At 42.8% G+C, this 71,485-nt stretch overlaps 3 protein-coding genes across 8 annotated transcripts; 1 reads left to right on the forward strand and 2 right to left on the reverse strand.

Moving 5' to 3' along the window:
• Positions 1-4,433: 4,433 nt before the first annotated feature.
• Positions 4,434-48,132, forward strand: KLF3 (KLF transcription factor 3). Of its 2 annotated transcripts, XM_035111894.3 has the most exons (6): positions 4,434-5,347; positions 26,547-26,641; positions 35,203-35,671; positions 36,786-36,936; positions 38,847-39,007; positions 42,297-48,132. In XM_035111894.3, the coding sequence occupies exons 2-6, from the start codon at positions 26,585-26,587 to the stop codon at positions 42,476-42,478; spliced, it is 1,020 nt and encodes a 339-aa protein (XP_034967785.1). In that variant the 5' UTR covers positions 4,434-5,347; positions 26,547-26,584; the 3' UTR covers positions 42,479-48,132. The 2 variants fall into 2 exon arrangements, with proteins under 2 accessions (XP_034967785.1, XP_088514849.1); XM_088658723.1 differs by lacking the exons at positions 4,434-5,347; positions 26,547-26,641 and having other exon boundaries at positions 34,088-35,671.
• A 2,867-nt stretch (positions 48,133-50,999) lies between these two features.
• LOC118083592 (toll-like receptor 6) lies at positions 51,000-64,698 on the reverse strand. 5 transcript variants are annotated; one of them, XR_015947299.1, is made up of 3 exons: positions 64,403-64,698; positions 53,908-56,415; positions 51,000-51,291 (listed from the first exon to the last, which is right to left on the reverse strand). XR_015947299.1 is itself a non-coding variant. In XM_088658698.1 (3 exons), the coding sequence occupies exon 3, from the start codon at positions 56,348-56,350 to the stop codon at positions 53,972-53,974; it is 2,379 nt and encodes a 792-aa protein (XP_088514824.1). In that variant the 5' UTR covers positions 56,351-56,415; positions 61,202-61,341; positions 64,403-64,698; the 3' UTR covers positions 51,000-53,971. The 5 variants fall into 5 exon arrangements, 3 of the variants coding, with proteins under 3 accessions (XP_088514824.1, XP_034968021.3, XP_060134900.2); XR_015947296.1 differs by having other exon boundaries at positions 51,000-52,344; XM_088658698.1 differs by adding an exon at positions 61,202-61,341 and having other exon boundaries at positions 51,000-56,415.
• A 1,369-nt stretch (positions 64,699-66,067) lies between these two features.
• Positions 66,068-71,201, reverse strand: LOC118083593 (toll-like receptor 6). Its single transcript, XM_035112133.3, has 2 exons — positions 70,610-71,201; positions 66,068-68,647 (listed from the first exon to the last, which is right to left on the reverse strand). Exon 2 carries the CDS (start codon positions 68,581-68,583, stop codon positions 66,214-66,216), a length of 2,370 nt encoding a protein of 789 aa, XP_034968024.3. The 5' UTR covers positions 68,584-68,647; positions 70,610-71,201; the 3' UTR covers positions 66,068-66,213.
• Between the last annotated feature and the right edge of the window lie 284 nt (positions 71,202-71,485).

Here is a 71,485-nt window from a genome sequence, read left to right on the forward strand (position 1 = left end):
TTGGAGCACAGCCAGTGCTATTAAAAAAGGTTGTAATAACTTCCTTCTTGCTGAAGCATCTTCAGAGCTCTATGTTCTCCAGGGTAAAGTCTTGTGTCCATCCCAAACCACACCTTGTCTTACACCAGGCATCCCCAAACTGCGGCCCTCCAGATGTTTTGGCCTACAACTCCCATGATCCCTAACTAGGAGGACCAGTGGTCAGGGATGATGGGAACTGTAGTCCAAAACATCTGGAGGGCCGAAGTTTGGGGATGCCTGTCTTACACCCTAGCTGAGCCTTGCCACACAGCACAGCAGGACGAAGAAGGAACGAGGAAGTTATGTGGGCTGCATTTCCCCTTAGTTCCCCTCCTAGGAAGCTATGTTCTTTGCATACAGGGAAGCTCCCTACCAGGACCTGAATAGAGGAACACAGCTCTGCCTGTATTTTCCAGAGTGCAATGTATTTTGTAATGCTCGTTTTTGTTGCTCTTGGTAGCTTTGCATGATGCATCGTTAATGTTCTGATATGAGGAACAGAGGGAAAGAGCCCAACCTGCTCGTGGCTTTGCTGAAAATTGACTCCAAGCTTGGATCAATATAAGACCAATATGTCCAGAAATTAACCAAAACAAACCAATCAAGGTGTTTTTTTGGGGAACAGCCACATGCACTGTGGCTCCTGCATTTAATTAATCACGTGCAGTGAAACAGGATTTGCAGATTATCTACCACACCTCCTGTGCCATATAATAGCAAGCATCACGCAAAACAAATCATCGCAATGCCACATCACTTGGGCCACAAATTCCAATAGCCTTGCTCTTCTTAAGAGTACTCCTCATTTTCTAAATTAACCCCACTTAAGCATGGTTGTTCAGAGTATGGTTCTGTAATGTCACTTTGGGTTTTGGGATATCCTTGCAACATTAAAAAAAAAAACCCAAATACTGTACACTGCTGGTTGAATTAAGACTATATACGTCAGAATACCAAGGGTAAATATTTGGGGTTCTTTGCTCTGGGGGCATCTAGGAGTAGCCAGTCTCATAGACATAACTGCATCTATTTTTTTTTCCACTTCTATCAAACGTTTCAGCTTATCAAATCCATATATATAGTCTCCCCCACTTTAACCTCCCAGCAATCCTGTGAGCTAAATTGAGCTAAAAGACTCATGGTTACCAGGGATTTGAACATAGATCTCCCAGTCCTACTCTTAACACGCTAAACACTATACACTACACTGGCTACAGAAAGATAAATATGGGATTTATCTTTTTTTTTAATTGCCCTGTACACATGGGGAATAAAACAAAAGTAGGCACAGAAATCTACACCAGTAAATTACTATGCCTAGTGGTCTGCCAGGGAGAGAATACAAACAACATTGACTAAAGGTTACAAGTAGATTTCCCAAATCAGAATCGTTTCTCTGCACGTTTTGAACTTTGCCCTCAAAATCAAGTTGAGCTGAAGTCACGTGTTGTTGAACCATGCCCATAGCTGGGAAGTATTTAGATCGCTATCATAAGGTGAATGCAAAATGCCATTAAAAAATCTCTGTAAAAAAAGAAATCAGGCAGACCTACCCTGTGACTGAAATAAATTATTTTTCTGTGTTCTTTCTTTTTAAAATACAGTAGTGAAGTAGTAACTGGAGATACAGTACAAGGTTAGGCTGAAGTCACAAAATCTAATTTTTCCTAATTTATAACCTTCCATGTTGCAGGGAAGGGGCAATGGCATAATTTCTAACATCACTGTTACACATGGGAAATAACAATTGGCTTGGCAGATTCTCCCTCTCCCACTGAGATCGACCAATATTAGGAGTGGACTACATGTTCTGTCGGAATTATTCATTTTAATCATTAAAAACATTTAAACCCTGCCCGCCCACAGAATGAGCTACAAGGCAGTTTACATCGCAACAGAACCAAGCATGGCATAATACCGGTAACAAAATGACAGCACAGAACAATGATAAACTAATCTTCAAGTTCCTTTACACCAGGACTGGTGATTTATAAACACAACACCCAATGGGGAGGAAGGAGAAGATACATAGCCGAGCATCCGATACGCAGCTCCCTGGGCAGAATGACTGCAGAGACCACACATAGCCTTCCTGCAGAAGCGGATTTAGGGCAGCGCGACCGGTTCCTCCGCACTGTCGAGCCCAGGGGGTGGTGCTGGGCACCGCAACTATGACATGATGAATTGAGCAGAACAGTAGGTTAGAGGGGGTGAGGAGCACCAAATTTTGGCCTTGCACAGGGTGCTGCTGACATTTGAAAGACCAAAGTCTGCCTCATGACCCATCCAGGGAGTATTTTGCCCAGTAGACACAGCCTGGACTCAAAAAGGCATCCACAGATGCTGAAAGCAGCAACTGGCAATTGTTCCCTTAGGAGATGGGAGCTTGAGACCCACAAGAAGAAAGGGATGAATGTGGTCCATTTTGGATGACTGGGGGGAAATGAGATGGCAGGAGGTAAAAAAGGGGGAGGTTGTTTTTGCTCATTCATCCTCACTCCCATTTCTCCCTCTCCTTGACCCCTTTCCTCTTCACCCCAAATTGACCATCTTGTACACTCTGGCAGCAGCACCTATCCCATGTGCACTTCTGAAGGCCTGCCTTCTCAAATTAACACAGTTCTAGAGAAGGAAGAGGCACTCCCATCAAACTTCTGTGTCCAGCAGAAGCCAATGTTCCCATAAATCGAAGGAATGTAAGCTATGTTGTTTTGTGTTGCCCCCCCCCACCTGCCATGCCCGCCCCCAGCTTTGCCAGTGAAGTGCTAGGGTGAAGCTATGAGAATCTCCCCGGGGAGGAAATTCCACAACACAGGAATAACTTCTGATAAGACTATCTCATAGAACCACTTGCCTAAACCTCCGATGGGTAGACATATGAAACAGAGCCTCTGAAGATTATCAGAATGAAAGAACAGGTTGATGTAAAAAAGGGCAATGCAGAACAAACTGCACACCTACCCTCAAATAGTATCACCCCCCCCAATAGCCATAGCCCAGACTTGTTCAGAAACTCAACTGCTATCCCAAGACTATAACGACGTGAGAAACAGCTGAATATTGCCAACATGTTGGATGTCACCACACCCCAGATTTTCAGCTGCTCCAGAGATTTAATGTTTGACGTTAAATAGCACATGGGGCAAGATGGGACCTTGCAGCAACCTGCAAGCCAGCAGCCATGGGGTGAAGCAGCAGAAAGCACAGAACCACACTATGGCGCCCTTTAGTCCCATCTGAGCAAGGCAGCCCAGGAGGATACCATTTCTATCAGGTTCCAATGGCTCTGAAAAGTCCAGGAGAGTCAATGATGTTATTGGAGCACACTGTGGTTTACTTGATAGTGCTCTTGGAGCACTCTGAAGCTCAATGGTTGTTTTCTGGAATCGGAACTTTAAAGTCTAATGGAGTGATTTGAACACACATTCTCTGCCTGGGAACAGATGCTTGAACCACCACACTTTAGAAGGCATATGTCTTCATCTCTTCAGACATCCTGACCTAGAAGTTGCCCCTAGCATGCGGAGTAAAAGACCCTAGCTTACATGCCGTGCAGCTTTGAAGGATCTGGTTGTTCTCAGTTGTGACATTTGGCAACTTTTTCATACAGGCAACTGGATGGGGTGGTAGCCAGCCAGTAGTGCAAAGGTGGTGAATCCGGCTTGCCAAATGTCACTGGGAAATCCCGGACTATTGGCCATTCTGGCTGGGGCTGATAAGAGATGCAGTCCAACAACAAGTGGAGGACTACGGGATCCCCAACTCTGCCACAGCGGGATGGTTGGGAGCACCACCTCGCCACAGGTTGGGGGCTATGCTGCAAACTTGTCAAGCAGCCAACGCATCCCTACAGAGGAGAATCATGCAAGGGGCCTGGACCCACTGCCAGCAGCTGCTTATGGGACCATTAAAAAGCAGCACCCGTTTACTACCCAGCAAACTGGCAACTTCTGTGCGCTTAACTTGTGCGTGTTCAGCTTTGGCATAAAAACAAACAAACAAACAAACAAGGGGTCGGGCATCTGGGCAATCCCAGCATCCATTGCACCCAGTGTATTTTGACTACACGCGACCTCGGCTTTGGACGCGGCCCCTGGCTTACTGTGTTTTACGTAAGAAGCGGAAGTGCCACGTAGATCGCCTGTCCTAAAACGTCCCAAGCTGCCCCAGCTGAGCCCTGACTAACCAGGATAACCCCTCATTCAAGCCCGTGGCCCTAACCAAGCCACGCGCGAAGCCGGCGCCGTCCACTCTGGGCTTCGCGCCCGAGACAATTGAGGCCTCCTTCCCCCCCCCCCCCGCCTCTGTCAGCGAGCGAGCACCTCCCTTCCTTCCCTTCGGGCCTTTCTTTTGGGGTGGGGTCGCTGCTGCTGCTGCTTTTGGCCGCGGCAGGTTCGCTTGCAGGGAGGGCGGGCGCGCGCGCTAGGGCGCGTTGCGTGCGTTCCCTGCCGAGCCGGGTGCCAGAGGCGCACACGCCTCTTGGCCCCGGCGAGGGACGAGGAAGAGACGGGGAAGAAGGGAAGGGAGCGGGCGGGCGAAGCGCGCCGCAGCTGGAAGGGCGAGTTTGTCAGCGGGGCGGCTCCCGCTCGCTCTCTCTCTCTCGTCCTCGGAGGGAGGGAGGGGGGTAATTAGGGGCCAAGTTGTGCGAGGCGCCGCCTTCTCGTATCTGCCTCCCGGGGGAAGGGAAGAGTCGGTGCGCGCCCGACTTGTTTGTGCGCCAGGGAGGGAGGCGGAGTGCAAGCGAGCGAGCGCCTCGCCTCGCCCCGACCCCTGACTCGGGTTGCGGTGCGCCGAGGCCTCCGCCCAAGCGCGGCGGAGAAGGGACACGCCCTGCCTGCCTCGCCCGCCTCGCCCGCCTGGCTGGCTGAGTGATTCGCGCGCCCCTCCCTGACCCTCCCTCCTTCCCGCCCTCTTAGCTACCCCGCCGGCCAAGGGAGCCTGGCAGAGCGAGCGGCGCCGGCGTCATGTGACAGCGCTGCCTAGTGCCAAGAGCCTGCCTTGGAGTTTGTTGGGGGGAGGAAGAAGAAGAAGAAGAAGAGAGAGAGAGCAGCAGGCGAGGGCAGAGGCGCGACGGGCTAACAGACGGACGCGCCGACGACGAACTAAACGCCACTCGCGACGAGGCACCCAGCGGCTAAGCGGGAGAGAAAGAAACCCCCGGGTTTCCCCCTCGAGGGCGGAAAAAAAGAGGGAAGGAGGGTTTTTCCCGCTACCAGGACCCAACGAGAAAGACAACAGCACCACCGACTTAAGCAGCAAACTTCTCGCAGTGGCGTCGTCGCCTCCTCGGTTCGCTTTCTTGGACAAGTTAAGAGGGGGGAGAAAAGTAAGTCGCGCGAAGGGAAGGGCAGGAGGCAAAGGTGGCGGCGGCGGCGGCGGCTCTGAGGAAAGCGACGTGTCTGGTGGCGGCGGCCGGGAGGTGTCTGGGAGAAGGGATGGGGAAGCGGGGAGGCCGGAGGGAAGGTGCTCCTCCCGCGAGGGGGGAAATGGAGAGGCTCCTGGATGCGCGCTCCTTGTTGGCGTGGAGGCGAAGCGGGGGCGCACGCTCCTGCCCGGCCAAGGGACTTCGGGGCGCTCTGGCGAGAGTGTTTGTGCAGCTGCAAAAGTTGTGGGCCGGGGGGGGGGCGCTTGGGATCTGTCTCCATGACCCACCCCTCGGGGGTGGGGGGAGAGCGACGCCTTGCCATTTGGAGTCGCAGCTGCCCCGTAGCTGAAGGAACGCCGCAGCTTTGGCGTTCACGTGTGTTTTACCGATCTGCAGTGTGTGCGCGTGTTTGTGTGTGTGTTCCCTGTGTTCTGAAATACGGACCGTTCCTCCTGTCATTTGGAACTGTGGGGATGAGAGCCGTCGAACAAAGATCCCATCTGCCGCAGCTTTCCTGAGGGGCTTTTTAAAAAGAAACACCTGGAGCTACTGGAGCTACTTTATTTTGACAAAAGAGTTTGCCGCTAACTAGACTCGGGATACTTTCCTTCTCCCTCCCAAGTGGGAAAGGACATTGCTGCATGTGTCTTTGCGTTCCTTAACGTTTTTTCGGTCTTCGCTGCCTAGGATGCTCAAAACAAAACGGCAGCCCTGCATCATAACATCCTTGGAGAACTGCCATTTAAATAATTAAGGTGTCAGTTGATCAGGGGGTTGCTGCTTCTGTAATCTCCTATAGGAGCAAGAAAGGAAAAATGAGAAGTATATATCAAGATGTGTGAATTATGTCCGCTTCTAGACACTACATTCCAAGCTACAGAAGAGTATGGGTTTTTTGGTTCTGTACTTAGTCAAGTAACATTGATATGCAATATAAAAAAATTCCTTCAGTAGCACCTTAAAGACCAACTAAGTTTTTATTTTGGTATGAGCTTTCGTGTGCATGCACACTTCATCAGATACACTGAAACAGAAGTAACCAGACCCTTATGTATATTCAGGGTGGGGGTGGGGGTGATGGGAATGGGTGATATGCATTGATATGCAATGTGAGAGGTTCTCTTAAGGTTCTACTTTTTAGAGTTCCCCTCCAAAAAAGAAGGGGATAAATAATTCTATTTCAATCACCAGTTTAGTTGCTGTTTGGGAAAGAAAACTTAATGTGCACAACGTAAGTTTGAACATGAAGTCTGTTGCTTTTTTTCTATTACATGCTAGTCTTGACATGGAGATGTCATGTGTATTTTCAGTTGATTTACAATAAGAATAATTGCATTGTTGAATAACTGCGTTGAGTAGCCTGTCCACAGAGAGCAGTGTATACCCATTTTATTATTATTTTAAACACATTCACACACTCTCCAAAGTCATCTAGGTTCTGGTGTTAAATTTTTAAAAAGAGTCTTGTGGATGACTTTAAGTGTGAATAATTGAAAGGGACACCAACACTTGGCTTCTTTCCTTCCTGAAAGTTGTGCTTAAAACATTACTGCTTATTTTGGATGTTTGTATTAATTTCCATATGGAACCTAACTTTAGAAAGAATCCCCAGTTTTTATTTGGGAAATTGTGCTGAAATTGACCAGACAACACACTTCCATTTAGATTAACATTGAGCTTTCTTCTTACTGCAGCAACTCTCACTTTGTCCATTTTTATTCTCATGCTGAGTTATCTCTCAACTGAAGTGTTTGTGCAGCCTCTCTTGCACAGTTGTGTGTGTGGCCTTTTGTGAAGGCAGGAAGTGCCCCAGTTCACAGGGCTCACCTTTGTCTGGTTGGTTGGAGAAATCGGAACCTTGCATACCGGTAGATGCAGAACTTTGAAACATTTTGAGTCCATAAAAGTGTTATTTTCTATAAAAGGCAAAAATTTCCAGTGTAACTTTCCCCCCACAGTTTTGAGAACTTTTCCCATAGCTTTCCTAATGAGTTGCTTGCATGATCCAGACTTGGATCTGGTTAAGATCAACATTTGACCTAGGAATAATGTACATCAACCTAACTTTGGCCTCTAGGCTTTAAAATGTGTTGGTCAGTTTTTTAATATGAATACTTTCCGATAAACTCTTTTCTCCGGTTCCCTTCCTCACCAAAGCAAAGGTATCTAGGCAGACTTTTTGCTTTGACTGAATTTTATACTGATAAACAAAAAAATATGAAAAGCAAGATAATATCTGAGAATAACAGTTGTGTAGTATGATGATGATGATGATGATGATAACCTGGTTGTAAGTGTGCCCTACTGTTCTGCCTTCCTGTTTTTGCAAACACCAAAGTTATTATAAACTAGTAACATTCACAGAATGTTATTTTTTTGGCTAAGGGGGCAGACTTGTGCCAACCTAAGGCTGTAATTCTGTGTGTGCACTCACTTTGGAGAAAACCCCATTGATGTCAGTGGGGTTACTTCTGAGTAAATGTTATAGAATTGCACGGTAAATAGAGTTTGTGCCTATTCCTGAAGAAAATTTGAAAACTGATGTTCTGATTAGAAAATGCATTTCTGTTAGGAGCAACCATATCCAAACATGGGTCGAAACAGAGACTAGGCTAGTATTAAGAGGCATCTGTAGCAGCAAGTTTAGTGATTGAGACCCAAATCAAAGTTCAAATCTGCCCTTGGTTGTTATGATGCTTGTCAACAGAATATAGGGCTTCCTTATGCTGCCCTTGCATCAGGCATAGTTGACAGCTGCATGACCTGTTCTACTGATCTAGTTCATAATACGTGAAATACGAATGCCATATAAAGTAGTATAATATGTAGAAATCTACCAGATATAAAACGGGCAGCAGGTATTTTTCTGGAGGTTTTTGTGGCCCATCTGTGGGGTCCATAGCTATCATGATGGGAGCAAGCCTTGGACACTTACGGTTCCCCTCTCCCCTTTGCTCCCCCCAACTCCAAGAGGAGTTGGAAGCTTTTGCTTTTGACTAACTGCATTTTAGCATCACATCCAGATCTTATAATGTGATTAAACTTAACTTTATTTTCTTTCAAACAAAGACAGTTTCATAACCCATGGTTTGAAGTTGGTTGGTTTCAAACAAACCATGGTTAAATTTAAACCACAGTTTGTTCGATCGACCTTAGCTTGTCATTTAATCGGAACCCAGCATCCAAGACTTTCTGACTCTCATTCTTGTCATGATTGAGCCATGGTTTATTGTGATATCCAAATAAGCTCACCGTATGTCCTGGTGTTTTCGCCTTTCAATGAACTGGCTCACGCACCATGCTAAACTTGGTGCAAATGTATGCCACTTAGTGCAACCACCGCTTTGATCCTCCCTGGTTGTTTGCTGCTGTGCTGAGCTAAGCCATGGTTTGCCTTAGTGTCTCATGAAAACATAGGCTTGTGACTAAGCTCTCATAGGCAAACCATGAGCCGTAAACCATAGGACAAACCTAAATTACGGCTCATGGTTAGTTTGGAGAGAACTAAACTATGAGTCTGGCTTCAGCTGACACACTAAGCCAAGACATGGGTTAGCACAGCAGCAGAAAGACCAGGACAGCAAAAGCGGCCTCACTCTACTTGCTTGCAGCCTGCAGAACCATGATAAGCTGTGACTTGAGATTGCGTGTCATGCAAACCACGCTACTGTCTGGTGCGTCAACTTTTATTTTCAATCAATTTTAGGCACTATTATTGGAGCTCCAGATTGTAGTGACCTCACATATTAAGGAGATCTTGTACAAGTAGAGAAAGGAGGCTAGAAAGTGCAATAAAATAATGGCTGTTTGTTTCATTTGGGGTGTACTTTATTGGGAGCAAGAGTCCACCTCAACCCTTGATAACAAAGTTTGTGTTTGTATTTTAGAATTTTTTAAAAAGGATAATGCTTGGGAAGTCCAGAGTTAATTATTCCGAGCTGTCTGGAATGGTGGGTGTGAAGGAAATTGCATGTTGTGGTCAGGGTTCAAAACTCCCATTTTTCTGGGTGCATTTTGCAACAGGGAATTTCATTAATGCGAGCAGTTTCTGAGCTCTGGGAACAGTACTGTGCCTAAGATTTCAGATTAAAACTGCCACTGCTGGAACGAAAGGACGACCTTTTTCTGCCTCTTCCTGCCACTCTCTGAGGACTGGAGAAGGGACCTTCGTAAGAATATTAGGGGGTCGGGCAGGGGAAGTATGGCTTTGTTGTTTGCAGACTTCAGATGAGGACTAGATCATGTGAAAAAGGAATGAGATTTTAGCTGCAGTTCATTCATTTTCAACGTTGTATTCTTGTTATAAAAAAGGTGCACCTAGGCATTCCGTTGCGGCGCCCATAACCTAGGGTTTCATTTACCTCCCAGTTTTCATATCTCAGTGGTTATATTGTCCCATATAGATATTAGTCTGGTGTTTGTCAAGGGCAGGTCTCCAATATAGAGACAGGTTATTTTTTTCACACCCAGAAACCAAGCCCGTTACACCCACTTTGCTTGCTTGCTTGCTTGCTTGCTTGCTTGCTTGCTTGCTTGTTTGTTTGTTTGTTAAATCCCAGCTGCACATGAATATAGGGGTCAGGGAAGGCCACCCAAATGTTTCTCTGTGCTTTCTTTCCAGCCCAGCCAGCAGAGCCGTTTCCTGTTCTTTGTTTCAAGGCTGGGGTTTGCGTCATACATTCCAAGTAGCATATGTGTGCTCTTTCCTGTTTCGGGCTGTTTTCTGGTAGATCAGTAGCCCAGCCACAGCCCCTTGTCACTGCCCTACAACTCCCAGTCTCCACCCAGCGAATTATCATGTCTCTACACACTCAACGATTGCCTAAGCAGCCTGTGTTATGTCACCACAAGGACCCTGGGTTAGCATTTAAACTCCCACATTCTGTGCTACAGTGCGCAATTAAGGATACTTGCTGGGAGTGGGGAGGTACAGGTTCTTGAGACTTCAAAAGGGGAGGGAAGCAGTGGTGTGAATTGGAAGTAGTTTCACTGAAATCCATGAATGTTAAAAGTTTTTCTTTTTTTAAAGCAGACCACTCACTAATGCATGTAAATTCAACATCTGTTCTGAAAGGATTTTTTTCTAGGAAACATCATAGTTTTGGTTAAGCTTTACCTCTCTATGGTGGTGATAAATATGGTACTTAAAATATATAAAATACATTCAAGTGATCAAAGCCTTTCATATTCATCATTTTAGGTATGATGGGGGAAGCCTAACCCCTACCCAAAGCAAATTGTTTCATAGAATTGGGGAATTAATAGTGTTTGAAGGCATTCCAGAATTTAACTTCTGCCATAAGGCAGTGTGTCATCTTCCCAAACCACTCGTGGAAAATGACTGTCCAGCCTTTTCACTTACAACCCTAGCAAAACAGATCTCTGTGCACTTCATGGAAGTGTTCCTAATCTGCATGTGAAGCAGGGAATTAAACATTCTCTTTGCAGTGCGAAAAACTAAGCATTCTTCGTTTGAATGAAATAGTGTATCCGATTGGGAAGCAAGGACGCATTCACAAGGAAAAGAGGGAGAAAGAAAATGTTCCAAGAGGAAGTTCAGAAAGAGAACTTTGACCATCTGTATTATTATTACTGGGTTTTACTACTGATGGAGCATTTCACATCTACTAGTATTCTGTATTTACCCAGATGCATGGAAGCAGGCTTTTTGCATACCTAGCATTTGCTGGAACGGGGGCCATTGATGTAAACTGGATATACATCTGGATGCAGATATTATCTACCTGCATGATATTACTTTCAGCAAGATGCTCATTTAGCTGCACATCTGCAACCACATTCTGGTGCAACTAGTCATGCAAAACTACATGTAATAAGATCTGGATTGGGGCTTATATGGCACAAGTTAAATATTCCCTCAGTTCCATTAATTTCAAGCAAGCCTTTCCCACTCTTTCCAACTGAGAACAATGTGGGAAATTTAGTAAATTTAGGTTGTTGTGCCCATTCTTTTTAGTGATACACTTGTGGTATTTTGCATTCTTTCTTCTCAGACGTATGGATCTCAAGAACATATTTGTGTATATAACAGAAGCTAATCTTTTGGTAATTTTTTTATTTGCAAAAAGAAAAGAAACCTTTCCTGCAAAGACGTTAGATTTCTGATTGGGTTAATATTAAAATTGTGCATCAGGTTAATAAAGACCAACAAAATTATCAGCTGAAATACTGTACCTTACAAGCTGTCAGAGCAGCTCCAAGTGTAAAAAAGGAATGCCTGCTTATTACTGTATAATGTATAATTCCTCTGTGTTAAGGATTGGAATACTAGACTATAAGACCTCTGCAAATTCAGTCTCCTAGGATCATACCAATTCATGCAGATGGAGGTTGCCTGTTATAATACACATTCCTGCCCTCTCCCCCTTTTTAAAAAGAACCTTCTGATCATTTTCTATAAGCATATTAAGGAGAAGGGTATGCTAAAATACTTTGTCCCCCCCCATGTGATAAGCTTCCTATAGGCAGATAAATTTGAGGCAGATAAGCAATGAAGCCTGTGACCTTGCCTGAATTCCATGCAAGGGTAGCCAATCTGGTGCTTCCCAGATGTTTTGGATTACACCTTCAGCTAACATGGACATTGGTCAGGGATGATGGGAGTTGAGATACACAACATCTGGACAGCACTACGTTGGCTGTTGACTAGTGCCTTCCATAGTGTGGATACTGGTCAGTGAAGGAGTTTAGAGTTTAGAAATTTGAAGGCCATCACCTTGCTTCACTATTTTAATCCACTTAATCAACCATGATATTGGGAAGTAGCTAATTTTGTACCTGCTTTTGTCAGGCATAACATAGTTGATCATTTTAATGATCACATATCAACCTGGTCCATCCTTTAATATTACACTGCCATTGCCTTTTCTTTTTAAAAATAAAAATAACGACCTTTGTATATTTATTTATTAGGACCGTTCTAAGCAGTGAACTAAAATCAGGTATTTGAAGCTAATGTTTGTAAGTGTAGGTGATTTTCCTATTCATTATAAGTTAAAAGATACATAATTTCTGAGACATACTTAATAATTAAATCATATATTTTGGAAAGACAGGTTATTGTAATAGCCAGTGCTTCTAACCAGCAGGAAGCTTTTCTGTGTAGCCGGCATTGAAGTTTTGTGTTTTCATTTCAAGGCTTACTGCTTCCAATTCATAATTTGACATTAAGGAACAAATTTAACTCTTGCCTGCATTGAGGCTCCATCTAGTGCCAAGTTTTCCTTATAGGGTTTTTAATAACAGTTGTTGATGTATTCCAAGGGTAGCTATCCTAACAGTTATGTAAGCCAAACAGAACGTTAGAAGTGCTGCATATTTTAAATACTAAGGTTAGCTATAATGGAAATTATGTGTGTGTGACTGTCTGGTACATGCGGTTGAGCATGTAGTTTAAAAACCTTGGCACATCAGAGAATGACCAAATTGCTTCTCTGAAGAGAGAGAGGAAAAAAAGCTTATTTAATCATTTTTCCATAATCATCATCTTTCTTCTTCCTCTTCCCTGGTTTGATTTTTCGCAATTCACATGTATCTGTGTAATGTTCCCTTCTGGTTTTCACATCTTGCTCAGATCCAAAAGTCCAAACTCGCAGATATGAATTCACATATTGTTGCGATAGACATACACTTAACCTCTGTTAAGATCATACGAGTGGCCGTGGGACTGTGTGCTCCTGATCTCCAGCCCTTCCCATCTACAGCAATTTTTCCTCCTCCTGCCCCACAATATAACCCCACAAGGGTTATATTGATATATTAGCAGTGGAGCTGGCAAGGCAAAGGACACGGTGTGCCAAGGGGGCAGCTAGCAGCAGGTGGAGCCAGAAGTCACCCTAGGCAGAGCATACTTGACACCAGAGGCACTCACAAATACACTTGGCACAGACAACAGTGTTTAAGTGATGGTGGAGAGGAAGAGAAAAACTAGGGACTGGGTGATGAGAGAGATAGTGAGGCTAGATTAGCAGTGGAGGGGTGAGGAGCAGCACTAGATTTAGGACAGGCATAGGCAAACTTTGCCCTCCAGATGTTTTTGGGACTACAACTCCCATCATCCCTGACCACTGGTCCTGTAAGCTAGGGATGATGGGAGTTGTAGTCCCAAAACATCTGGAAGGCCAAGTTTGCCTATGCCTGATTTAGGGGTTGTGCGGGTGGTTCCCTCGAACTGGGTCGAGACGAGGAGGTGCAAAATAATAATAATAATAAATAAATAAATAATAATAATAATGCCTATATTAATACAGGTACCTACTGGGAAGAACCCTAAAAAAGCAACTGTACCCAAAGGAATTCTTGTGAAAATAAGAAATATTTATGAGGAGGGGGCACAAAATTTTGTCCTTGTTCAGGGTGCCATATTACCAAAGTCCGCCACTGTGGAGGGCAAGGTGTCAAGGAGGTGGTCAGGGGCAGAAATAGCAAGACTGGGCAGTGGGTTGAGCTTTTCTGAGCTACGAGAAAGGAATCTGTGCCTTTTGGATCTTTTCAGTTCTCTCCCCTCCCTTTGACTTGCCTATTCCTCCTTCTGCTTTCGGGGCAGGCTTTTGGCTAAGCTCCTGCCTCTTTAACTGCAGCACCAGCAATGTGATTGGTTGAAAGCACCTCGAATTAGTTCTGATTGGGCCAGGGACACCATTCTGAGTAAACATGGGGTGGGGCTGGGGTGTGTGAATATTTTGAATTGCTTGCAGTGGATTGGTCGTGAGTGTTGGGTGAAACGAACCAGTTTATGCAGATTGCAGCAGATACCTGTGCATAGAACTGTGTCGTGTTTGGCTAGGAAAGAAGGCTGTTTTGAGGGCTGGTGGGTCTTGTCACCCAACCTGATTGCTTTTTTTTCTCTAGGAATTTGCTTGCAGTGGGTGGGTGGGGAGCTGGTTTTTCCTCCTCCTGGAGAATTATGGGGTTGGGCCAGGCCACAAAAATGCAGGAAGCAGGAAGACAGGCAGGGGGAGAGGGAGCTCAAACTGTGCAGTGAAAGTGGAGGGCTGGGTGCTGTTGGTGATGACAACTTTCTTTTCCCCTTATATTGATAAAACACTTGCTGTCTTAAACTAAACCAGGGTTACTGCTTAAACATGGTTCAAAACCACCTTTAAGTCTGGTTTCAAATCATGGCTAATGTATAATTCAGTAAAGAGGGGAGGGGAAAATTTGCTTCCGAGAAGCGGGAAGATGCATATGATACCCAAGGGCCCAGGGCCTACAATGGTTTATTAAGTATAGTTTAATACGTATGCCTTAGTGCCCAGAGTAAAAATGCTGATATTTCCCTTGTCTAGAAGAACGACTGAACGCCTAGTGGGCAGGCCCGGCTCTAGGTGTAGTCCCGGTGGCGCGGGGCTGGCAGGGGGGCGCTGCACGGCAAAGCCGCGCGGAAGCCATGCTGCACGCAGCGGGGGCGCCGGAGCGATCTCAGCGCCAGGGCGCCCAACCTTCTTGAGACAGCCCTGCTAGTGGGATTTGTAATTTTATTATATGATATGATATATGGCTTGCTATCAAAGATCCCCAATTTGGAAGCCAAATAGGGTTATCAAAAAATACCGCAGGGATTTCTGCGTGCTTGGGGGACTCCTCCCCCAAGTGTTTTGTAAATTACGAATCTATGGTTCTTAAGTGACCTGCTTCGGCTCCTAACTTCTCCTAGTGAGTAGAGGTGCCAATGGGATGTATATATCACAGGGTTTAAAACCTCCCCCCTCTTCTTTCTTATACTCCAGAAACTTCCACTCCACTCCACTGGGCTGGAAAGGTATTCTGAAGAATGTTGTGGGAAAGTGGTCTTTTTCTTCTCTTCCTCCTCACCTGCCTGTCCCAAGACCTGAATAGCATTCATTGCAAGGCTCCCTTTCCAGGTTGTCTGAATCCTTGAACAGAAGCACTCCTGTTATGGGCTGGGTGTTATTCCCTTCATGTCACTGCAGCTAGATTGTGTACATCTTCTATGTTTTTGTCCTTATTTTATTTTTTTTGGAAAAAGTTGAGTCTCTCTCTCTCTCTCTCTATATATATATATATATATATGAATGAGACTCAAAAAGCTGCTCTTTCTCTTCTGCTTGGAAAGGAAAGACTGTCATGCCATTATATATACCTCACTTGTTTTCAGAAGCCTGCTCTTTCTTCTTGCTCAACTTTGTGTCTCTGTTTCTCTGAAAGAAGTCGCTGAGGCAGGAAGGCAGATAAGGGTCTGCTCTGATAAGGGAGCACATTGTCCCATGGAGGTGGCAGGAGTTTAGTAGCAGAGCCGTCTTTCCCATAGGGCTTAGTTGATCCCAGGGGCGCCCCAGTGAGTGGGGGAGCTGCGCGACTTTGCCGGCAGCCTCCCCTTTCCCTGCACGGGCGTGCGTGCAGCTTCCCTCCCAAGCCTCTGTAGGGATTGCTCTCCCGCAGCAGCATGGGGGAGAGTTCCCCCTACCCATGGCTGGCAGTGCGCAGCTTTGCCCTCCCACCCATGGTAATTTGGGGGCGCTGGGCGGATATTTACACCCCGGCGCCGCATCTGCTAAAGACGGCCCTGTTCAGTAGATGTAAAAATGGGGATGACAGCAATTGCACACAGGGTTGTTTTAGTGGAAACTGCTAAATCATAGTAAAATTAATAACTAGTATAGCTAGGCACACTGTAATACAGTGTGACTGTATTACAACTTTATTACATTTTTTTACCATACCATTCCTGTATATGGGTAGCAGATTTGTATTGTAAGGCTAAAAGTTGTTCCGCATTAAATAGAATACAGGCTTGTGGGGTCTTCGTGAAACGTTTTCCCAATTTCTCAGATTTTTTTTTTTGTGTGCCTGCAATTTATACTGGGTATATTGATCAACTAAACCAGGGGTTCCCAGACTACGGCCCGGGGGCCACATACAGCCCACGAGGCTCTTTTACGCGGCCCCCAGGGATCCCCGCCTCCCGCTCTTACCAGCGCAGTGCAGCGCGTCTGCAGACTTCTGACCCGGAAAAGTGACGGAAATAGCTTGTGTGCACGCGCAAGCGTCATTTCCGGTGTACTTCTGGGTCGGAGGAGGCTTCTGCACATGCACACAAGCTATTTTCGGAGCTTTCCAGGTCGGGAGTGTGCCAGAAATAGCGTTTGTGCATGGGCGCGCACAGCCACACGTTCCCGCACCCCCGCGTGCGCTCCCACACCCTCCAGCCCACCACACAATCGGCACGGTGGGCATCCGGCCCAAAGCCGGGTAAGTTTGGGGACCCCTGAACTAAAGCTTTAGCTGATTCATCAGTCAGAGCCAAACTTAATCAGTAGGGCCAATCCATTGAGGAACACAGTCATATTTTGTATTCTGTGGTTTTGGTAATACAGTATGAAGAGTTGTTTAAATTTCTTTCATCTATTAACCAGTTATTCAGTTGCAATCTTCTTGTTGTTGTTGATTGACAACCCTATTTCCCTCATCATAGACCCTGTTATTTTCTCTTTTCATTTCCACCCTGTACTGATTCAATAACTATTTGATACAAATGTGGAGTTTAATATAGTTAACTGGTTAAGTTTTGGGTGAAAACAGTGGCATCCTAGCACTTGCTGAAGACCCAAGTCACAAAGAAAAGGCAAATGTTTTCTTTCACCTACTCTGTACCATTTCCCAAGATACCCTGAAGAATTTTAACCCAAATCCTATATATGGTGAACTGGTGGGTTTAGGTCATAGAATGTTTTTTTCCCCTTAAGAAAAATATTGAAATGGAATAGAATTGTCTGCTGCTAAAAGGACCTTAAAAACAACACATCTCTCATGGGAGTCCTGACTCTTTAAAGTTTATATATTAATCCCCCAGATACAGTAGTAGTTCCAGTTGTAAGGTTGTCCTTTCTCAACTAACTTGACACTAATATCCTTAGGTAGGATTACTTGGAATCCTAACCTGTTTTTCCTCTTTGTCTGATTTCTGTGGGGCCATTCCTGGACACCAAATAGGCAGGGGGGAGTGTGCAGGCCCTGCCTTCTCTCAGCAGAGGAGGAAACACGTAATTGTGGGCTAACCTCTGAAGATACAGCCCAATTTTAAAAATATTTATTCATAAATACATCCTACTGATTTCACTGGGACTTAAGGTGCTTCTACACAAGGTGTTTATTTCGATTCTGTGTCCACTCATTTATAAAATTGCTGATCTCCTATGGTCTTCCATTTCTTTGCAATCCCTCCCCCTGTTTATTTTTTTTAAGGGGTGGAACAGAAGAAACACAATCTCTGCAAGTGTGGATCGTAACACCATTCTTAATTCTTTGCAACAAGTGCAGTGACCCAGAATTGCAGAGCCTAGGTAGGTCTAGAAGTTGTCATTCTGGAAGCGCTCTTACTTCCTGGAACACCTTCTTGGAATTGTAGCCTTAGAGATATATGACCCCGGAGATAGTGGAAGCAGATGTTAGAAGTTTTAAAACTTCAAAACAGTTTATGAAGCCCAAATTAAGTTCTTCCAACAGCACTTGGGGCATGAGTTTTTAAAACTCTAAGTGGAACCTCCCAGCACCATTGGAAGATATTTATCCCTGCTCACATGCGGAAATGCTGATTAAGGCGAGTTTTTCAGCATTCCTCTTCCACATAGTGTGCGGACCAAGCCAAACATAGCCTTGAAATGTGTAGATGGTGGATCTCTGCACTCTATTCTGCTATGTCTAGCTCCTTTCCACATTTTACCAACATTGTGTCTCCTTGTGGTTGTCCTGAATTTTCTTCCTGTGTGTAGCAGAACGTTTGTTGTTGTTTAGTCGTTTAGTCGTGTCCGACTCTTCGTGACCCCATGGACCATAGCATGCTAGGCACTCCTGTCTTCCACTGCCTCCCGCAGTTTGGTCAAACTCATGTACTGTATGTAGCTTCAAGAACACTGTCCAGCCATCTCGTCCTCTGTCGTCCCCTTCTCCTTGTGCCCTCCATCTTTCCCAACATCAGGGTCTTTTCCAGGGAGTCTTCTCTTCTCATGAGGTGGCCAAAGTATTGGAGCCTCAGCTTCAGGATTTGTCCCTCCAGTGAGCACTCGGCGCTGATTTCCTTCAGAATGGATAGGTTTGATCTTCTTGCAGTCCATGGGACTCTCAAGAGTCTCCTCCAGCACCATATTTCAAAAGCATCAATTCTTCGGCGATCGGCCTTCTTTATGGTCCAGCTCTCACTTCCATACATCACTACTGGGAAAACCGTAGCTTTAACTATAGCAGAACATTTACAATGCTACTAAAGGTTTGTACATTTAGAGTCCATCAGCATTTTTGATGTGTGTATATTTTCTAGAAGAAATTAAGAAGATAAAAGGGAAGAGCCTTCTGGCATCTTTAAAGGCTACCCACTATGCTATGGAATAAGTTTTCATGACTATTGCCCTCTTCATCAGATTTATGAAGTGTTACCCAGAGTTAAAGAGGGAGAGACTTGCAAGCAGACAGATCAGAAGGAAATGAAATGTAGACAAGTAGAGAAAAGGATAATTGTGTTATTAATGCTGGTCATTCATATTTGTTGATGAGTTGGACGTGCTGGGTTGGGGGGTCTTGCTTCGAGGGTTTTGTTGGCAGGCGGTTGTTGCTGTTGGTTGTTTTGTATCTTTATTTAAGATCTTGGGATGATTTATGCGGAAATGGTTGAGTTGGGTTGTGTATTTTTTAACGTTTATTTCTTGCCAATGACTGCTTTTGTTACGTTTCAGTAATGTGTTTTTTCCTCTCCATGCTGTAAGCCGCCTTGAGCATGGTTTGAACTGTGGAAAGACAGCATACAAATAGAATTATGCATGTGTGTTGGCATTGGTAGGCCACTTAATACTTGGGGGAGTGATTAAAAATATATATTGTGGCAGTTCAGTCCACATGTGATAGCACTGAACCTCTTGATGTATTGTAATCCAGCCATTTCATGATGCGTTTGAAGTTCCTTGGTTTCCGATGCGGTCACCTTAAGATCACAGTGTCCTGGGAGGCTGAAATAACCCCCCCCCACTGGTTTCTCAATATTTCCATTTCTCACGCCGGATTTGTGTCCATCTATTCTTTTGCGTAAGGGACCCAGGTGGCACTGTGGTTAAACCACTGAGCCTAGGGCTTGCTGATCAGAAGGTCGGCGGTTCAAATCCCTGTGACAGGGTGAGCTCCCGTTGCTTGGTCCCAGCTCCTGTCAACCTAGCAGTTCGAAAGCACGTCAAAATGCAAGTAGATAAATAGGAACCACTACAGCGGGAAGGTAAACGGCGTTTCCGTGTGCTGCTCTCGTTCACCAGAAGCGGCTTTGTCATGCTGGCCACATGACCTGGAAGCTATACGCCGGCTCCCTTGGCCAATAATGCGAGATGAGCGCGCAATCCCAGAGTCGGTCACGACTGGACCTAATGGTCAGGGGTCCCTTTACCTTATTCTTTTGCGTAGAGACTTCTCTGCTTGTCCAATGTGTAATGCAGAAGGGTGGTCTCGGCAGGTGATTGTATATTTCACACTGGAATATTCGCAGGCGAATGGACTCCTGATGATGTGGACAACATGATTAGGTCCTGGAAAATATTGCCTGAGTAGACTTGGTGTGGTGCTTGCATCTGTGTCCGCCAAAATGTGTTATGGTCAACTAAACTACAGCAAAATAACACAGCATTAGAACAGCATAAAACCTAAGGGGTTTTTTCCCTGCAAAGAGACACATCCCATTCTAACAAGCAGTAAATCCAAAAGCTGTTGAAAAATGGTTGTTCACCATCTGCAAATATTGTATGGACAAGGAGAGAGAAAGCCTTCTAACATCTCAGGGCACGGAAAAAGCCCTGTTGTGTGCTGATAAACTGTGCTGCTAGAAAGCAGCAGCCCCCATAAAGTCCCTCGTCTACAGATCTTAAAGGATGGGTAGATGCATGTGGGAGGAAGCAAGCCCTTCAGGTAGCATGGAGCCAAGCTGATCCATGCAGGAAGAAACAAATACAGTCTTGATGAGGCAAAACAGGGGGGGGGGATTATTGAGTTGTCTTTGTCTCAATTGTGTATTTTGTGTTTTGTATATTGTCATTTTATGTTATGAGATCTTTGGGTATAGGATGGTATGCAAACAACAACAACAACATATGAAAATATGTCTGGAGCATTTTAACAATGCAATCCTAAACAGGCCTCCTCAGGAGTAAATTCCATTTGAGAACTCTCCATTGAAATTAATGAGACATAATACATCTTGTTGAAATCTCAGCTGTTGGAGGTCAATAGGATCTCCATGCTGAAAGAGTCAGAGCATGCTCCAAAGGACTTAACTTCGCCTGGGTCGTGTCCTGACTCCGTCGGAAGATTAATCTTTTTTAAATCCAGTGCATAAATTAAATTTCCTTTCTCCAGGTTCCTTGGCACACACTTGCTCTCTTTTCTAGGAGATTACAGTTCCAGGAAGTGCCTTGGAAGTTTGCTTGGACTTTTAACTGTGCACCTGTCCTTATTTGCATGGAGAAATCAATTGCTTCACTAGCCTCACCTAAGGACAGGGTGTGAGCGAAATTTTTATCAAAGTGTGTCCTGTTTGGACAAGTTGAGTTGCCTTGGCAAAAGTCCAGAGGGTGGAGCAGCTGGGAGGAGGCTGGAAAATAAAACTGTGTGGCTTGTTAACACACACACAGAGAGAGAGACGTTTGCTTACTGCAGCATTGCTAGTTATTTAGTTTCATATTACATATAGCTTACATACTTCTACCTATATAAAATATTTAAAGCAAAATTAGCTTGTCTGATTTGTAGAACTTAAGCGCCTCCTCTGAAGAGGTGGCCCAGATAGCTGAAAGTGGTTTTTGTGGCTGCTTTGTCTTCCAACAATTAAAAATATATATAGTGGCTTACAAAATATGCAATATATGAATTCCCAGTGTACAGAGAAGCAAATTGACACATTACAACTGGACGCTATACTCAGAATATCCTTAATGTAGTTCCTTAATTTATCTTCTTTCCCACTTGTTCCTCCTCTTTGGTTCCTCTTCTTTGGTGGAACAGTGGTAAAACTGCACTGTTTTACCAGATAACTATCCCTAAAATATTCAACATTTTTGTCCCCCTTGGTACAATTCAGTTATTTATATAGTTACCCTTGTTCAGTTACTTAGATCTCATTTTTTTTAATACTTGTGAATTGGGGCATTTTATCAGTAATATTGTCAATAACAATACATCTCTCATTCTTCAGTCTCCCATGTTCCTAGAGTTTTCTGTCTCAATAGCTGCTGTATTTCAAACTTTCAAAGTTCATGAAAGGTTCCATCTAGTACCTCAATAGAAAGTAGATTCTGACCTCAGATGGTAGTTCGGGTAAATATGGTATTGGAAAGGGAAGAGATGTAAGTTTTACTCTTTACCTCTCTCTTGGAAAGACAATTATGAGCACTGATAGCTGGCTTGAAACCACCAAATAAGCGTTTAGGAATGTTTTTCCACGTCAGCCATAATGAGTGTTAGCGCCCTTAATATTTCTGACGTATGCAAGGAATCTACTTGGCCTGGGCTGAACCAAACATTTTCAGCTTACCATTGGTGAAAAATGCAATCCATGTAAGAATCTCATGTTTTTCCTACCGACACTTGGAGAAATGTGTGAATTGGCGTTCCTTGGGTATAAATAATCACTGCTAAGACCTTTTTCTTGTATCAACCAGCCCTAAGTCTGTAGAATGCACTTCATTACTAAAAGCAGAAACTGAAACTGAAGAAAAGTCACAGTCCTCCTCCTTGTATAGCTCAGGTGGTTCAACTTTTCGACAGAGGACGGAAGTGCAAAAGTTCAAGCCACTCTTAGGGGCTGAAACAATCTTCACACAAGTCTGTTCATCAAAGAATTTCATCTACCTAGCAAAACCATAAGCTATTGGCAAGGGTTATATTTAAAGCACTATCATTGTGGGTGAGCGGATATGACTTGATGGAGCATGGTAGTTTTCTTACACGGAGTGGGAAGGATTAGTGACACAGCACATGCTTTGCATGTTTTAAGGTCCTAGCATCTGGTATCTTAAGGGGAAAGCATTTGGGCTTTGAGCACCGGGGGAAATCCTCTGCTTGAGATCTTGAGTCAGGATCTCAGTACTCTAAATAATTGTGTCTTGATTCTTAACAGGCTGAATTCATTGCTCTTAATGTCTGCGTATTGTCCAGGACAGGGTTGGCTCAGTAAGCTGGGGCTGCAGCAAAAATTGTAAATTACAATGCTGCATATGGCACTGCGTTTAAACAGTTTTGCCTGTAATTTTTCATAAGATGTCATGTGCTCCATAGTTGCAAGCTTAAATTGCTTGATCAGCCAAAACTTAAAGGTGATAATGAAACTTCTGCTTTCATGTCCGCCTAACCTGAAATTGGCCTTGGATAGCACAATGCCTGTCCTAGGTGATTGCTCCCTCTCACTCCAAATAAACATGAAAGATAAAAGGTTTTCCTTTCAAGGCAATTGGCAAACCTGTCCCAGTGTACACCAGAAAATTTTACTGCCTCCCTTTGTCTACCAGCTCCTGCCAGAGGGTCCTTTGAAGAGGAGTTTAGGAATAATCTGATGGAAATTAATTGCTTTTGTGTTGTCCTCTTTATTCTTGTTTTATTTTATTTATTACATTTGTTATGCCGCCCTATACCCACAGGTCTCAGGGCAGTTACAACATAAAATCACAATAATCAAAATCACAATATCTTGTGGCATTTTATGTTATAATTCTTCTCTCTTCCTTAGGTAGTGGTTTGGGTTTTTTTAAAAACAACAACAACAACAACAAAGCAGTTATGGGATTGACTCAGTGTTTTACCAGTGTTACACTATGTTCTGGTTTCCAGATGTGTTGTGTGATACACCATTCGTATCGTGAATAAAGTTTCCTTTGCAACCCCTCTGTCTACCTTGAAAATGCTCCCTTTGATTCATTGGGCAAAATGCAGAGAGACTTGTTGAATTCTATGCTTGCAATGAAATCTACCTAAATGAAATACACAATGGATTGTTCTTTGTTGCATATTTTAGCGCCACCTATGGATACAAACAAACAGTGTCGCGCTTAAGAACTTGCATGTTATTTAGGACAGGATTAAGTAAGGTATTGAGTGTATTGTTCAGCACTTGAGGCCTCAGCAAAAAATATGAACCACCTGCAACATTATGCAGATGGGGGGGGGGTTATATGTAATGTTCATATGAGTTTAAAAAATTGTTTCCTTAGTGCTTATTCACACAATTCCGCAAGACTGAAGTCTGGCAATGTACTTTTTCTAAAAAATAAAAATTTAAGTTGGCATACTTTATTTAGATGCTAACAAAAGCTTATGGGCCACAAAAATATATTGAATGGGGTAGCTATAGAGCCCATGCAGGGCTGACATAACTCAATCTCCGCCACTGCAATTTGGGAATAATTATGATATATCTTATTTGCACTGGTAGGGTAATTTTAAAAATGTTTACAAACCAAAGAAAGTGAATTACCTTTGTTTGTATGAAATAGGAGTTTGTGATCTAAACTCAGGCCCTATCTTTGGTGCTGGATTTTATTTTTTGTGGATGTACTGCTCTCCAATTGCAGCTGCACTAAAATCCTGGCTATCTGACTCTTTTTTCCTATGGGGCAGCAATCACCATTTTCCACCAAGGAAGACTAAAAGAAAAGGCCTAAAAGATGAACCAAGAAGTTCCTTCTCTAGGCAGCAGTTGTGTCACTTTTAAGCTGCCACTTCTCGCGCTTTACTGAACTATCTTAATACCTCTTACCTATTTAACACAGAGGCAGATTTTGGCCAATTTGCACTGGGCACCAACACTAGAGGGCATTGCAGGACTTTTATAACTGAAAGGCGAGAGGTGTGGAGGCATCCAATTTTGGCCTCGCACAGGGCACCACTGAAATTTTAAAGACCAAAGTTCGCCACTGATTTAACAAGTCACATGTGGAGTATAAAAATGCATAGCAAGTCTGCTACTTCTCATGTCTTTGAAATAAGTGGCCATACTGTCTGCCCTCTTTAAATACTTCATTGGTCCAATACATAAAAATTTCTGCCCCTTCCATAACATTAGTTCTTTAACTCCTGTTGTTTTAATGCTTTTCCTATCGGCATCTGTTGATTTAATACAAGCAATTTTATTTTTGTAATTAGCTTGAGATGCACGACGTATAATATTAAGAGCAGATTTCCCCCCTTTGAACTGAATTGGACTGTTGAGGGCAGTGTTGGGCTCTTTGCAGTTGCTATGAGCACAGTTACTGAGTTCTACTTAATAAAAGCTTTCCTCTTGAGAAATAATTGTGCCATCAATTCTGAAGCTTGATTTAGCTCTCATTTTGCTGATCCTTTCCTAATTATTTCCCGCTATTGTAACATGAGAGGGAATTTCTTCCCTTCCAGAAATAACGGTCGCTGTATTCTATCTGAATACAACTGTTTTGCGTGCTCTGAGCTAAAGGGATGTGAACTGGAAATGATACAGAATTCGTAAGATTTGTTACCCAGAGCTTAGGCAATGCCAACTGGGACTTGTTATTTGAGGAACCATCCTAACAATTAAAGGAGAATTAACATTGGTTTGGGGGAGCAGGGCGGATTACTCGTACAGTAATTTGGTGTGTATTCCTCAGTCCTATTCTGGAGTACTGAGATTGTCCCACAGGAAGTGAAACTGTCTTGTTTACATCTTACAGCCTGTCTCTCGTGCCAAACAGTTAAATGATTTCGTCTTTGACTCCTTCGAGCTATGTCAGTTATTGCTTCAGTGGTGCATTTCAGTCATCCTCACAAAGCACTGTTCATGCCCACTTTACCTTTGGAGATTGAGGCCCAGAGCTCTCCCGGTGAGGCCACAGCTCATGCAGAGCCTAAAATCGGGAAGTTCCAACAGGAGGTCTATCATCTAATCCCTGGTTTAAACTGCCTCTCAGATGGTATTAGAAATCAGCTCCAGACTTTATCGACAGATGCAAAGCCTTTCCAGCTGACAAAATAGCATGTGAAGCAACTATACAGGATTTTCCCCCCCCAAACAAGGTGTGTTTCTTTAAGATCTCACTGCGGACACCGAACGTGTGAGCATGACATCTGTTTGATGAATGCATTCCCTTATGTGAAGGAAAGAGAAGCAAGAGTGTTTGGTTATTTGTAGCTGCTAGTTGTGCTAATTATTCTGAATTAAATCTGGATAAAAACATCGAAGTAGTTCAGCATCTGGGAGTGGGGTTCATATAAGCCATGGGTAGGCAAACTAAGGCCTGGGGGCCAGATCCGGCCCAATCACCTTCTAAATCTGGCCCGTGGACGGTCTGGGAATCAGCGTGTTTTTACATGAGTAGAATGTGTCCTTTTATTTAAAATGCATCTCTGAGTTATTTGTGGGGCCTGCCTGGTGTTCTTACATGAGTAGAATGTGTGCTTTTATTTAAAATGCATCTCTGGGTTATTTGTGGGGCATAGGAATTTGTTCATTTCCCCCCCAAAAATATAATCCACCCACCCCCATAAGGTCTGAGGGACAGTGGACCAGCCCCCTGCTGAAAATGTTTGCTGACCCCTGATAATAGGACTCATTTTTTTTCTAGCAGCTTTTTAAAAATAAAACAAGTTTCTGCACTTGTGTAAGGCTTGATAACATATTTGCTATTGTTACTTAGACGTGGTTTTTTAAAAAAGGTAGATATTTGTTTTGAAGTGAAAAAGTCGTACTCGTGATAGCATAAATGCAAAGGGATTTCCTGACGTTATGAGACAGTATCACACAACTTCATATTACCCTAACGGGTTTCTGAGGATAAGATGTGAAGTTCCTCTGACAAATTTACTAGCTGGTCTTAGGCATGCCATTATTAGCTTCTTGCAGGCACCCGCAGTGCCTACATGCGAAATGAGAATACAATTTTAAAAGTATAGAGCTATTCTAAGGATTATGGAGATAATATGGTGCTTTGCATGCATTACTCAAGCTTCTACCCCTGCTCCCAATGTTGGGTTGTTGTTTTTTCAATAGCAATAAGCTGCGCCCAGTTGTTTGCATGCCGTACATGCAATTAACTCCTATGCGCAGTAATGTAAAGTATGTTCACTTAAGAGCTGAGTGCTCTACAGCTTTCTCATGCTTTGTTTTTTCTTAAAAACCCTCTCTTGCTTCCCCCCCTTGTGTTTCTAGAGTCCTGCACAACAATATAAGTAAAGCTGACTAAGAAGATGCTCATGTTTGACCCTGTCCCCATCAAACAAGAAGCAATGGAACCAGTTCCAGTGGTTAGTATTTTTAAACATTTTTTAAAAGTTTCTATTGTCATGGGTTATATTCTAGTCGTGCTGTGCTGTAACCTGCCCCCAATTTCACAAATCGTTTCTTTCCTTGCAAACAAGGCTCCTGTTTTGGTTTTAGTTTTTTACTCCTTCATAATCAGGGGGCTTTTTTGGTGGGTGTAGAATTCAGCTTTAATCGTCACAAGGTGGGCAGGAGTTGTATGTGCGTTACTTTCCATTAAACATTTCACTAGCGCTCTGCAGCCTTCCTAGCTGTCGGCACTTCCTGCGGCAGTAGTTATCTCACAGAAATAATCGAATCACAGAGTTAGGCTGTGAGGGCCTGTGATCCACGTGCTTTCTGATTTTGTATTTAAGGAAGAAGGGCCTTCCTTTTGCCTTGACAGAATCTTTCTGCACCAGATTCTTTCAAAGTGAAAAAGAACACACACACACACACACACACACACACACACACACACACACACACAAACAGGTGTCCAGTACATAGTAGGCTGCTTCCCACCGCTTACAGGAAAGCACACCTGAGGATAAGGGGAAGCTTTTTGGAAATGCGGACATCCAGGAAAGTTGCAGAGTGCAAAATCTCCAGAGGGATCATTTGTACAGGAGGAGAGAGGACACTCCCACAAACACCCCTGAGCAGCTTTTGAAGTAAAGTAAGCGCAAAAATAAATCACTGCGCCCCACCCATGAGAGCCACTGACTAGTTAGGATAGCCTCTTTTCCCTGACCAAGGTTCTGTGTATTTAACAGGCAGGAATTCAACAGGTTCAGCTTTCCTGCCTGGTGATGCTGAACACCAGCTGTTTAGGGCACAGGGGGATCTCTTCAAGTGAAAAGTGGTGACACCGTGACTCGACGTTTAACAAGACCTGAGTCTTTTTAAGTCTTTCTCTTTCTGCATTTGGTCCGGTTGGCCTTACTTGCATTTCCCATCTTTTCTCTTACTGCCGATGTTTGAGATTTTCTGCCTGACCTACACAGAGGTTGTAGGAAAGAAGGGAGCACCTTGTCAATGTTCAAGGAAATGCGCTTACTCTAGGATGTTCTAGGGTGAGGCTGGTGCCATAAGCCTGTTTGCTTTGTTCGCCTCTGTGTACTTGGAAAATAGTCGCAAAGGGGAAAAATTGAATAGAGGATTGTATGTGAAGGCTTGCTGGTAATGAGAAGCTTATACAATTAGATCATCTTTGTGTGTTTGGCTGCTTATATTCCTGCCAGCGGTTATACAAGATGGAAGGGTCACTTTGAAACAAAGTTGCCATGGATGTTTGTAATGTTTGTTAGAAAGTATCCAATAACAGTGTTCAGTTTTTGGTTTAATTTTAATTTTTAAAAAAAACACTCTGCTTGGGGGGCGACGGGACATTTCCGATAAATGCTTCTCTACCTGGATATATTTTAATTATGCTTTCATAAATGCTTTCATAAAGGAAGTTTTAAAACTTCTCCTTTAGTTCACACTGTTTTGGTCAAGGAAACTAAGAACTGCCCTTTGGGAAATGAATGCAAATTGCCCTCCTAAGTAATTAGTGTGGTTGATTATAGACCAAAGTGCTCATTGGTTGCTGTTCCAAAAGATAACTGCTATGTTTTCCTCAAAGTAGCTGTAGGCTTATTTCTGCAGAGAGGCTGGAAGTAATTTGCCAGAAATAAGTGGGAATCCACCAGCAGATTATTAAAGGCTACCTCTGGCATAACACGTACACAAGGTTTAATGCTACAACAATGTAATAATGTGTGCATTAAATTGCATTTTAGCAAGTGCATCCCTGTCTTGTCAGCCCATTTGTAGCATCCTTTAATTAAGTTGCCTTGAATTTTTTTTTAAAAAAAAGGATTTGCAACCAAATTGGTCCAGAGTTTGAAATTTCCGTGATGTTTAGAGCAGCTCAGAGCCCATGTGATGTTGACTGCACTTTGTGACTTCTGGCCAAAAAAGTCACAACACGGGGGTAAGCTTGCTTTGCATCACTAGTGTAGTGGTTTGTAAATGCTGTAATGATGGATGAAAACCAAAGAGAGCAGTGGCATTAACAGGGAAAGTTGGGCTTCTTCAAAGACTTCTTTGTAACACTCCCATCTGTAGCTGATAGCATCAGTACCAGGGTGTATCTCTAAATTGGTCTTGGATGTTAAACGGATTGTAGCAGTGAGGATTTGGCTTGTGTGTGTGTGGTGGAGAGAGAATGTGTTTTGAGTGAGAAGAGGAAGGAAGAAGAGGTGATTACTTTGTGGGGAGAGGCTTCAGATCTAAACAGGAGAGGAGAAGTGTGTGCGTGCGTTAAGTTCATGGTCGGAGTGGTGTAAATTCATTCATACTGCTGGGATAGCTCAGTCGGTAGAGCATGCGACTCTGAATCTCAGGGTTGTGGTTTCGAGCCCTACATTGGGCTCGCATTGCATGGGGTTTGGACCCTCACGGTCCCTTCCAACTCTACAATTCTATGCTCCTGTGATCTATGATTTTATGAGTGACAAATTCATTTATTTCATTTTTTTGTTTCCCCCCCATTTATTTCATTTTTTGGATGGCTTCTTAAACCAAACCTTGGCTTAGTGCGGCACGGCAGCAAAAGGGATCAGGGAGGAACAGAGTTGGTGTAAAACCAGAAGCCTGTGCACTCATGCCAGCTTGGTGTGTTGACTTGGTGTGTTGGGAGAAACCAGACCATCTTAGCTCCTGCTGTCCCCTAAAGCTTTGGGATCGGGGGGGGGGGGGGATTTAAGGTGGCAAAACATGTGGTGTGTGGAAAGAAGTTCAGTATTATGCCTTTGGAAGGTAGAGTAAAACTATCCTCATTTCCTCTTGCAGTCTTACGATTCTAATCGAGAGCATTGCGTTTGCTGCAGTATTTGGCAAAATTGTCACGCGGCCCAACATTTTCTCCCGCTTAAAACAGTAGTTGACGTTTTTGCACAAAGACATGCTGGTGAGAGTGGAGCGCCAACAGTTTTTAGCACCAGGAAAAAGAAACAAAGTTGAGTTTTAGCAACGCCGCAAGGGTGCGGTTTTAAAAGGTTTACCATAATCGCATAATGGCAGGACACACCCACAGCATTTTGTCATCTCTCTGGTGGACTGGGCAAGTTCAGGAACGGTGTTACTACACACATGAGTGATAACTATATAGTAGATGTAATTACAGGGTCGCCTGAGCTCCACCCTGTTGACTACATGCGATGTGAAATAGTTAATGTGGTACTTGTTACCTTGGAGTAAACAATGCCACTGAAGTTTCCAGAAAAGCACTTTTGCTACACAAATTAGTAGCAGATGCCTTTGCTATAGGAGTGTCCACTTTTGAGGCCTACATTTGGTGGAAAGGCAGGTAGGGTACACCTGCCTTTTAAGTAAGATGAATACACAAATCTCCCACAGAAGAACAAGACTTACTGTCCGTTGTAGAAGACCTGCATGAATCTTCCTTTTGAGAGGAGATTTGACGTGAGTTCTTAGTGATGGTGATTATTAATCATCAACCACTGTATGTTATGTAGCAAGTTCTGTCAGATTAACAGCACAGTTGCCTCTTTACGAGAGCATTCATATCTGGGTGGAGATCACAAAATGTGACCTGTTTAGCTGGACTTTGTCCTAGGCGTGGACAAGTGGAGAAGAAATACGTCAACTCCCAGGTTATTTTGATTATATTGCTTTCCAACTTATAAATATCCGAAAAGCAATCTTGGTCAGGGTAGACCAGGAAAAATCCAGGTCTAGAATGATTGATGTCTAAAAATTGGATGACACCTATTAGGCAGCCTTCATCAAGAACATACTTGCCAGTATTTCTGTGTCCTCATAGTGCAGACTTCCTCAAACTCGGCCCTCCAGATGTTTTTAGCCTACAACTCCCATGATCCCTAGCTAGCAGGACCAGTGGTCAGGGATGATGGGAATTGTAGTCTCAAAACATCTGGAGGGCCAAGTTTGAGGAAGCCTGCCATAGAACTTGCAGATAGAAGTGTTTGCTGTGCCAGAGAACATCAAGTGACATATTTGAATATTCTTTCCCTTGAAGTGATGGCTCCTTTTAGCCAGATACCCTTCTGCTCTTATTCTAGAAAAGCAACTTGAAAAGTTGCAGATGGCTACAAACTGAACACTTCATGCTCCTTATGGCCCAGTGTCTCCAAATTAGAGGACTGCTACTCAACATCTAATGGTGCTGCCTTGCAATGTACATGTGGCCATATAACTTAAGCAGTATTACAGTTACTTCATCACTCAAAGGCTTGCATGCCTAAATTGAGCATATATTCTGTGTCTCTTTGTGATTAGCTGCAAAACGGAGCACCCGATTCTGCAAAACAGAGCATCCATTTTTTAATTATTATTTTTTGCTTAGCAAAATCCAGGAGCTGGCATTTATTGGAAACAGTATCCTAGGCTACAGCAGCTGGTCTAAACAAGCATCTTATCTGTGATAAAAATAGCTTTTGTGTTCAGCAGTAGTTTGTGAACTACTTCATATCTGTTGAATATTAATTAATCCAGTTTATTTATTTATTTTGCTATTGTTCTGGTTTGAATGACCAAATCCAGACTTAAGCAACTGTGCAGTTCTGTGTAGCTGCACTGCAGCCTCTACGTGTCAGTAGGGAGGCTAGCCATGGGAAACCACAGCAAACTGAAAAACATGGTTAATAGTTTCCAAATCAGCCAAACTGTTAACCATAGTTTCTGGTTCAGATTCATACAGCAGGATGCCTTGTTTGATAGTAGCTTCCTGGCATCTTTTCCTGCTCACGTGAAGGGAGCAAAGGAGAGCTGCATGTGGATCAGTTATTATACATAGCCTGGCTAATTAAGCCAGAAGTTAATTAACTGAATGCAGCCATTGTTTCCACATACTATTAGGATAACCCGGGACCTTGCCTGGCAGGCTTAAGACCCAGTATGCCATGTAATCACTGTGATCATGCTGCTTCTAACTGGACTGCACTAAATGTAAAACTTTCAAGTAATATAGCACAGCCAGAAAGATAGTCTTCATGCAGTGACTATTGTTGTGACTGGGTCATACTTTCAAAACTATGTATAGAAAGTTTACAGATGCACTGTTACTTTTTGCGTTTCGTGATTTTCTGACCCTACTATTTATTTATTTTTCAAATTTCCTTTGTACTCTGTTTTGCCTGCTAAATGCTTGGCAGGAGTTTCTGCTGCAATGAATATGTTAGACCAGGCATCCCCAAACTTCGGCCCTCCAGATGTTTTGGACTACAATTCCCATCTTCCCCGACCACTGGTCCTCTTAGCTAGGGATCATGGGAGCTGTAGGCGAAAACATCTGGAGGGCCGCAGTTTGGGGATGCCTGTGTTAGACTTCAAATGGTCACAAAGTGATGCTGTTAAGAGTAGCTTTCAGATCATGTGTGGATATTATGTTCTGTTAGACAGATGTCACTTGTTAACTTGTTAATGCCCATTAAAGGGTTACAAATTATTTGTGTGGGGTTTTTCTTGTTTTAGGTAATAACTAACCAGATTTGTCCTATAGCACTTCTCCTGTTTTTGCACTCCAGCTTTTCTTGTTTGCTATGATGTTCATGATCTTCTGCTGGAAATGTGCAGTTCAGTAGAAATGTGGAAAAGAAACCCTGTCCAAATAAATCGGCTTCTTCAGACTGGCACAAAAACAGCTGACTTGGGTGAATTCTGTGCTAGCGTAGCTAAACACAATGAAAATTCTTTCTGTCAAGCTGAGAAACAGAGAGCAAGTTGAATCCCTAGCATAATTTAATAATTTTGTGTTTTTTCTCCCTCAGCAGTTAGGTATTTCCCACTGGAGTTTGTTTCTTTAAGCATTCCATGGTTGCCTTAACATCTGAAGCAAACAGGACTGTTTAGCTTGCAAGTTAACACATGACCTGCAACCTTTAGAGAGGGGAAAACATGCTACATTATAGCTCAACTATAGTCCTGTGCTTTGGTTTGTATGTCCCAGACAATCCTGAAAACACCTGCCTACAATTCTGAAATGAATGGGTTTCTGTCCTATAAGCCACATGCTTTTCGGTGGGGGCTAAGCACACATGAGTCTGTGTAGTTGTACAGATTTTTGCAGTCATATTTAATGGGAATAATAATAATTTATTATTTATACCCCGCCCATCTGGCTAGGTTTCCCCAGCCACTCTGGGCGGCTCCCCAGCAGAATATTAAAAACACGATAAAAGATCAAACATTAAAAACTTCCCTAAACAGGGCTGCCTTCAGATGTCTTCTAAAAGTCAGGTGGTTGTTTATTTCCTTGACATCTGATGGGAAGGCGTCCCACAGGGCGCCACTACCAAAAAGGCCCTTTGCCTGGTTCCCTGTAATCTCACTTCTCGCAGGGAGGGAACCGCCAGAATGCCCTTGGAGCCTCAGTGTCCAGGCTCAACAATAGGGGTGGAGACATTCCTTCAGGTATACTTGTTTGGTGCAGCGCACAACCAGAGCAAGCCCGACTGCACAAGCAACCCAAGCAGTAAACCCAAGCAGTGGTAAACCCAAGCAGTGGTTTGGAGCAGCACAGAACTGGGGTGCAATCCAAGAGGTGTGCCCCAGGATCCCTTGCAATATTGCAGTGAGTGCTGGGGTGGGCCTCTTGGATTGCTTTGCTTGGGCCAACCCTGGGAGCCCAGATGCTTGGTACTGTTTTAATTATTAGTGTCTCCCTAGTCGGTACCCTTGAATAATTATCATAATTCCCTTGCTTCAGTGTTCTTTTGGTTGTGACAGGCATAAGATTGCAAATGAAATATGCTTGATGGGGCAGAGGCAATGAAGTGTTGCGTCTGGAAAGATTATTGAGCAAATAGTACAAGTGGCTCTCGGCAGTGTTTGAAATTAGCCAGGTACATTTCGCGCCTGGCTTTCGACCACTTGCAACCAAGTGAAGATGCCTGGGCACCAGGATAGTGCCTGACATCTGCACCATCTGACGATCATTCGATTTGGACTGTTTTCACACAGAGATGCCCCCACCCTGTAGAATTCTATCAGTTATATTTTATATGCACAATTTGAAATGGATTTCTGGAACCAAATTGCTTTTTCTGTGTAGCCTGAGCAGGAGCAGTCACCATTAAGAAAGTGACGTTTCTTCTTTTAAGTTCTCCTAACCTAACTCAAAAGAAGAAAAGTCACTTTCTTAATGGTTCTCCTCACCTAACTCAAAGGGACCCAGGTGGTGCTGTGGTTAAACCACTGAGCCTAGGGCTTGCTGATCAGAAGGTCGGCGGTTCGAATCCCTGTGATGGGGTGAGCTCCCGTTGCTTGGTACCAGCTCCTGCCAACCTAGCAGTTCGAAAGCACGTCAAAAAATGCAAGTAGATAAATAGGAACCGCTACAGCAGGAAGGTAAACGGCATTTCCATGTGCTGCTCTGGTTTGCCAGAAGCGGCTTTGTCATGCTGGCCACATGACCTGGAAGCTATACACCGGCTCCCTCGGCCAATAATGCGAGATGAGCGCGCAACCCCAGAGTCGGTCACGACTGGACCTAATGGTCAGGGGTCCCTTTAACCTAACTCAAGGTTATCTTATCATCTGATGTTTAACTGAGAATCAATCACTATTCTCTACCTGGAGGTCTCAGGGCAGTTCACAACAAGACCACAACATATAAAATCAAGCCAAAAGCAATAACCCATCATTTGAAAAATAAGACTTTAGAGTTGTCTTGCCCCCAAATGGCAACTAGACAGTCCATTTTGGTGACACTGCAACCTTGGTTTAAGGACCCATTTGCCACCCAGCATACATACCTTGAGTTTCTAACACTGCTCTCCAGATGTTGTTGGACTCCAACTCCCATCAGCCCCAGGCAGCATGGCCAGTGGTCATAGGTGATGGGAGTTGTGGTCCTCTGCAGATGTTGAAAGGTCTCAATTAAAAGTTACTTCCACAGGGATGTTGTGGTTTCATGGAACGTATTTATATGTAGTTATGCAATGGAATACATTTATGTTGTAGAAATTCTGTTGCTGCAGACAGTGGAATAGAACAAAAATAAGCAGCACAGGGGCCATATCCAGTTGGCTTTCCTCCCAAGCACAGTAGCCTTCCTCTACTGCTCTACAACAAATTGTTGATGGGCCAGTGGTTCCAGGAAAACGTGGCAAATCTTTCCCAGGACTTCCCTCTGTCTTGCGGTTGATGTCTTCACATTATAATTGGAACCGTGAGTTGGTTGAGTCCACACCCTTGTAGCCAGGCCTGACTTGACATATTCACCAAAAGGTACAGAATTAATCCTACCAGATCAACTTTCGTTACAGAAGATTCTGATACATAATTAAAATATATTCTGCATTGTGGCAAAAGTAGTTAATGTAAGGCACCAAGGATGGCTAACCTGTGGGGCAGTATGGTTCTGCATAAGCGGAATAATGTGTGTCTGTTCAAAGAATATCTGTGTAGGATTTCAATTCATATTTGAGTCCAGTGGAATTCAGTTTAAAGCATCACAGAGATGATCCCTTATTTAACAAAGCGTATTTTGTGTCCTAGATTCCATTTCACCTATTTCCTTCCCTCTTTTGCACAGTCGTTCAGCTCCAGTTACATGGACCAAATGAACCACAACAAATACAGTGTCATTTATTCGACGCCAAACATGGTGCCCAGTAAAATCTACCAGATTTCAGAAGGGTTTTGTAACGGAGTGCAAGTTGAGCCTGTTGACCTCACAGTGAAGCGGAGCTCGCCTCCTTCATCAGGAAGTTCTCCTTCTCCTTCGCCCCTGAAATTCCAGCCCAGGAGAGGCTCACCTGGATTAAATCTGCCCTCACCCAGCCCACCAATGAAGAAGCTGCAGCCTTTCACGATGCCATTAACTATTCCTCCAGTAATGGCAGCTCTTTCTCGCCATGGACTTCGAAGCCCTGGGATGCTTCCAGTTATACAGCCCGTCGTAGTTCAGCCTGTCCCTTTTATGTATGCGCCTCCCCTTCAGCATCCTATTATGGTGTCCACGGTTCTTTCAGAAGAGTTGGAAAATCCAAGTAGCATGCCAGGTAAAGGTTCTGGTTTTTGTGGACTTCCCCATCCCATTTCTTATTTTTTAAAAGATAAATTAAAAAGGGACCTGATGTTCTTCTGCTTAAAGTCATGCTACATCCATCATGAAAAAACTGCTTCTGTTTATCCTTTTTCAAGGGGATATGGAAGATAAGTGTTTTCAACTAAGAGCAGGCAAAGTAGATTCCTACTTCGTGGACCAGGCATTTAACTCTCTGTATAATCTGCGTCAAGGGACCCAGGTGGCGCTGTGGGTTAAACCACAGAGCCTAGGGCTTGCTGATCAGAAGGTCGGCAGTTCGAATCCCTGTGACGGGGTGAGCTCCCGTTGCTCGGTCCCAGCTCCTGCCAACCCAGCAGTTCGAAAGCACGTCAAAATGCAAGTAGATAAATAGGAACCGCTACAGCAGGAAGGTAAACGGTGTTTCCTTGTGCTGCTCTGGTTCGCCAGAAGTGGCTTTGTCATGCTGGCCACATGACCTGGAAGCTATATGCCGGCTCCTTCGGCCAATAATGTGAGATGAGCGCGCAACCCCAGAGTCGGTCACGACTGGACCTAATGGTCAGGGGTCCCTTTACCTTTACCTTATAATCTGCGTCACAGTTTTTGTAACAATAAAGGGGGACAGAAAGGCAGAAACAAGGGATGCTGTCCTGATTAGGGCTTGGTGATAAATCAATATATCGTCCAAAACTGAAGTCCATACGTGAAACTGGTTTCATACTTTTTGACCTGGCAATATATTGCGAATCATGATGTATGTGTGGTCTGCTAGGCAAAAATCATGATGTGGGAAAAACTGTGAAGCCAGCCAATGCCTAGCTCCATCCTTATTTCAGACATCATGATATATCCGTATATTGTGCTGTTTAACTGGTGATAGATCACGATGTTGAAATCCAGGTATCGTCCAGCCTTAGTCCTGACCTCCTTGGAGGAAGCAAGGGCAGTAAAAAATGCAATAAGTAACAGTGCTTCAAATGCAGCCTACCAGCGTACAAAATATATTCAGCAGTTGACTATCTTCCCAGGAACATCTTATGTTAGTTACACGCGGCATGTAGAAGATGGAAAAATGTGTTTATTTGCTATGTTTGTTTTTCTTGTAGTGTCTGTTATAGAATCTTATGAGAAGCAAGCACTAAGGAAATCTATTAAGGTGGAACCAGGCATGGAATCTCCTAGGAATGACTACTATCCTGAACAAATGTCCCCTCCGCTGATGACCTCATTGTCGCCTCCTCAAGCAATGCTTCAAGAGTAAGTAGCTAACTGGAGTCTTATACTACCTCGTTTAAACACAACAATTAATTGTGTCCTCGTTGTAGATTGCATTGCCGTGTTGCATTCTGTGCAGGGCTGCCCTTGAGGCTGACCTGGAGGCAGCAGCTAGTGCAAAATGCAGCTGACCAAGGCAGAATATTGCATCCTATTACACCACTGTTGAAAGAATTGTGCTAGCTGCCAAATACCTTCTGAGCTAAATTCAAGGTGCTAGTTCTGGAGTGCACAGCCCTATGCAGTTTGGGGTCAGAATACCTAAAATACAGTGTCGTCTCTTACACAAAATTGACTTTTTGGTGCCTTTTGAAGACTTTTTCAACCAGCCTTCTTATATTGCAGTTGGTATCTCAATTTATTTGAAATCATTTACACACACACACACACATTGTTTTTATATATGCAGTTGTTTTGCATATGGCTTTTTTTGCAATGTGAAAACGCTTTGAGATGCTTTGTAGGGTGTGTTTAATAAATCAGTTAAATAGCAATAGATGATCCAAAGTGTAGCATGATTTAGTTGGGTTTATAAAGAGATAACAGCTCATTCTTCAGAGACTTTTAAAACATTGCTAGGAACCTTAAAAGAAGGTGATCTGTATTACTGAAGTCAAGCTAATGGACACAGCTAGTCTTGTACCCAGAACAATTCTTTATTCCCTCCCCTTGACTGAAAAGAAAAAGGGAGGATCAACATTTCACTATCAGTTGCAAAACATCTTGCATTAGTGTAACTGAGTTGCACTGGTGCAGTAAAATATCGAAGAAATGTACAGATGTAACATCTCAAAGGGACACAGGTGGCGCTGTGGGTTAAACCACAGAGCCATAGGGCTTGCCGATCAGAAGGTTGGCGGTTCGAATCCCTGCGACGGGGGTGAGCTCCCGTTGCTCGGTCCCAGCTCCTGTCAACCTAGCAGTTCGAAAGCACATCAAAGCGAAGTAGATAATTAGGTACCGCTCCAAGCGGGAACATAAATGGCATTTCCGTGCGCTGCTCTGGTTCGCCAGAAGCGGCTTTGTCATGCTGGCCACATGACCTGGAAGCTGTACGCTGGCTCCCTCAGCCAATAGTGCGAGATGCAGGAAAATAAGAGAATGGGGGCTTTCTGCTTGCTAATTAGAAATACCAGTGAATGGATAGCTGTCTTTTCTATAAACGTGTATGGATACAGAAGTGCACAGCTGTTATTGCCTGCTTTTAAGGGTTATTCCTAGGCCAAATGTTCTTAATGTGTATAATGTGCTCTGGTAAGGCCACACACCTCCAATTGATGGAAGCCTGAGTCGATTTTTGACATCCTGTGGGTGTGGCACATACAGACTAAACTCTACTTTTAGGGATTGACATCAGTGGTGAGGAGAGGCCGCACCCTTATGCCAGCCCTAAACAGGAAATTCTTAATTGGTCTCTAGGGGAATTGAGAATAAAGCCTCTTAAGAAAGAACTGGTGGGTTTAATAATGTAAAAAAGCTGTGAGCCAACTCATTTTTTAAATTTCTTTCCTAAGCAGAAGGAAAATATGTCAACAAAAGCAATAGACGTTCACTGGAAGCACTAACTGAGAATTTGGAAAATCTAAATATGCTTGTCTGGGAAACGAGAGCCTGATCTTAAAAATAAATTTAAAAAGCCAAGCGTGCTCTGGAGATTTTTGTTGTTCATCCCACAGAATGAATAAAAACCCCAGCGGGGAAGAAAGCCAAAATATGACCACGAAAGACCATGAAATTTGCTAAGCTTGCTTGAATTCTTCCACATGCATGTAATGTTGTTTATGCTGCCAAAAGACAGAGGGGGTAGTGAATAAAGGAGTTATGTGGTGTAACACTAAGGGCGGTGTAGCTAAGCAGATTTCATTGTTGACCTGTGACTTAACTTCATGCAGGAATCACCCTTCAGTTATCGTTCAGCCTGGAAAGAGGCCTTTACCTGTGGAATCTCCAGACACGCAAAGGAAGCGCAGAATACACCGATGTGACTACGAAGGCTGCAACAAGGTTTACACTAAAAGCTCCCACCTGAAAGCTCACAGAAGAACACATACAGGTATGAGGCAGATCCAAAGAACACTTGTTCTCTTGTCACAACCCAACTCAAAAGTTTCTAAGAGAAAAAACAGCTCCAATATCATACAGTGTTGGCAGATTCAGATTACATTGGGACCTAATTCCTGACTGGGCGGTTGTTATTATTATACTAGTGTATTTCAGCCCGTTCAATAACGGGCGCTAGAACATCCTGGGGTTCGGAGAAGCGCTTGCGCAGCGCTTCTCCGAACCCTGGGACCTGTCCTTGCTGTCAGCGGCAGGGGGACAGGAACGGAGGAGGAGAAAGCGCTGCTTTCTCCTCCTCCGTTCCTCTCCCGCAGCCGCCAACAGGAAGCAGACATCCCAGGGTTCGGAGAAGCGCTTGCGCAGCGCTTCTCCGAACCCTGGGACCCGTCCTTGCTGTCGGCGGCAGGGGGACAGGAACGGAGGAGGAGAAAGCGCTGCTTTCTCCTCCTCCGTTCCTCTCCCGCAGCCGCCAACAGGAAGCAGACATCCCAGGGTTCGGAGAAGCGCTTGCGCAGCGCTTCTCCGAACCCTGGGACCCGTCCTTGCTGTCGGCGGCAGGGGGACAGGAACGGAGGAGGAGAAAGCAGCGCTTTCTCCTCCTTCCTTCCTCTCCCCCAGCCGCCGACAGGAAGGACGCGTGCACTCTCCCCCCCCCCCTGCCTCCTCCAACCGCCGCTCCTCTCACGGGCCAGTGAGGGTTGTGAGGAGGCCTTCGCCGGCCTCCACCCTCGCTTCCCTGACGTGCCCTGCAGTGAGGCGGTGTCCGGCGGGAGCGGCGGTTGGAGGAGGCAGAGGGGGGGAGAGTGCGCACGTGCAGTCTCCTCTGTCCAATCCCTGTGTTCCTGGGCCACATGCGCAGTAGCCCAGGGACACACGGGACAGCTTGGACGCAGGGACACAGGGACATTATTATTATTATATATATCTCTGGCTAGGTTTCCAACAGATATAAAAATGTAACAAAATTTTAAACATTCAAAAAACCTGCCCTATACAGGGCTGCCTTCAGATGCCTTCTGAAAGTTGTATAATTTACTTATCTCCTTGGCTCAGGGGTCACGTAACTCCATACCCTCCAACATTTTCCCGATGAAAATAGGGACGCCCTTAGGAAAAGCAGGACATTCCGGGATCAAAACGGAAACTGGGATGCAGAGGGTTTTTTTCTAGACAAATAGGTGCCAGTACCCATCAGTTGTTAAAACAACAAAAAGAGGTGCCGGTGCTGCGTACCTTTGACTACTCCATGAAAGAATCCATGTAAATCCAGAGCTGTCCCTGGAAAATAGGGACCCTTGGAGGGCCTGCAGGTGACACCGCAGGGATGGCGAGGTATATTTTCAGCATCTCATATGGCGCTGCCCTATGACTGTTTCTTCAATAAGTAAATTCCTCGTGTAAGTTTTGAGGGGCTTAGCCAGAGACATTTCAGCACCTGAAGCAGACCCCCAACATTAAAAAACTTCCCTATATGGGGCTGCCTTCTAAAAATTGTGTAGTTCTTTATCTCCTTGACATCTGATGGGAGGGCGCCACCACCAAGAAGGCCCTCTGCCTGGTTCCCTATAGCTTCACTTCTTGCAGTGAGAGAACCACCAGAAGGCTCTCGGAGCTGGACTTCAGTGTCCAGGCTGAACAATGTGAGTGGAGACACCCTCCATTTCTAGTATGCTGTTGGCTTTTATAGTCCATACCGTAGGAACCAAAGGTCAACACAAATGCACATGAGCCACTTCTAATTGTAATGTAAAGATTAGGGATGCTTTGAGTGTCAGGACAGCTGCATCAGCCCAAGTTGCTGCTAGAGCTGCTGTAGCTTGAATTGAGCTGTAGGAATGCAAAATGTGTGCGGGGAATATATACAATTTAATTTGACTGGAATGGTTTTGCTCTAGCCATGGGGCCATAAATAAAGCCATAAAGCAAAACTGACCGTGGGCAGTCTACCCATTAATTATTGGCAAAATGCTTGCTGCCAATAAAAGCTGTTTCACCACTGTGGCGCTCCATATTCTGTTTTATTGGCAGTGTATCATGTGTCTTGCTCAGGTTATTGTATTTTCATGCCATGGCAGTGTCACTTGTCCCTTTGTTGCCAGGAAGTCAATGTGCTATACAGCCGATGGCATTATCAGTTCTTGTATTTCCTTAGCTTCAGGAGTGGCTCAAATTAAGGCCATCCTACCATTCTGTCACATACCAGAAAATTTCTCAGTCTTGAGTCTGAGACTTCAGATACGTAAAATGTGGAATACTTGCCTGTATTTTTAATTATTTACACTTCAATCCAATGAATATTTACTCAGAAGTAAGTCTTGCTGTGCTCAATGGGGCCTATCCCCTAGCAGGTGTTAAAGGATTTTAGCCTTGGTTTTCTTTTTTTATTTGTCACACACTTTTGCATCTCTGAGTGGTGCTTATTTTTCTACTGAATGGCGCTAGTACCACCACACCCTTCTACATCATAAATTTGTCTTGGACACAGCATTGTCTCTACAGATCTTGTTCTCTGTTTCTGAGCTCTGTTCAAGGAAGGCTCTTTACTCCAGTGAAGGCTTTCACAAATGGAAAGGGTGCAATTTTCACAAATTCCCCTTTTCTCCCAGGCACTTTCTAACCCCATACAGTGGTACCTCGGTTTATGAACACAATTGGTTCCAGAAGTCTGTTCATAAACTGAAGCGTTCATAAACTGAAGCGAACTTTCCCATTGAAAGTAATGGAAAGTGGATTAATTCGTTCCAGACGGGTCCGCGGAGTACTCAACCTGAAGCGTTACTTAACCCGAAGCATGGGTGCAATTGGTTCCAGAAGTCTGTTCATAAACTGAAGCGAACTTTCCCATTGAAAGTAATGGAAAGTGAATTAATCCGTTCCAGATGGGTCCGCGGCGTTCATAAACCGGAAATTCATAAACCAAGGTGTTCGTAAACCGAGGTTCCACTGTATAGCATGCTGGCTTGTGGGGGTAAGGGGAAAAACAACAAAAATAACCTCACCATGGACAAATAATGCCCACAGGACTTAAGAGCTTTCGGAGAGATGCAATTGAATGTAACTCAAGATTAAAAGCAACAGTTAGGACTAGTGGACAGGTCAGTTATGGATCAAATATAAAAACATTCTAAAAAATATCCTGTAGTCTTTAAGTAACAATGCTGTTGACAACGGAGGCTTGCTTTTCTTATGTGTTCATTGTGTAAAATGAAAATATGTTGCATGAGTTTTTGTTTTGCTTCAGTTTTTTAATTGCCCCCCTTTCCCCCCTCTTTTGGCCTCAGGTGAAAAGCCTTACAAATGTACTTGGGAAGGTTGCACATGGAAGTTTGCTCGATCTGATGAACTAACACGGCATTTCCGCAAGCACACAGGAGTCAAACCCTTCCAGTGCCCAGACTGCGACCGTAGCTTTTCCCGCTCCGACCATCTTGCCCTTCATAGGAAACGCCACATGCTAGTCTGAATCACCCTTCCTTCGGCTCTCTTCATATCTCCTTTCTTTTTATTTTTAACCTGTGCATTTTAAGTTAGATTCAGCGGGCCTGAATCTCTGGATTAATAGCCTTGAAACCTTCCCTATGGTCAGTAAGAGATGTTTGCTTGACCCTTCTTTGCCCTTGCCACGGGTCAGACCTACAGAATGTGAACATTTTTTTCCCCTGGGGGTTGCTAAGCAAACCCTTGCTTGCCAGCAAGCAGATTAAATTTCTGTGAGACTTAAAAGAGATCTTGTAATCGAGCTGGCTAGTTTTGCCATTTAATTAACCAGCATATGTTGATCATAGTCACTGTTGTTGGGAATCCAGCCTGCTAGTCCTTGCCAGAGACTCTGTACCCTGTAATGGATGCGTGTCTCCTTTTTATGCTCAGCAATGCAACGAATGGATCCTTTCCAGTGTGGTTGGTTGTAGAAGCATGTTCCACAAGACACTTTTTGGATGTGTTCTAAAAAAAGAGAGAGAATCCTCAAACTGGGAGTGAATGGAAAAATATTTGACTGATGAGTGGCTGTTTATCAGCAGAAATGTTGTCAATGCATCGTGTTGTACAACCTGACCGACATTGCCTCTCTTTTGTCTGTTGTGTAGAATGCTAGCTTGTGTTTGCCTGGATATAGTGCCTCAGTAGATTCATTAAGCAAAGACCTTCTTGTGATGTAGTTATCTGTGTTTTTTGTGTTCAGCTGTATGAATGGAACACACATGGTACTCCTATGATGTGGCATTCAATGATACATGCAATAATCTACCTCACTGAGGAGGTGTGGTAGGTATATTCTTTTCTCATCACTCCTCTGCATTTCCTGTTGTCTACACAAGGTCTCCTTGGCACAGTTTAGAAGCAGCAACCTTTTCAGCAAAGTGAAGCTGAACTGCTCGGTGTTGGAAATGATTTTCACCCAAGGCACCACCATATTCATAATATAAGTGAGGAAGACAACCTCTGAATTTAAGCACTTCTGTAGATCTCAAAATTTGAGTATCGCAAATGGAAAAGGTACACTTTGATCTCTCGTTGCCATGTTCCACAGAAGAGTTTCATGAAGTGTCTCAAGTGATTTGTAATGCAATCATGTTAAGGAATGGTAAAATACACAACCAAAAAATATTTCTTTAAAAATCCAGCATGGTTGATACTATTCCGTATCCTCTAGAGATTTCATGGAAAGATTAGAAGGAAAGAAAAATTACTCTCTTCACCAGTGTGGCTACGAGCTCTTGTTAGAATTATGGGTCATTTGGCTTCCATATTTTTTTAAAATGGAGAGAAATATATATTGAGGCCAGCAGCAATAAGGGGAATGAACAACAGAGGAAAGGAACTCGTAATCTGCTAGGAAACACTTTATCGAAATCAACTGTTGTAATCAAATGCGTTTTGAGTTAACCACCCCTTCAGGGGCAACCTGTTTCATTCAACACTGTCAAAGTAGTAGTGTGCTTCTACTGTTTCATATACTGTGTTGGGCTTCCATAGTTCATTTCTATAAACTATTTTCTAGCACTTTTGTAGTCCTGTCTCCTCTTTTCTTCCACAGAAAACTAATCTACAGCTGGGTGCTTACTTAGCTTGGTGACTCTCTCCCATTGAAATCAGATGTAACAAAGTAACTGGGTGGATCATGGCCATCATTTTTTTGTGTCATGCACCCTGTATGTGCACACCTGTTCTAGATAGGCCTTGTACATTTTTTTTCTCAGATTCCATTTGCTTTGTAAATCCCAGGAAACTTCAAATTGCTTAAGGCTGCAATCTTTTACACACTCACAGCAGAAAGCAACATTGACAAGCAATGGGACTTAATTTTCTTGTTTAAATTAAAAGTAAATGTTATATCAAAAAGTATAAATTCATAGCAATAAAGGTTCGAACACTGAAAAAGAGCAATAACAGTCTCCCCTACCCTGCCCCCTTCTACCCATCATGGTTCCTTCCATCTAAATTTCGTGCAGGATTGAATAATGGCAAGAAATTCATCTCTTCTGTTTTCCATAACTAATAGACAAAAAATCATGTCTAGATCGTCAATTCAGTAACTTCATTAACTAAGGATCTTAATATATTTTGAGATACATTTTTAATTTATTCTTGGCAAGATGGCGACGGCAGAGGATGCATTGATTTAAACTCTATGATAGCCATGTGGTTTCAACGGTCTTATTAGCTTTATCAGCTTTCTAATAGTTTTAGACCTTAGTTTTAGCTTTTATCAGCTACCTGTCCCAGTACTTTACCAGCTCCGGCATTTTACTTTTTAGCATCCTCTACAAATTTTACTTTTTGCATCCTCTTCAAAGCCACTGGAGAAAACCCAGAGACCATCTGCCTATCTGAGTGATAAGTGGAGACTCCCTGAGACCAGCCTGACATGATATAGAACTGCTGTCTTCCTTCAAACTGATTTATTCATTTATATAAGTTTAAAAAGAGGTACAAATAGGGACTTAAATTTCTGAGTAGACATGTATAGGATTGTGCTGTGACATTTTCTTCCCTTCAAGAAACCATGCACTTTCCCACTCCTGAAAGGAAAACGTTCACAGAATATGTCAGAAGGCTGATATGGAAGAGTTGCCACTTAATTAATTGCAAGGAAGTTGAGACAGGTTGTTGAGAACAGTATCTTTGTTGAATGCAATAATAAAACATTCCGCAGAGTGACAGATGCAGAATTCAGCTTGTGAGCTGCTATTGTGAAATCAGAAGAATAAAGGTAAATTTGGGAAGGAAGAGATAAAGTAATTGCTTCCTACAGTTTTTTAAACTTTAAAGCCAAACCCAGAAGTATTTGAAACTTCACCTAGTTGGATGGTATAGGTGCTTCATATAATCTCTTTCTCAAGAAATTAAACTGACAGAGCAAGGGAACTGTTGGCTTGTTCAGTGTAATCAGTAACGTGTGTATTGTGGCTGTTTCACAATCAAACCTTGCAAGAATTAGGAATGTTCAAGACCAGCCTGGAAATCCAAAGAACAATCCAGTTAAAAGTGTGGCAAAAAAAAAATTGCTTTGCTAATAGCTAGTTTAAACCAGGAATAATTGTACTGAAGCATCTGCAACCCATTCCATCAAAATATAAATGGAGCAAGAAAAACCTCTCTAGTGTTGCCAAGCAAATCTGGAAAACACATTATTTTCTGTTGTGTTGACACAACTTAAAACTACTCTGTTGCTAACATGGAAAAACACTGAACGTGGAAACTTGGTGAGATTTCTAAGTGTCGGCAACACAGGAGTGGGAACTGTGGAGCACAGAGTGCCATACTAGGATTCGAAATTTAATTCCTTTGGATCCCTCCAAAAATAAGATTCCCCCCCCTTTCCTACATTAAAACGTAACAGATACTATGCCTAAGCATGGCTGAAATTGCTTTTTTTCCATTTAGGATGTTTAGCGGTGCTTGGCTTAAAGTGCCTTTGATTACAATTCCACACTTGGAGAGCTACCACTCATCAGATTTTTCGTTCAGATATGTCTTCAAAGACTCATTCATTTGTGGTGGTGCTACATGTTACCTTTCATTTTTTTAAAAAAAACTTTCTGCTATATTAATTATTCTCACAATCCATCTGAAGTTAAGTAGTTTCAAGTATGTAGCAACATTTGAGTTTATACCATAAAACGCCAGGAGGAAACCTGCCCTGACCCACCTTTTTTAAAAGAAAGAAAGAAAGAAAGAAAGAAAGAAAGAAAGAAAGAAAGAAAGAAAGAAAGAAAGAAAGAAAGAGAAAGAAAGAAAGAAAGTTTCTGGAATGCTCTACTGTGTATCAAATATATGGGCTTTAAAAAAAATCGCAGCAGGGTGAGCAGAAAATGACCTGCAATACAAAATAGAAATGCCCCCTCTAAGATGGTTTATTAATGTCAAATAAAACAAATTATGTGGCTAGTTAAATTCAGGCAAGCGCAGTTACAAGATTCCACATTTTATCTGAATGCTTCTGTATATAACTCTGGGATTCAAAGAGCAAACTATATGGCCAAAGGCTTGTTTAGGTGTGATGAGATTTTTATCTTTTCTGCGCCTTTGATTATTGCTAGTTGCAGTCTAAATCGGGAAGGACTATTCCAGCTCAAACACTTTTTGTTTATAAGTCCCCTGCACTTCAAAAATGTTTTTCTATGTACCGGTAGTGGGAAATTGGAAAACACTGATGTTTAGCAAATAGGAGTCAGAAAGCAAATGGAACTGGTTGCATATTTTCAACCAGGGCTTCAGGCTCTGCGTTGGATACAAAGGTTCTCTTCTGATGGAGTCTTCTTCCAGCAGAGGAAGGGAACTTTGGATCTAATTCTATATTTGCATAATTTGCATATTACTAGGGAGATAGAAAGCCTTTACTCTGGAGTAGATCTGTTGAAATCAGTAGATAAGAATCCATGCTCTGATACGACAGTCAAAGTCTAGTCTCCCACCAGCTTGAAAGTAGCTGCATTGCCCACTTTAATTCTGTGGTTCTTATGGTGGGGAGCAGGCCTGTTTTCAGTAAGTGTATTTTAGCCATGCAAATGTCCTCATCTCTAATCCAGATTGTAACACGTGTCTTGAGTGTGCCAGGAAAATACAGGCAACCACTGGCCAGAGAGTAAATTCCAATTCCACACACCCCCTCCCCCAAAATGCGGCTTTTGGGACACTGCATTTGCCACATAGAGCTTCCTGCTACTGCTTGTCCTCCACTATTGCAAGTGGAGGTAGTCTTTTGCCTACTGGGGGTGGGAGACATGTAATTGCAAGAGAAGAGGCTCAAGCAATTGTGAAAAGTGGGTGGTTAGCAAATGAGGAAGAATCACTTGTGTTTGGGGAAGCAGTACACAGTCCAAATAATTAAAAGTTACTTTTCTAAACAAACCATGTGCACTAGTAGTATTCCACTGTACAGAATGCAAATTATAGGATACTGTTGATCATGTTTTCAGTTAAATAGCATTATGGGTTGTTCCAAGAGGGATTGTTCAGAGTGAAGCTGATATTTCTATAAAGTGGTTTTAATTGCACACTGTAGTTCCAGTTTTAACACACAACACAAAACCTTTTAATTGCAGGATCTTCTTTGTGTTCTGTTCAAACTTAGCAAGGTGTAGATGAATGCAAATCCTTTCCTTTTAAAGTATTTTATACATATTATTTGAAAAGGGCTATAATAATTCCCATTACATTTTACAAATATTAGCACTTTCTTGATATTTATGTATTTTAAATGTTATACGGTCAAAATAATCTTCCTGCTTAGCATCTCTTAAACCTTTTCCTGCAAATGTAGCAGGGCTATTACATTTACTTTAAAACTTGTATAAAAATATGCAGAATTTTTTAAAAAATAAAATGTAATATATTTTATAAGCTAATAATAATCGGGTAATTAAAGGTTTCTAGCATGCATTCCTATCATTTGCAGATACTGAAGCATTTTGGTAATCTTTCTCACTAAATATGTGAATGTTTTAATGTAACTTCACTTTCTATTTTTGGTAGTCCAATGGGAATTCAGTAATGACATTTTGTCATGTCAAACTGTGAACATAATTTGTACTGTACAGTCCTCATATGTTATAAATAGTATACTATATGTATTATACTTGTTAATAAAACAAGACAAATATTAAATGTCAATATGTAGTTAAAACTCTCCCTCAAAACTTGCACACTCCCCCTCCCCCCGAATCTTGATTTCGCTAAATGGCAGTTGTCCTTAGATACAGCCCTGTATCCTTTAGGAGAGCTGGAAGTAGTAGCATTTGAGAAGGATCTTTGCTACTAATTAATTTGGCGACTCACCTAAGAAAGTTGGTTGACTGCAAATATCACAGCAGATCGTCATATCATATTCAACACACCTGACACATGCAGGCCGCCATTGCACATGCATCACTAGCCAGATCAGGAATCGTGGCCCTGAAATCAGATGTGTATATTGCTTATCTGTGCTGCATTACTATCAATAAAATACACATTCGGCATTTCTATTCTGGCGCAAATAGTCACATGTACAAACTGTTGTTATTTTTCAAAATTATTTTATGCACAAGTGAAGTTGGATAATTTAAAGTGCACTTTACCAAACAATGTTTCTTCGCTTGATTAAAGGTAAAGGACCCCTGACAGTTAAGTCCAGTTGCGAACGACTGGGGTTGCGGTGCTCATCTCGCTTCACTGGCCGAGGGCGCTGACGTTGTCCTCAGATAATTTTTCTGGGTCATGACCAGCATGACTAAGCCATTTCTGGCGAAACCAGAGCAGCACACAAAAACGCCATTTACCTTCACGCCGGAGTGGTACCTATTTATCTACTTGCACTTTGACGTGCTTTCGAACTGCTAGGTTGGCTGGAGCTGGAACCAAACAACGGGAGCTCACCCTGTCGTGGGGATTCGAACTGCCGACCACCTGATCAGCAAGCCCAAGCACAGTGGTTTACACCACAGCACCACCTGCATCCCCTCTGCTTGATTGCCCTTGCATTATAGAATCATAGAGTTGGAAGAGACCACAAGGTCCATCCAGTCCAACCCCCTGCCAAGCAGGAAACACCATCAAAGCATTCCTCACAGATGGCTGTCAAGCCTCTGCTTAAAGACCTCCAAAGAAGGAGACTCCACCACACTCCTTGGCAGCATTAATTCCCATATACAACAAAAGATACCCATCTTTACATCACTTCATCATATTTTCTCCTTTCATTCACAAGTTACCCCGTTAAATTAGCCTTTTAAGTCCCCAAGAGTTACTAGCCTGCAAAATAAAATAATAATAATGAAATACTAGCCTGCTGGGAGCTGGCAGAGGAGGAACAGTGCTGAATTTCTTATGGGTGTTAAAGAGGGAACTTGCCCCTTCTAGCTTCCTGTTTGGTTTCTAGCCAAGTGACAAACACCTATGAAGTAAATATTTAATAGATGGATAGTCACTATGAAGTACTCAGCAGAGGAAAGGTCTTGTAGGATTTTACCTGAAAAACCTTTCATTGATTCAAAGGGTCGGTTTGATCCCATTTTCTGGTTCCTGGACATCACAGCACTTGGGCCTGCTGTATTTTCAGGGCAATAGTGGAGTGGGGTGTCTGCCCTCCTCAAGTCTATGCCAGGTACCTTGCCTGAATAGTCCACTTCCCACCTCCCAGTTATTCACTATCCTCTTTATTTAAGGTAAAGGACCCCTGATAGTTAAGTCCAGTCGTGGGCAACTCTGGGGTTGCGGCGCTCATCTCGCTTTACAGGCCGAGGGAGCCGGAGTTTGTCCACAGAGTTTTTCCAGGTCATGTGGCCAGCATGACTAAGCTGCTTCTGGCGAAACCAGAGCAGCGCATGGAAACGCTGTATACCTTCTCGCCACAGCAGTATCTATTTATCTACTAGCACTGGTGTGCTTTCAAACTGCTAGATTGGCAGGAGCTGGGACCGAAGGGGAGCTCACCACATTGCAGGGATTCGAACCGCAGACCTTCTGATTGGCAAGCCCAAGAGACTCAGTGGTTTAGACCACAGTGCCACCAGCGTCCCCTCCTTTATTTGTTTAGATATTGAGAAAAACATGTAGGCAGTACACTCACCAACCAATCTGACAAGGTTGAAAGATCCACAGGGGTAGCAGATCCTGATGTAGATCTTTATTCCCCACCCCTTGGTTCCTGATGTAGACCTTCAATCACACATTCTTCCCTGGTAGGAATGGGGTGGGGGGGCATTTTGTGGTTTGCCTCAGGCACCAAAATGTCTTCGGCCAGCCCTGACTACCCAGTTGTTTAGTAAGAAGCAAATCAGCTCTAGTCTTCTCAACAAAGAATGCAAATGTACTGCAGAGAATGATGCGCATCAGGTACTTGTTTTAAAATTTCCTAACTTGTTTTTTTTTTTAAAAAAATTAATACAATTAAACAACATGTTAGGCTACCAGTTTTGCAGATTCCTCCCCTGGAAAATCCTTCAGCTCGCTCTCTCTGCAAAAGTTCTGACTACAGACATGATTCGTGCCAGGAATCTTTACTGGCCAAGGCAAAGTGGAACTCTTAAGAGAGTGGAATCCCCCTGAAGAAGCATCTCCACCCCCATCCTTCTGCCCGGACACTGAGGTCCAGCACCAAGGGCCATCTGGCGGTTCCCTTGTTGCGAGAAGCCAAGTTACAGGGAACCAGGCAGAAGGCCTTCTCAGTAGTGACGCCCGCCCTGTGGAACGCCCTCCCACCAGATGTCAAAGAGAAAAACAACTACCAGGTTTTTAGAAGACATCTGAAGGCAGCCCTGTTTAGGGAGGCTTTTAATGTGTAATAGATTATTTTGTTTAATTTTTCATTTGGAAGCCGCCCAGAGTGGCTGGGGAAACCCAGCCAGATGGGCGGGGTATAAATAATAAATTATTATTATTATTATTATTATTATTATTATTATTATTATTATTACTACTACTACTACTACTACTACTACTACCTCTATAATGTATAATACAGCCATTTTAACCCATACTGGGAGACAGACATAAAGGAATTTATTACACATTTCAAGTTTATTTCTCCAACAAAAAAATAACACACCAAGCCATACCAGAAGAGTAAACAGAAGATACAACTCACCGAATCATACAAAATTATATACAGTACTGATCAATTAACGTTCCAGAGCCTCTGCCAATGCACGAAGTTTTCAAATATCCCTGATGCAATTTATGCATATCTTTGTAACTCATTGTTGAAAGCATGTGCAATAAAGGTCCACCAGGTGGCATAGAAAGACTGGTTTTTCTTTTGTCTTGCATACAACGCAACATCATTGTTTGGTCCTATGAATAACAAGAGTAAAACAACTGGTGTAAATGTGACATTAGCAGTGGGGATGATTAATAATTCCTGACCTACATTAGACATGGATATATAGGGATTAGTGTCCCAAAGGTTATATCCTGTAGGCATCTTCAAAGCCACTTCTGTACTTTCACAACATTAGCAGATAGCAGCCGGCTTAAAACATGGCCCATTGAAACCCTACTTTAAATGTCAACTCTCCAGCCTGTATAAATTCATAGCTGGTCTCCTTTAATAAGAGTTATGCAACTTCACCCAATAATGATCTATTATTTGCGCTACTCACTAAAATCGCCTTAATTCTAACAGTGAAGAATGTTGTTTATACTATGTGCCCAGCAAGGTTATATAAGGCCACAAGGGAGTGTGTAAATATTAAATCCAATGTTTTTTTCTTTAAAAAAAGTGTTGCATGTGGATGATGTCTAGTTTAAGAGCAGGTTTTCAATCAAGAAATCTGATTAACTAGTCCTATGTCTATTTAGTCCTATGAATAATCCCTACCAGAAGCCTATGAGTTAAATAATGAAGAAAAAATTGTATTGATCCTGTCAACAGAAGTGGCGATAAAGACACCGCAACTGCTTGTGATTGACTGTTAAACACTAACTCCAAACAGAAATTGTGGGAGTGCACTGAGAAATAATGCCTTTTATTCTGAGGAATGCATTTTGTTTACATAACCAGCTCCTGGAATGGCTTCAGTTGTGACTGGTCAGCTTTCCTCAGATTCTACCAAGCTTTTATTGCCACCTACTGCTTTTCAAACTAGAGTGCATGTATATTCAGAATCATAGTTGGAAGGGATCTCAAGGGTCATCTAGTCCAACCCCCTTCAATGCAGGAACCTCAGCTAAATCATCCACGGCAGATGGCCACCCAACCTCTGCTTAAAAGCTGCCAAGGAAAGAGGGTCCACAACTTCTCAAGGAAGACCGTTCCGTTGTCCAACAGCTCTTATTGTCAGATAGTATTTTTCTGTGTTTAGTCAGATTCTCCTTTCTTGTAACTTGATGCCACTGGTTCAAGTCCTACCCTCCGGAGCAAGAGAAAAACTAGATTAACTGGGAAATGAGATGAAATATAAGTGGAGGATTGTAAGTGGTAGCTTTTGAGCATGATGTGCAGTTGAGGTGCTATGTTAGGTGTAACATCTGGGGATGAGGGAGAAATTTGATGCTGTTTGCATTTAAAGGTCAACATGCCTAATTTAGTTTCCAAAACAAGGTGCGAACCAGAACACAGCCACCCTTCAAGATTCACATTTATCCAGCCAAGCAATGTGTACAAAAATGCACGTACAAGGATAGAGTGTGAGTATAAATGCATATAATAGTTTAAAAAGCATACAAAAGCCATTATTTTAGGGGACACTGCTTTGTAAAAAAAAAAATGTAAGGCAAAATTGCATACGAAAACATATATATGAGAACTTCACACTAAAATGCAGGTGAGTTTTCATGAGTTATCCTATTTCAAATAGGATAAACAGAGAAACCAAAACTGACATATTCACTTATCCCCTGATAACTTTCCATGTATTCATCTTCTACTTATACCAAGAGCCAACCATGCTTTTGATGGGGGATTTGGTATCACGCTACCGTATACCTTCCTTATAAGAGGGCCTTCCCTTCTTTATCCCTTTCTAAAGCCACAATTGTTTTGCACATATAAATTTAAGTTAAATTAGCTTTTCTCATTTCTTAGCATCTATTCTAGGCCCTCCATTTTACTAACATGTATATTGCACACCACTAGATGGCACCAACTTTCCATTAAAAGACTCCATGTATTATTATAATACAGTAGCAGCAGAGGGAAGTCATAAAATTGAAGAGTTGGAAAGGACTGTGACTGTCATCCAGGCATGCAGGAATCTTTTGCCCAATATGGGGCTCAAACCCATTACCCTGAGATTAAGAGTCATGCTCTACAGAGGGAGCTGTCCCAGATGTGCCCTACCCCTCTTAGGCGTGCACTATATATTATTCTCGTGGTTAATTTAAATTGTATTGAGAGTATAATAATGTCCTCAAGTGGATTGCCTAAGCAGAATTTAGAATTTAATCCATTATTTTGGAAAAAATATATATACCACACTGCAAGGTTGATACTGATTATTCATCTAGTGACTTAATTTTGAATCCTTTGGTTCAGGAATTCAGGGCTTGGAACAGGATTGATACAGTCAATCTGTGTTTCTTTTCCTAATGTATTATTTTCCTGTAGTTGTATATAGCAAAATTATACTTGTCCTTTCTCCAGAAATATTATAGTACAGCATTACAGCAACATAAATAACATTCAGCTGAATTCCTGTAAGACCAATTGCAGTCGTTAACAGTCGCCAGCAGGTTTACCACACCTATCAGCCAATCACCCATTCCCACCACCCTTCTGAGTAATACCGTACCCCTTCCCACCCTCCCACTATATATAAGGGTTTAGTTACTTCTGTTTCAATGTATCTGAAGAAGTGTGCATGCACACAAAAGCTCATACCAATGACAAACTTAGTTGGTCTCTAAGGTGCTACTGGACGGAATTTTTTTATTTTGTTTCGACTACAGCAGACCAACATGGCTACCTACCTGTAAATACAGCATGAACATTACTGATATAATGAAATCCACATATGATTATTTTAATATAAATTTAACTCAGTGAAAATGCTCTCTCTTCTTCGTTGCTGGACAGTTTAATGTAAATGGCTGCCCGAAGATTAGACCAGAAAAGTCCATGCTTGTTTTTATCCTTTGGCCACTCCAAGTACGTTCTCTTGGCCATGAGAGCTTTCAGTTTGTGGTACCTGGCAGGAATGATGTACGCAGGGATTGGCTCCAGCACAATCAGGATTAAACTGTCAGCATTTTCACTGAATAACTTGTGATGGGCAAAGTAGAGCTCATAATGACACCATTCACTCTGCACAAAGTAAGGAGACAACACAAAGATCGACTTGTAACTTTTCTCAATGCAGTCTATGATATTCTCCACAATGCTCTTGCCTGCAACAAAGTTCCTCTCGTGCTGGCAGATCCGTATGGAGCCATCCTCCTTCTCCAAGTTTGGAATCAATATATTTTTCACCCACTCAGAATCATGCTCGCTATAGGAGATAAAAGCATGGAACTCTACATTAGGGAGTATGTCTTCAGGCTTACTCTTCCGAATCCTGTGTTTTGCTTGAGTCCACTTCCACATCATCTTCAAATACCATGGAACATCAAAACGAATGCAGAGGAAGGAAACAGTGGCTACTAAGACCACAGTAATAATTATAACTATAGTAATCAGAAGACTCACGTTACAAACAACTTCAGAGATGTGAAAGTCTCTTAAAAGGGTCCCCCTTAAGTAGTCTGGGTACGCACACACATAAGCGTCAGGCCAACCAACCAACTCCATAGATCCTTGCTTTTGAAGATTGATGAACTGTCTTAATTCACAGGTGCATGTGAATGGATTGTGTCCTGCTTTTAGCTGTTTGATGCCTTGACATGTCTGGTAGAATTCAGAAGATGGTGAGACAACAGAGTTCATTTCTATATTCAGGAACCTCAGATTTCTAAACTGACCACATCCAGGCAGACTAGCTAGTTTATTAGATGCCAAATGTATTTCTTCTAAAGCCGTCAGCTCAGTAATCTCTTTGGGAATGCTTGAAATGGGGTTGTTTTGAAGATGAAGAATTTGAATATTTGCTGGTAAACATCTAAATACTGACTCTGACAATTGATTGGATGCCAAATTCAATTTAATCATATTTTTACCCCAGTGGCAGTCATTCACGTTACCTTCATATTGCAACAAATTCTGACTCAAGTCCAAGTGTTTCAGTGAGTTCATGCGACTTGTCATTAAACTCATTTTGGCAAGTTGTTTAAGTTGATTGTTTTGTAAAATGAGTGTTTCTAGGAGGGCTAAGTTCTTGCAATTTTCAAAAATGTTGTCAGTCAATGAATTATGTGAAAAACTTAAGTAAGTAAAATCACTGGGTTTTAAAGGACAAAACATGAATAGTATCCCCGAATGAGAAATTGTCAATGATGCAATATTCATTTCTGAAAATGTTCTGTACACATCCTCTTGGTTAAACAACTCTGAACCTGCAATAGCATATTTAATTGTCAATGCTTTTAGTGAGGTATCAACGTAATTGAGAGATTGACTTGTGTCTTCAAATATTAAGATGTTCACATAGTTGATGTTGAAATATTCAATGGAGGATTCCCACACCTTCTGAAGAATAGCTGTGAGGCTTAGCCAGGATAGTTGTACATTATTCAGTGTTAAGTTTAGCAATTTCCCATATTTGCTGGGTTGTGACAAAAATGTTATCAAGTCACTGACTTGATTTCCTTGGATATTTGAAAGTTCTAAGCTTTCAGTAACATTGAGTTCTAGATACATGGATTCTGAATTTTCAGGGAGTGCAATTCGAAGCTTCTTTGTGTTAAATGCTGGAAGACTTCCAGGGACAGATTCAGTGAGGTGTTCTAAGCCCAAGAAGAGAGTATCCAGTTGTAAATTAGCAAGAACTCTGAAATCTGATTTCTGTATTCTTCTGGCGCTGAGGCCAAGATATTCCAGCTTCACCATTTTGCCAAATGCCTGGCATGTGGGCATGTCCATGAAGTTATTGTAAGAGAGATCTAGATGCCTGAGACTTGTAACAGGGATGCAAGAAAGAATCTGCAGCTTGTTGTGGGATAGATCCAGAAGTTCTAAGTCTTTATTGTACTGGAAAATGCTGAAGTCAAGCTCTCTAATCAGGTTATGAGAAAGATTTAGAACCTTGAGTTTGGAAAGAGAACTAAAATCAGAAATCTGCAGTTCAGAGATACTGTTGTATGACAAATCCAAGTCTGTCATTTGTGCTGGAAGATTCTTAGGAACAGCATCTAAGCCACTCTTGGAGTAGTTTGCTTTAAATCCATTTTCTGCAGAGGTATAGGTATTGTTCCAGAAAGTTATTGTCAAGATGCAAATACAAAGGAAAACATTCTTGTCTGGACCGTTCATTTCCGCCATGGCATATAAAGATCCTTAAAATGTGCTTAGTGGAATTCTTGTATTTCTGTATTAGCCTCAAACTCCTGCAAAAAGAGTTCACATTAAAATATTAAGTACTCTAATGGAAACATTAGCTCTCCCAATATTCATTATTATTACAGCAATAGAAGACATTTCATAATTTAGCAGAAAGGCAGAATCAAATGCCTACTGTATTTAAAATATAGTTATGAAGAGATTTCATGATGGCCATATGTGTTTTTTGCAGTTTAAGATACAGAAAGCCTTACACAGATCCAGGGGTTAGTGAGACATCTCTGTGAAACTTTGAAAAAGGATGAACCACTGTGAATCTGAAAGGAATTCAGTTGCATGGATATATATATTTGCATATTTTGGGTCTCCACCACCACTGATTTCTTGTGATTTGCTTGTTATCCCCATTTCTTTCTCAGCTGGGGCCAAATGAGATGTTATGGCAATATACAATTATCCTATATAATAATGTGCAAGTGTCTCTGCGTCCAGTCCCTGTGCCCCTGGGTTTGTGCTACTGCGCATGTGCCCCACGGACAGCCGTTGGGACTTGGAGCGCAGAGACACTTGATCGCACGCCCAGGACACTCTCATGGCAACTCGCTCTCGCCGAGGCTCCCCGGCCGGGTCCCGCCGTGCCAAGCCTCACACAGTCGCCGTCGCCGCCCACCTTCCCCACCCACCCGCGTTAGCAGCCACTGCGGTGGAAGGATTTGTGGCTCTTTCCCCCACACCTCCGCCTCTCTTTCCTCGGCCGGCCCCCTCAAGCGCCAGTGCTGCCGTTGCGGCCGCAGGGAGCTCCAGCGCTGCCAGGCAGGAGCCGCGCCTCACATGAGGGGAGCCTTTGTCTCTCTCTCCTCTCACCTGCGCCTCAGTCCCAGAGGCGGGGAGCCGGAGTCGACCCCCTCGCCCAGCAACACCGTGCTGGATTGAGGAGGCGATGCTCCGTGCAGCGCTGCTGGGTGCCGACCCGGCAGGCCGCTTCCTTGATCCGGCGGCCTGCCGGGTCAGCGCTGATCAGCGCTGCGCGGAGCACCAGATCGAGGAGCCGGTCTGCACTCAGCACCCAGCAGCGCCGCACGGAGCAGCGCCTCCTCAATCCAGCACGGCGTTGCTGGGCGCTGACTCTGCAGACCGTCTCCTCGATCCGGTGCTCCGTGTAGCGCTGCTGGGTGCCAACCCAGCAGGCCGCTTCCTTGATCCGGCAGCTGATCAGCGCACTGATCAGCGCTGCGCGGAGCACTGGATCGAGGAGACGGTCTGCAGAGTCAGCGCCCAGCAACACCGCACGGAGCATCGCCTCCTCAATCCAGTACGGCATTGCTGGGTGCTGAATCTGCAGACCGGCTCCTCGATCCAGTGCTCCGCACAGCGCTCACATATGTTCTAGCGCCCGTTTATTTAACGGGCTGAATGACACTAGTAGAATCATAGAACTGTAGCATTGGAAGGGACACCAGGGATCATCTAATCCAAACCCCTGCAATGCAGTATCTCAGCTAAAGCATCCATGACAGATGCCATACAACCTCCTGCAACCTGTACCATACATACCTGCAGTATCTACAGCTCCCCATATGTTTTTGGATTACAACTCATCCTCCCACACCACTGGCCATCTAGCTGACATTGATAGGACTCTTGAATCTAACATATGGAGGGCCACAAAATCCTTATCTTTGATATACCCCCCCCCAAGCAGGGCAAAGAGAAGCTTGGAGGGAAATTAAATTTGGGGAAATGGTGCGAGGAAAGGATTTGTTTTTTAAAGCCCTTTCACAGTGCTAACCAGTCACCACACACACACACACACACACACTTTCACCAGCTTTTACATCTTTGCCAGGTCACATTCAGCTATGTTTTCCTCAGAATAGACCCATTTAAGTAATTGGACCTAACTGTGTAAAACTAAGTTGGATACCACCTAGCAGGTCCGGTCATGGATTGCATGACATCACATGCAGTTCAGCCCCAGAAGTTCAGAATTTGCTTAAATAAAAATAAGTATCCACTGGACACACTCTGGACAAAGTTTAACTCTGTCTATGTGTGACGGGGGAGGCGAGAGAAATATTTTGAAAATAACGGAACACAGCTGGAAAATGAAAAATAAGCCTTGAAGCGGATCTGTTTTTTTGCAGTTGGGTGTGGGGCATGGGGTTCCCTGTGGGTGTTGTTTGCTTTGGGGGGAACTGATGCTACTTTAAAGATTACCCACATTACTTTGGGAGTTTACCTCTCCCTAATGCAGCCACCCGTCCCCCTCGGGGGGGGGGAGGAGAATCTTGAAAACTGTAGTTTGTTAAGGGTGCTGGAATTTGTAGCTCTGTGAGCCATGATCTACAGTTCCCACGTTTGTTGGGGGGGGGGGTGTTTAAAATGCATGGTATGTACAGAGCCTTAGTTTCAAGAACATTTCCTCACAAGGAAACTTACCTTCTGGATAAAGCTGCCATGAAAAAGTAATACTGCTCAGGGAGTGGTGCAGAAAAAAATATATTAGGTTTAGCTAAATAGCCCTTTTAAAATATTTAGTATAGACTCATCCATTTGTCCTCTGATTCCTAGGCCTGGGTCAGAAAAGTCGTCCCCCCCCCCCTCCAAATGCTTTCTCTAGGAAAACCCAGTGTTTGCTGTTGGGCTGGAACAAATGTCAATTGAGTTTTCTGAGAATTGGTGTTTTCTCTGGTTCAGTGGCGAATCATAGAATTGGAAGGGACAACAAGGTTCATCTAGTCCAAACCCCTGGAATTTTTTTGGCCAATGTGGGGCTCAAACCTGAGATTATGAGTCTCATGCTCTTCCATCTGAGCTATTGAGATTCTCCCGGAGAAAATGACGGGACGAAAGAAACACCATTTGGACCCGTGCCTAGAAACAAAACTGTGGATGAGCCCTTAATTATGGTCAGGCAATGGTGATGAAGAAAAATGTTTCATTTCAAATGGTAATGAACCACAGGGTATGTAGCAGACCTGAGATTAGATCCTCAAGACTAGACTTTCATATACTGTATAATGGGCAGGACTAAGGATGGGAGAATCTGCAGTTGCGGTTCTCTCTGTTTTTCATTTTTCCAATCTTAAATTTGGTTCTCCACATTTCTGCACCAATTTGGGCATTTTTCAAAAAGTCCTCATGAAAACTCTTCAGCGATTGTGTGGGACTTTTTACTAACAGACACATTTTTGTATGCAGTTTTGACCAATGTACACATTTCTGAATGCAATTTCTCCTAATACAATGCATTTTTGTATATTACTTTCACTTACTAATGTTTGCACACAATATACATGTTTTTATCAGCACTGTTTCGTTGGAGAAATGCACAGCAAAATTCAGATAAGTGCAAATTTTGAAGGATGGGTGTTTTCGGTTCTCAATTTGATAAATTCAACTTTAAACGAGGACTTAACCAAATCCCCCCATGCCTAATCAAGGCAATAAATCACAATGATGATGATGATGGTGATGATGATTAAAATTTGTATACCACCATATACCCACAGGTCTTAGAGAGTTTCACAAGATAAGCTTTCCAAAACCCTGTGCCAAGCGGTGGTATTAAATAGAATAAGTGACTATTAAACAGATGTCTGTTAAAGCAGCAAAGGGAGAATGAGGGTTGGTTTATGGCTGGGAAATGGGTTCTGAAGATGCTTTCTTGGATGCTTTCTCTGTAAGCCCCTCCTCACTTTTCATGGGATACACAAAATGCATATCAAGGAATCTTAGCTGGATGAGAAGGGTCTTGCAGGGGAAAGGCAGCAGGTAAGAGAAAGTTTAAGCAGCCATGTCTTCAGCCAGCACACACCCTAAGGCTTTATAACTGTTCAGCAGTCACATAGCTGCCAAGTTATCCCTTTTTTACAGGGATTTTCTCTTATGCTGAATAGGCTTCCTCGCGAGAAAAGGGAAAACTTGGCAGCTATGAGCAGTCAGGGACTCCCAAAGCCATGCCTATGGCTAGATACCAAGTTCAGCCACAAGGACGGAAAAGCAGGTGCCGTGTTTTCACAATATTGGACCCATTCATGGGTGTAGGCAGGTGGGGGCAGCTGGTCCCCCTAGAAGATCCACAAAAAATACTTTAAAGCATTGAAAGTACTCAATTAAGTGAGGTTCTGCCCCTCCCCCCACAAAAGCGATCTCCTAAAAAAAACTTTCGACCCATTCACCCTTCACAATAAAAGTTAAGTGAAGGCTACTCTCTTGGCAAAAAAGTATTCAAAACTTTCTCATGTTACATGTTTTAAAATTGTAACACCTACCTTATGCCTTTCAGCAGCAGGAAAGAGCGAGTTTCTAAACAGAGTGGCTTAAGAGGAAGAATGCTGTTGCCTTAAAGATGGGGCAGAAGATTCTCCTCCCCACTTTTAACACAATCAAATTAGTCAGCCTTTGCAGTAAAAGGTAGACAACAACAACAACAAAATGAATTAACAGTGGGAGAAAACTATAGTATGCTCAGAGGAGATCACAAACTCAACTAAAAGAAAAGGAATGAGGAACTTAAGTTACAACTTGGTCACAAGCTAAAAATAAAGATTAACTTGGCATAATTTACAGGAAATCTATGCCACTGTCAAGACTTCCTCTTTACTCAGACATGTAGTTTCAACTTGTAACCTGATGGTGCTTGTTTTAAAACTGCTGGTTTTATTTCTGTTTTGGTAATTTTATGTTGATTTGTTTTAAATGTTTTTTTTTTTGTGTGTGTGTGTGTGTGTGTGTGTATTTTATATTGTTTTATATAAACCACTTAGTGGTTTTTGTTGATTAAGAGGGTATATAAATCATAAAGTAAAATAAAAAGGGTAGGCAACTTACCAGATGACCAGGGTGGAGTACAAGAGATGCATAACCCCAGGTTCCATACTGATTTCCCTATAACCCAGGACTGTGTCCATTGTGGGCTTAAAAATACTGTAAAGCAAAATCATGTATCCTGGCAATCCAAATTCTATGACCTGTGTAAAGGATGCAAATTGAAAACATTTGCATCATTTCACTTATTTTGCATGTTCTGTTCTATAATTGTTACCATCTTATATAATTTGTTCTGGTTCCCAAGTCATGTAGAGAGACAATGAATGATGCAGTACACTGATGTCCAACTTTCATTGAAAACTGTATTACCCTTCTTGCTTCTGAGATTTCAACAGGGATCTACCACACATTTTCAAATATATTACTGAATCCATATGGACTAGAAACTTGCTTATCTTAATAAATAAACAAAGAGAGAAAGCTGAAATACTCTGGGATCTCTCTGCATCCATTTCCATGTACAGTACTGTGCATTTTGTGGGCCTACAAAAGTGCAGTAATGATATAGCCTGGCATATCACCTTTCAAGAATAATTCAAGGTGCCAGTTCTGCCCATCTGAGATTTTAAAAATGAAAACCATTTGAAGTCATACCACTCATACAATGTGTATTTAAGGCAGCTTGCAACGTAAATAGCATGCATAGTTTAAAACCCCTATAATAACCAATGTTTCTAAAAACAACCAGCAAAGCAATTGCATAAAAGATTAGTATACCATACTCAGAAAACCATACAAAATTATTAACTTTGAACTGCATGGTTTTAAAAGACAGCTATTTAAGAAAGCTTTAGAATAGCTCAGTTTTAACCAGCCAGGTCTGACCCACCCATGAGGCAAGGTGAGGCGACAGGGGCAGTGGATCCCAATCTTAATTCCTTCTTTATTCCTGATGTCAATATTCACACACCCTTTTCCCTGGCAAGGAGGGAGAGACATTTTGTGATTTGCCTCAGGTGCCAAAATATATTGGGCCACCCCTGTATCTGTCTAAAAACAGCATAGCACTGGCACCTAATGAATCTTCTTTTCTGAGGCATTCCATAAAATGGATATCTCTACAGAGAATGCCTTGTTTCTTATAATTCATAGGATTCATAGGGTTGAAGTAATCTAAAATAAGGTCCTCAATGGCAATCAGATCATGTGGGGATCTGCATATGAAAAAGGTCATCATTAAGAGGTGCCAAGGCTGTTCCTATTATGCTATATACACTTGTACAGGGAGAGTAAATGCCATGTAAATAAATACTCAAGACGTTGATACTTTCTTGATTTGGAAACACAAAGCCAACCAATTTGTGCTCTAATGCAGAGTCTACCATGATAAAGTTGGCATTGGCAACTTGGCACGATTTCGAGATGTAATAACAATTTGTTTGCTTCCTCGTTTATGTTTGAGATATCAAAATTCCTCAGATAGGCTCTATGCAAAGATTCCCGGTTACAACTTGGAGACATAGCTGCCAAGTTATCCCTTTTTTAAAGGGATTTTCCCTTATGCTGAATAGGCTTCCTCGCGAGAAAAGGGAAAACTTGGCAGCTATGCTTGGAGATGTTACTGTTATATATCCCTCTAAGTACCGGGGTGGTGGTGGTGTTTGCAGCCATGATTTAAATGACATGATCTGGATTGTGCGGTTTTACTGATTTGATTTCTATGTGGATGTTTAACCGCACCCACCACCCACCCCGGGCATATGAATATATTTTGCCTTTTTAAAGGTACATTGTGTTCTTCGAAACTATCATTTTTTTAATGATAGACATGTGCAAGGATCCAGCCCACCATCATTACACAATGGGATTTAAAAACATCAACACACACATGCTACTGAAACAAAACAAAAAAAATCCTTCCAGTAGCACCTTAGAGACCAACTAAGTTTGTCATTATATCATTATACCAGGCAGCCCCAAACTTCGGCCCTCCAGATGTTTTGGACTACAATTCCCATCTTCCCCGTCCACTGGTCCTGTTAGCTAGGGATCATGGGAGTTGTAGGCCAAAACATCTGGAGGGCCGCAGTTTGGGGATGCCTGCATTATACCAATGACAAACTTAGTTGGTCTCTAAGGTGCTACTGGAAGGAATTTTTTTTAATTTTTTGTTTTGACTACGTCAGACCAACACGGCTACCTACTACCTGTAACTACTAGTACATGCTACTGAGTAAGACTTGGCTTTTCTGGCTAATGGCGGATGTTGCATCTCACACACAGAGAGAGAGAGTATATATTTGCCCCTGCAGGATGAGCAGCACCTGTTATAATGCCCTCTTCTGCACAAAGATCAAAAGTGAGAGAGATTCAGGGGCAGTAATCAAAGTTGGGAAAAGTTTGGAGATTATTTGAAGAAGCAGTGTCCCTTGATAAAGACTTGGATTTATTTTTAATATTCCGTAGAGATCCCAAGATGGAATGTAAAGGAAAGCAGGTTAAATGTATGTGAATTTATAAGCCCGGGGTGAAGACAAGTGGAAGTCAATCTAGAGAAGAGCTTATGTGAAGTTAAAAGAAATTATTTTATAAACATGAATATATGATATATTTGAATTAGGTTATGATATAGACATTTATTGGTTTTTAATTTGTATAGTTTATAATAGGTACGTTTTGTTTTGTTTATATTGTTTATTGTTTATAATAGGTATGTTTTGTTTTGTTTATATTATTTGTAAGTATTTTACTTGAATAATTCTGATCAAAATTTAATAAAGGTATTTAAATCAAAAAAAGTGAGAGAATTTCCTGCCTTCCCCTTTTTCTAATCCTCTCCCTGCCAAACCTCAACCCTTCATGTTGTTTTCCAAAGCTGCCTGAGAGGATCTGAAACTCAGACCTCCACGAAAGCGCTTTGCAGGATCCAGCCCTGCAAAGTCCCTTCAGTTGCAAAGGGAGCAGCAAGTGCGTGACGTAGCGGGCATTTCTTGAGACGAAATCTGTCCTGGCACTTCTTTCTTTTCTTAAGAGGGCAAGCTTGCAATCTCCTGAAAAAAAGCAAGCGGAGAGACGGAGAAGAACTCACGCCCCTGGAGAGCTGCCCAAGCCAGTCCCAAACGACGGAGAAAGTTGATTATTTTTTTAAGCGCCATTTTTTTTTAAGAGGCAGGGGGGAAGGGAAAACCCAATAGGCGCCCTGAAACTCTGCGCGCGACCCGTAAGCGCCGGCTTCTTTCCCGCCTTTTTTAAACCGTTTACCTGCTTGGCAGCAAAAAGGAGTCGCTGGTGGCGGAAGGGGCCTCAAGAAGAAGAGGAGGACAAGCGAAGTCGCAGGCTGTGGCAACAGATTTCCCCACAGGAAGAGAAACCGTTTTAGCGGCCTCCCCTTGGTCGACCTGAGGGGAGGGCGGACCAAATGAACTCTAAAGCACTTCAGTCCCCGGTTTGGTTTTGGGCTACTGAGAGCATATTTGTGCGAACTCTCGTCTTCTTTGCCCAAGATGCGCTTCGTGTTCATGGCGAGCCCAGCTAGGAAACCCAAAGAGACCTGGAAAGCAAGTAGGTAGGGGCTTGGTTGCCTGGATAAATTGCCTGGTGATAAATTGTGTGAAAGGCAAACAAAGAAAGGCAAAAAAAATGCAAGTACGCCAGTCCAAAAGAAATGCCGCAATAAAACCCAAAACAGCAACAGCTGCACTCAAATTTATCCTAATAATAATAATAATAATAATAATAAATCATTCCAGTAGCACCTTAGAGACCAACTAAGTTTGTCTAAGCGCTAAGTAGCACTTAGCTTAGAAGGATTTTTTAAATTTTGTTTTGACTGTGTCAGACCAACACGGCTATCTACCTGTAAATACAGCATGAACAGGTCCAGTTGTGACCGACTCTGGGGTTGCGCGCTCATCTTGCATTATTGGCAGAGGGAGCTGGCGTATAGCTTCCAGGTCATGTGGCCAGCATGACAAAGCCGCTTCTGGCGAACCAGAGCAGCACACGGAAACGCCGTTTACCTTCCCGCTGAAGCGGTACCTATTTATCTACTTGCACTTTGACGTGCCTTCGAACTGCTAGGTTGGCAGGAGCTGGGACCGAGCAACAGGAGCTCACTCCGTCACAGGGATTCGAACCGCCGACCTTCTGATCAGCAAGCCCTAGGCTCAGTGGTTTAACCCACAGCGCCACCTGGGTCTTACCATGCCGTTTTACCATTTCATAAAATTGTATTAACAATTCTATATATATTTCATATGAAATTTGGACACAACACCACATTCCACAATGGGGAGTGTTCTTAGCAACATAGGGTATACAAATGTCACACCTGCACAAGGTAAAAGCCCATTTTCGGACCTCAAAACTCAGCCAGCAGACCCTGCCGGGCATACTGGGAAAAGAACCTACAGGAGAGGTAGCAAAACATCGTCCTCTAGCGGCGTCTATACTGTTTACTGCAGCTTCCATGTGTGTTTGATGACCCTATATAATGTTGTATATATGTGACTCTAAAGCTTGGGTTCAATTTTATATCTGCTCAGTGGTTTAGCCCACAGCGCTACCTGGGTCCCTAACATGTACCAATAAAAGTCTATGCTTCCTATTCTCCCTTGCTTGGTCTAAGTGGGCTCCCTTTGCGATGTCCGCTTTTAGTATGTGATACTGGGTAGGAATTATATACATGTAGGGATACATTCTAACAAAATGAGTGTTTTCAGTAAATACTTTTTGATTTGTTGTTGTTTAGTCGTTTAGTCGTGTCCGACTCTTCGTGACCCCATGGACCATAGCACGCCAGGCACTCCTGTCTTGTCTATACTTTTTGATAGGCATTCACAATGCACAAAATTGGAAGACAGCACAAAGACTAACTATTCACAAAACAGTCTCTGATATTTTCAACAATACATGGGTGCACCAAAGTTCCTCTCATGCCAGCAGATCTGTTTATTTTTATATAAATTCAGCTCAATGAAAACTGACTTTAAAGCTACAACTCTAAACGACTTCTTCACTATTTGGAAGCTTAACATGAATGGCTGCCATATGATTATTTTAATATAAATTTATTAAATTTCTTCTTCGTTGCTGGACAGTTTAACGTAAATGGCTGCCCGAAGATTAGACCAGAAAAGTCCATGCTTGTTTTTATCCTTTGGCCACTCCAAGTACGTTCTCTTGGCCATGAGAGCTTTCAGTTTGTGGTACCTGGCAGGAATGATGTACGCAGGGATTGGTTCCAGCACAATCAGGATTAAACTGTCAGCATTTTCACTGAATAACTTGTGATGGGCAAAGTAGAGCTCATAATGACACCATTCACTCTGCGCAAAGTAAGGAGACAACACAAAGATCGACTTGTAACTTTTCTCAATGCAGTCTATGATATTCTCCACAATGCTCTTGCCTGCAACAAAGTTCCTCTCGTGCTGGCAGATCCGTATGGAGCCATCCTCCTTCTCCAAGTTTGGAATCAATATATTTTTCACCCACTCAGAATCATGCTCGCTATAGGAGATAAAAGCATGGAACTCTACATTGGGGAGTATGTCTTCAGGCTTACTCTTCCGAATCCTGTGTTTTGCTTGAGTCCACTTCCACATCATCTTCAAATACCATGGAACATCAAAACGAATGCAGAGGAAGGAAACAGTGGCTACTAAGACCACAGTAATAATTATAACTATAGTAATCAGAAGACTCACATTGCAAACAACTTCAGAGATGTGAAAGTCCTTTAAAAGGGTCCCCCTTAAGTAGTCTGGGTACCCGCACACATAAGCGTCAGGCCAACCAACCAACTCCGTAGATCCTTGCTTTTGAAGATTGATGAACTGTCTTAATTCACAGGTACATGTGAATGGATTGTGTCCTGCTTTTAGCTGTTTGATGCCTTGACATGTCTGGTAGAATTCAGAAGATGGCGAGACAACAGAGTTCATTTCTATATTCAGGAATCTCAGATTTCTAAACTGACCACATCCAGGCAGACTAGCTAGTTTATTGGATGCCAAATTTATTTCTTCTAAAGCCTTCAGCTCTATAATCTCTTTGGAAATGCTTGAAATCTGGTTGTTTTGAAGATCAATCATTTGAATATTGACTGGCAGACATCTAAAGACTGATTCAGACAACTTATTGGATGACATATCTAATTCAACCAGATTTTTACCCCAGTCACACTTATTCTCATGGTCTTCATATTGCAATAAATTCAGGCTCATGTCCAAATATTTCAAAGACACCATGTGACTGGTCATTAAACTTACTCTGACAAGTTTTTTGAACTGATTACTTTTTAAAATGAGCTTCTCAAGGAACATCAAGTCCTTGCAGTTTTGAAAAACAGCATCTGTAAAACTGTTATTTGAAAAACATAAGTAAGTAAAATGACTGGGGTTTGAAGGGCAAAGCATGTGTATCAAACCTGCATCAGAAATGGTCAAGGCTGTAAGGTTCATATCCGAAAACAATTCCAACAGATATTTTGCATCAGAACGAAATGTAGTCAATGTAGTCTGCTTAATTGTCAAAGCTTTGAGTGAAGTTTTTGTATACTTAAACTCTATTGAATTTGGCGCTTCCAACTGTGATGCATTGGCTATAACAAAATATTCAATGGTTGATTCCCATACAGTCTGAAGAATTTCGATGAAGTCTTCCCAGTCACATTGTATATTGCTCAGTGTTAGGTTTAGTAATGTTGAGTTTTTGTTAAGTTTCAGCAGGAAAGTTCTTAAGTCATTGACTTGTGTTTCTTGGATATTTGACAGCTCTAAACTTTCTGTTACATTGATTTCTAGATCTGGCAATACTTGATAATCATTGTTTGGTGGGAATATAATCTGAAGGCTCCTTGTATTGAACACTGGAAGATTTCCCTGGATATATTCAGAGAGGTCTTCTAGGCCCAAGAACAGAGTTTCCAGTTTTAAATGAGCAAGAACACTAAAATCTGATTTCTGAATTCTTCTAGCACTGAGGCCAAGATATTCCAGCTTCAACATTTTGCTAAATTCTGGGCATGTGGGCATGTCTACATAGTTATTGTAAGAGAGATCTAGATGCCTGAGACTTGGAACAAGATGACAAGAAAGAGTTTGCAAGTTGTTGTAGGATAGGTCTAGATGTTCTAAGTCTTCATTGTACTGGAAGACACTGAAATTAAGCTTTCCAATGAGATTATGAGAAAGAATTAGTACCTGGAGCTTAGAAGAAGAACTAAAATCTGAAATCTGAAGTTCAGAGATACTGTTGTATGACAAATCCAACACTGTCATTTGTGCTGGAAGGTTCTTAGGTACTTTAACTAGAAATCTGTTGGAAAAGTCCATAATCAATCCTTTCCCTGCAGAACTTTGGATGTTATTCCAGAAGATTATTGCAAGGAGGAAGGCACTAAGGAAATGGTTGGTGACTGAACTTCTTTCATCTACCATGGTGCATGAAGATACTTTAAATGTTTTTACTGGTGACTTTCATCACTTCACATTGACCACAGGCCTGTAGGAGGAGAAATGCAGCAGCATGTTAATGAAATCACATCAAGAAGTTCAAAATGACTTATAGCAGCTATAATACCTGGATGCCTTGGACTCTTATTTCCTATTTGTTTTAGTTGATGAGAACCATGAAGATGTGTGTGCATGCACACACAAGCACACACGTTCGGAAGAAAAATATTCTGATTACAATGAAGTTTTGATACTTAGGTGTGAAGGGGTGTCTTTTCTATTCCCATAGCATTCTTCAGAAATGCTAGCGAAGAAAAAAAAAGATCATTAATAAAATCTATGTCATATTTATAACATGAGCTGCAACTTTAAGCTGTAACTCTTAGATTTATATCTTGTTAGTAACACAATGCTTTTGTCATAACAAGCAGGGTATGTGTGATGTGGAAGTTTATATTAACTGAGACTTTTGGATCTTGATAAAGCAGGGATTTATGGATTAGTAGCAGCATTGCCATATTGGCTGACCTGCCATGCATGGTGCCTGGGGTGGAAGGTGTTAGCATATTCAATTCTGTCCACTGCCCAGCTGCATGCGAGACAGGATAATTTTTTACTGTTTTGATGTGTGACTGCTGTAACATTCCCACACACAGGAGACACTGTAACCTGATCCCCTGTCATGTGACGTGGGGCAGTAGAACTTGGGTCCAATGCTTTTGTGTGACAGCAGCAAGTCTAGTTGGGGATCTAATGGACCCCAGTCGCACCCCCTTTTTGCTGGCTACTGCCAGCAGGAATGCAAACAGTGACACTTTCACCCAACCATTTGACATGTGGAAGGAAGGATTGCTCCCTTAAGTGGGGATTTGAACCCAGACCCCTACAGACTTAATGTGACACTCTCACCACTAGGCTACACTTCCTCCTAGGGGCTCAGGACAGTACTGCACATGGTTACTTCCCCTTGTCCTCACTTTAGCACTTTGTGCTAAAATTGCCTGGCCCAGTAAGTTATATTGTTGTAAAGCAGGCATCCCCAAACTGCGGCCCTCCAGATGTTTTGGCCTACAATTCCCATGATCCCTAGCTAACAGGACCAGTGGTCAGGGATGATGGGGACTGTAGTCCAAAACATCCGGAGGGCCAAAGTTTGGGGATGCCTGTTGTAAAGGAATTGGAACCTATTACTGTTTGTTTTTTCAGTTCATTAACAATTCAATCCTTTGCATGTTAACTCAGAAATTATATTTATTTTTTGTATGCAAATGTGTGACTAAATGGATGTGCATTGCCTATAGGACTGGGTTAACAGTCCTGGACTACCAAGATACACACTACCCTGGTATGGGTGCATAGAGGATGAGAAAGAGGAGATGGGAAAATTTGGCTGGGATAGAGCATGAGTAATATCATGGTCATGAGCACAAGATTGGTGCATTGCAGGGGGTTGGACTAGATGACCTTTGTGGTCCCTTCCAACTCAACAGTTCTATGATTCTGTGACTCCTTTGAAGCCTTGGTGTCCCTCAAGGACATCATTGCCCCTCAAGTACAGCATTGTGTTGGTTTTTTGTATATTTATTTTAGATTTTGTTGTGATATATGTGGAAATTGTTCAGTTTGGTTTTGTATTTTTTAATGTTTTATTTATTGTTTATGACTACTTTTGAGTACACTACTGTTATGACTACTGTTGTAGTTATGTATTTTTTAATGTTGTAAGCCGCCTTGAGCATGGTTTGAACTGTGAATAGGTGGAGTACAAATAAAATTATGTATGTATTGAAAACAAGCAGACATACTTTTGAGTGCACGTGTACCGGGCTGCACTGTTCAAGAAACTTGACATGTTCAAGTTATGATTCAGGTTTTGACATCTGACAAGTTATGATGAGGGAACTTGACGTTTTCGTCAGTTCCAGCAACAGAAACAAAAGCTGAACGAGCTCCTCTCTTCCGGGGTGGTGGGGAAAAGGGAAGTGAAACTAAGGCAGCAATCCACACTCACCCACTTTGGAGTACAGTAAGTCCCATTGAGTTCGAGGAGGCTTGCATCCGAGATGGGCGTTGCACAGGATCGCAGGGCACTCAAGAAGGGAAGGAGCGTGATGCAAAGAAAACCAGCACCACCCTCCACTACGGTGGTCTCTTGCTCTCACTGCCTGCTTTGTTCACCGTGGGAAAAAGTCGAGACGGAGTTCACTTCTGGCCGCCGGAGCGCACGGGTGCCTAATGTCAGCTACCGCGGCTCGCCTGCTGCTGCTGTGAGGTCTGCCTGCTTCTGATTTGTTGGGGAGGGAGCCAGAAAAAGAGCCCCGCCCACTCTGCACTTGTCCGGCCCCATTGCCTTCTCCCACCGCCACCTCCGCTTTCCGTCAGAGAAGGGATGAAGGAGGCTCAGAGCAGCGCGCAAGCTCAGTGACGGGTCCTGGGGAGGTTTTGAAGAAGACGTTGGATGGCCATCTGTCGTAGAGAATTTAGCTAAGATTCCAGCACTACAGTACTAATGACCCTAGTCCTTTCCAACTCAACTATTCTGTGATTCAACAACAACACTTGCCTAGAAGTAATAAAATATTAATTTGTTTGTTGTGCAGCTTCTGCCTTCTGCCTATTAAAAAACAATACAACTGCTACTGCTTACTGAGTTGGTTGCTCACTTCCCCATATTTATTTTTTCTCCGCTCTGATAGAATATACCATCCAGGAGTTCCCCTTGTCCCCTGCTCCGTTAAGGAAAATACAGTGTTGCCTGTTCAAATGGCATTCCCGATTTCAGTTCATAGCAGTTCTTTTTAAATACCCTTTTGTTTATTTTGAAATCCGTTACTTACTGAGAAGGCTGTGTTCATTCTTGCTTTTGAGAAACATCCAAAGCTCAAGA

This window comes from Zootoca vivipara, chromosome Z1 (assembly GCF_965207765.1).
Source record: "Zootoca vivipara chromosome Z1, rZooViv2.hap1.1, whole genome shotgun sequence".
Classification (NCBI taxonomy): Eukaryota; Metazoa; Chordata; class Lepidosauria; order Squamata; family Lacertidae; genus Zootoca; species Zootoca vivipara.

Coding starts and splice junctions, on each gene's coding strand:
- LOC118083592 (XM_035112130.3), bottom strand. CDS start 56,350: ATGGCGGAAATGAACGGTCCAGACAAGAATGTTTTCCTTTGTATTTGC.
- KLF3 (XM_088658723.1), top strand. CDS start 35,128: ATGATCCCTTATTTAACAAAGCGTATTTTGTGTCCTAGATTCCATTTC. Junction 35,672..36,785: donor AAATCCAAGTAGCATGCCAG/GTAAAGGTTCTG, acceptor TTTTTCTTGTAG/TGTCTGTTATAGAATCTTAT. Junction 39,008..42,296: donor TCACAGAAGAACACATACAG/GTATGAGGCAGA, acceptor TTTTGGCCTCAG/GTGAAAAGCCTTACAAATGT.
- LOC118083593 (XM_035112133.3), bottom strand. CDS start 68,583: ATGGTAGATGAAAGAAGTTCAGTCACCAACCATTTCCTTAGTGCCTTC.